The 72,089-nt window shown below is 38.2% G+C and overlaps 1 pseudogene; it reads right to left on the reverse strand.

Annotated features, from left to right (window-relative positions):
- Positions 1-11,251: 11,251 nt before the first annotated feature.
- Positions 11,252-24,945, reverse strand: LOC129149966 (neurofilament light polypeptide-like; annotated as a pseudogene).
- Between the last annotated feature and the right edge of the window lie 47,144 nt (positions 24,946-72,089).

The raw sequence follows: 72,089 nt of genomic DNA on the forward strand, positions 1-72,089 counted from the left end.
TTTGGAAGGGGGTTGGGAGATAAGTGGAAAAGGGATTAAAAATTAAAAATTGACGGTTATAAAAATAGTCATGGTTATCTAAATCACAGCATAGGGATTGTAGTCAATAATACTGTAATAACTATGTATGGTGTCAAATGGATACTAAATTTGTTGGAGTGAACACTTGGTAAGGTATATAAATGTGTAATCACTATGCTTTACATCTGAAACTAATATAATATTGTATGTCAACTGTAATTTATATAATATTAGAGACCCGGCACACAAAATTCCTGTGCAGGTACGGGTCCCTAGGCCTGGCCTGTGATCAGGGCCATCTCCCCTCAGCCAACCCCGCCCCCACTGCCACCCAGCCCTGGTTCCCCATTTGCCATTGGGTGATCAGAGCCTGACAGCCAGGAGAAGGGACTGAGAGGTTGGCTGTTCCCGCCTGCTCGCCAGCCCCACCCCTGCCATAGGTCTCTCTCTGTGTGTGGGGCGACTGGCAGGGTGGGGGCTTTAGCCTGATGCCACCCACATTCCCCACCACCCACCCCCAGTTCCCCATTCACCATTGGATGATCAGAGCCTACCAGCTGGGGAAAGAGACCTAGAGGTGGTCAGTGCACCTCATAGTGACTGGTTGAGCGGTCATTCTGGTAGTTCTGCCATTAGGGTCAATTTGCACATTACCCTTTTATTATATAGGATAGAGGCCTGATGGACTAGTGGGGGCCAGCCAGCCTGCCCTGATGGGGGCCACGGATCAGGGTAGGGGACCCCGCTGGGGGGCAGGGCCAGTCAGGGCATGGTCGTTCTGGTTGTTCCACCATTTTGGTCGCTGGGCTTTTATTATATAGGATTGTATGTCAACTATAACTTAAAAATACTTTAAAAATAAATAAGGGAATTTTGACCTTCCTACAACATAGATGAACCTTGAGGACCTCATACTCTGGTTAATAAGCCAAATAGTATATGTTTCCACTTATATGAACTACCTAGAGTAATCAAACTCATAGAGACATAACATAGAATCCTGCTTGCCTATAGCTGAGTAGGTAGAGAGTTACTGTTTAATGTAGATAGAGTTTCTAGTTTTTCTGAAAGAAAAGACTCCCAGAGGTGAATGGTGTTGATGTTTGTACAACAATGTGAAGGTACTTAATACCACTGATGTTAAATTTTAAGTTATGTATATTTTACCACAGTAACACATTTTTTTAAAAAAACTAAATAGCACAATTCTACACTATTAACTCTAATTTGATCCATCAAGAAATTCACATTTCAAGGTCTTCATAGTTTTATCTTCTCAACCATAGTAATCAATTTGTAGAAGGCAAATATGAACCAGGTTACCAATACAAGTGTACAAGTATATTGCAGTATGTTTTCTTCTTTTCTGGATATTTATTCTTGACTGTCATCAGTATTAGCTTGTGTGATTTGAAAACATTTAACATAAATTAGAGTCCTGAAAAGCAGTTGTGCATTCTAAAATATGGCTTCTTGAAACTTTATAGAGAAGAATTCAAGTACCTACTATGCTCTTATGTGGCTTGTTGATTTATCTTTGATGCATATCATCTACACTAATAAAAGAGAAACATGCAAATTGACCGTACCTCCACTATGCCCACAAGCCACGCCCTCCAGCCAATCAGGGGCAGGTATGCAAATTAACCCAACCAAGATGGCTGCAGCCATGGAGTGAGCAGGAGGCTTGGGTTTCCCCAGAAATAGAGGAAGCCAAGCTTCCCGCCCGCTCTGGCAGGCCCTGGCCTCCGCTCAAGGCTTATAAATAAATCCCAGATACCAGGGCCTCTGCTTGGGTCGCTGGGGGGCATGGCTGGCCTGCAAACCACCACAAGCCCCTTGCCCAGGCCACCCCATGCCCCAAGGGAACCCCCACCCTGACCTGGGACACCCTTCAGGGCAAACCAGCTGGCCCCCACCCGTGCACCAGGCCTCTATCCTATCTAATAAAAGAGTAATATGCAAATTGACTGTCACTCCAACACATAAGATGGCTTCCCCCATGTGGACACAAGATGGCCACCACAAGATGGCCAGCAGGGGAGGGCAGTTGGGAGGGACCAGGCCTGCAAGGGAGGGCAGTTGTGGGTGATCAGGCTAGTAGGGGAGGGCAGTTGAGGGCGATCAAGCCTGCAGGGGAGGGCAGTTAGGGGTGAACAGTCCAGCAGAGGAGGGAAGTTGTGGGTGACCAGGCCTGCAGGGGAGGGCAGTTAGGGGTGACCAGGCCTGTAGGGGAGGGCAGTTAGGGGCAATCAGGCTGTCAGGGGAGCAGTTAGGCATCAATCAGGCTGGCAGGAGAGTGGTTAGGGGGTGATCAGGCTGGCAGGCAGAAGCAGTTAGGGGCAATCAGGAAGGCAGGTGAGCAGTTGGGATCCAGCAGTCCTGGATTGTGAGAGGGATGCCAGATTGGAGAGGGTGCAGGCTGGGCTGAGAGACACACCTCCCTGTGCACAAATTTTATGCACTGGGCCTCTAGTCATTTATATAAATTTAGAAATAGATTTATCTATTATATTTCTGAAGGAAGTAAAAGCAGCTCATCACTTTTCTTCTGCTTAAAAGTGTTAGATCTACATTAAGATAATTTTCCATTTATCTTGGGCCTTTTTAAATTGTATTCTAAGGTGAGAACAATGAATTACCTGACAGGAAAAAGATTTTACCTGCACTGCCAACCTTTCAGTGCATGATGAAAGGACCTTATGTAGTTTTTATGCAGCGCATAATGGCTGCTGGCAGGCAACTGTGACAGATAAGGGCCAGACATCACCTTTATTTCAGAGATCACACAAATAGCTAGTGAATCAGGGAAAGAGATGAAGTGAAGGATAAGAACTTCAACTCACTTCATTTAGAAGGCCCTTGGTTTACATTTGCCTCTCTACCTTTGAAAAAAAAAAAATTGCAGCATTGCAAAACAAAACAAAAAACAACAAAAACAAACTTTCCAGAAGGTGAAACAATTCAAAAGATTACTTGAACCAGTAAGAATTGTGTTGCAAAATTAATATACTTACTATGTAAAGTGGGTTTGGGGTAAATCTTAAAAACATGTGGCTAAATGAAATAAATCAGATAAAAGGCCACATATCATAATTTCCTTTATAAGAAATACCCAGAATAGAAAAACTGGTCAAGACATAAAGTAGATTAATAGCTTCCAGTAATTGGGGGTAAATCATTAGGTATAGGCTGTCAATGAGTTCTTTTGGAGGTCATGAAAGTCTTCTAGAATTAAATAATGGTGGCAATTGTACAACTTTAGTAACGCCAAATGAATTGGACACTTTAAAATACTGAATATGATGATATGTGAATTACATATGTGAATCAGATACATTATGAAGATGTTAGAAGCTCAAAAATCTGGATGAAAGAAAATATAAATGCAACCAAATACTAAATAGTCTAAGATGCACTGATGCAATTCCTATTAAAATACCATGTTTCACAGAGCTAGAACAAATGCTCCAAAAATTTATATGGAATAAAAAAAGACCCAAAATAGCTGCAGCAATTTTGAGAAAGAAAAACAAAGTTGGAGGAATCACAATACCAGATTTCAAGTTATACTATAGAGCCCCCGTAATCAAAACAGCCTGGTACTGGCACAAGAACAGACATATAGAACAATGGAACAGAACAGAGAACCCAGAAATCAACCCAAGCCATTATGCTCAATTAATATTTGACAAATGAGGCAAGAGCATACAATGGAGTCAAGAGAATCTCTTCAATAAGTGGTGTTAGGAAAATTGGACAGCACCATGCAAAAAAAAAAAAAAAAAAATGAAAGTAGACCACCAACTTACACCATACACAAAAATAAACTCAAAGTAGATAAAAGACTTAAATGTAAGTTGTGAAACCATAAAATCCTAGAAGAAACCATAGGCAGCAAAATCTCATACATCTCACATAGCAATATGTTTACAGATACATGTGCTAAGGCAAAGAAACTAAGGAGAAAATAAACAAATGGGATTACATCCAAATAAAAAAGCTTCTGCACAGCAAAAGAAACCATCAACAAAATGAAAAGAGAGCCCACTGAATGGGAGAACATATTTGGCAATGATACATCTCATAAAGTGTTAATATCCAAAATATATAAGGAACTCATACAACTTAACAAAAGGAAGACAAACAATCCAATTTAAAAATGGACAAAGGACCTAATTAGACACTTCTCCAAAGAGGACATACAATGGCAAAGAGACATATGAAAAAATGCTGGAAGTCACTAATCATCTAAGAGATGCAAATCAAAACAACAATGAGGTACCATCTCACACCTGTTAGAATGGCTACCATCAACATATCAACAAATGACAAGTGTTGGCGAGGATGTGCAGAAAAGGGAAGCTTTAGTACACTGCTGGTGGGAATTCAGACTGGTGCAACCATTATGGAAAACAGTATGGAGTTTCCTCAAAAATATTAAATATGGATCTGCCATTTGACCCAGTGATCCCATTCTAGAAATATATTCTAAGAAACTTGAAGCACCAATCAGAAAGAATATATGCACCCCCATGTTCATAGCAGCACAATTTACAATAGCTAAGATCTGGAAGCAGCCCAAGTGCCCATCAGTAGATAAGTGGGAAAAAAGTTGTGGTACATTATACTGTGGTACATGGAATACTATGCAGCAGTAAAACATAAGGATCTCTTACCCTTTGAGACAGCATGGAGATTCCTGGAGAGTATCATGCTAAGTGAAATAAGTCAGTCAGAGAAATACAAGTATCACATGATCGCACTCATATGTGGAATCTAAGTAACAAAATAAACTGATGAGCGGAGTAGATCCAGAGACATGGAAGCATGGAACAGAGTACAGAAACTCAGAGGGAAGGAGGGGGAGGTGGGTGAGTGGGAGGTAATCAACCAAAGACGTTGAATGCATATATGCATAACCCATGGACACAGACAATAGGGTGCTGAAGGCCTGGGACAGGGAGGGGATGAGGAGACTGGGGCGGGCTGGAGAGGGTCAATGGGGGAAAAAGGAGGATATACTTAATACTTTCAACAATAAAGAAAAAAAAAAAGCACATATTCTAAAGCTCATTATATTCAGACACTTGACATGCCCTTAAAATAGAATGTAAAGAAAAACATTTCAGACAATAGGCAAGGCACGGAGTCCTAGAGTTTTCAAATGCCTTTCTTTTTATAGTGAGAATAAGATTTGAAATATGGAGTCCCTAACTCTTAGAGGAGAAGTACTGAAGGATTTGCCTTTATAAGACACATACAAAATATCCATCAAGAGCCTAAAACATCAAAAAGCAAAGTGAACAAAGTTCAACATGTATTTCTGTGATTTATTCTAATCTTACATTCTAATATGGGTATATACTTCAGTGTCTTAAGAATTCTGAAGTGGAAAATTCTATGAATAAAAGAGTCTAGCTTGCTTGCTTCTATCCCTGTCTCTCTTTTGGAGACCTGTAGTCTAAGAAGCTTTGTTTTAATAAAATGGAACATTAAAATTGCTTTTAACAAAGTAAAACCATTAAGTTTATATACCAACGTTATAACAACTTAGATGTTCTGTGGTTAAATATAATGCTTATTGAAAAGCAATTGTGTTTATGGCTTACTCAAAACTTAATTTTCCCCCCACACACATTCAAATGCAGCTGAAAGCACAATAAAATTCTGGCAGTGTAAGGATTCTGGCCAGAAATGTATATTACTCATACAAATTGCTGCATTATATATTTCTCAGTAGAAAATTCAAACAAAGAATTTTATTTTCCACACCTGCATTATACACAAGTTGAATTGCACATGAAAATAAAAATTTTACATTTTTATATGCAGTTACTTATTTTTATTTGTTAAGCTATCTCTTTAACAACTTAAAGTGGAGATTTGATTCATTATCATGCAGTTTACATTTTAAAACTAATAGTGAAAGATCTAAAGGGAGCAAACAGTAAAGGAGAGTAACAAAAAGAATAGGACTTTTTATTTTTATTTTACCTTGAACATAGGGAAATGGTTTTAGGTACCATTTTAATGAGCCTACATTAGAAACCAGATTTTGCTTATTCACAGTTTCAACCAATTCTCTCATCACACGTACAACTCATCATCAAAAAAGAAATTCAATGAAAGAACCTAACTATAAAGCAGTTAAACGTCCCCAAAGTCACAAGTTTAATAATGTTAATGTATGTTAATAGAGTAATATTTAATGAGATTAGAACATGTCAGTTTGAATAAACTCTACCATATCATCAACTGATTATAACACACATATGAAAAATAAGAAGCATAAATCATGTAAACTATCAAAAGTCTTAGTTGCCACTTAAAACATATGCTGTAAAATTTGGTATTAAAATGTATTTATGAAATATTTTATAATGAGTCTATTGATTGACATGTACTTAAATTATCTAATTGGTAAAAAGAAATACGTTCAAGTCATGTATTTCCTACAAAGTTGTTGCAATGCACAATAAGAAGTACTCTAGCATAGTGACACAAAACAGCATGAAACGCCACCAATGGAACATATTTACACAGCGGTGTAACAGTAAAGCCATTTATTTTAGATGAGGTATAGTTATAGGCCATGTTGTTATCATAATTTCTTGTGAAAGGGGCAATATTGTTGTGTAAGATTCCATGCCTTAATGAGAATGATGGTAGAGTTATATAGAATGAATTAATCAAATCAAATTTAAAGGAAAAATGGCATCTTTTCCAAAATGAGATATATTATTTTGCAAATACACTTCTGTTTGGAAGCACAGACTGGTTATATCTGTGGGTTCTAGGTATCTGTGTATATGCTGTCTTGATATCATTTAAGAGTAAAATATAGTGTTCCGCATTTTATAAATAAACTATTTTCTAGAATTTAAAACAGCAAAATATCGTTACTATAATCTGTATAAAGTGTTTATAGTTATTGACATCAAGTGGGCATTTAATGTGAAATAAGTCCTGGGGTTTCTCACTAAATTAATTTTGGTATACTAAAATTAATAAATCTTATTATTTTTTATATTTGGTATACTAAAATTAAGTATACTATAATAAAATTACATTTATATAATTCTCTCAACTGCTCACTTAAGTATATATTTGTAAAAATACTTTATATGTATAGGCTTAGAAGTTAATATTTATTTAAATATGCAAATTTCAAACTCATATATATGTATATATATTTTATTAGATACTATTTATATGTAATTTTTTAATTTCCACTTTGGAGCCATACTGACATATTTTAAATATACCTAGGTGTAATGTATTAGTATTTTATAATTTCAATTAAAATATTTTTTTTTTGCTTTTTGTATCTCCTACTCAGTTAGTTTTATCTATTTATTATTGTAGAACCACAAATGTACCTCAAATGAAAAGGTTCTTTTGCTACTGGCACTATGTTTTTTAAATATTTGATATTTTCTTTTCCATTTACTTCCGTAGAAAGTTTCATTTAAACACTGTGAAATTGACCTCTAACATTGAACACGATGTTCCTGACTTGCTCTTACAGACTGGCTTCAAGAAAATCCCCCATCATTTAGCTCCCGTTCAGTTGTTAATGGAAACCAAGAAAGAGTGAGATATGACTTCTCTGTGTAACATGATTTCAATAATAGGAATTTTATAGTTCAGGAATACTAATCTTTAAATTTATACACATTCCATAGGAAACGGCACAATGTGTTGTTTACTATTTACATTTGAGGAGTGCATGCTTCCCTTGAGATGCATGGCATCATGGGTGCTCAGAGGATTGCTTTATAAGAGGAAGATGGGTTTGATGGAAGCTGGATAGAGAGTCACCGTTATAGGAAACTTCCTAACCACAGATATTGACAATGCGGCTATTGATAGATCTGTGTTGTCATAACTGCCATTTCACTTCTTCTTTAGTATAATTAAAGCAAATCAAAATAAGAATGTACTATGTAAATTATAAATAGCTTATCCACTAACTTAGTTAATTGTCATTAGCTACCTATGTTCAGTTAACTCTGCAAAGTGCTCATTTCATTACATTTAGAATCATCAACAATTTAAGATAATTCCTAACACTAAGTTAACATTTTTTCTTCTCCTAACTAGACATATAAATACTTGAAAATGATAGATGTTAGAAGAGATCACTTATTAAACATTTCCCATCATTGGTGTTAAGATTGGGGGGGGTTATGACATTAAAGGCAAAACAGATACTTATTTAAATTTATATTCTTTAAATATAATTTAGTAATATATAACCTTTCTAAACTCTTTGAGTATTTATTTACTGAGAACTGTTAATGATTTGTGGATGTTATATAAGCATAGTACTTAATCATAAGTTGATTTCTCATTCACTATCTATTTTGGTTATTTAAAACCTTACTCAGCTTCTAGTCAATTTAGTCATATTTGTATACACGTACTTATTATGGACCATAAGTTACTGCAGGATGTAGTTGAAACTGATGTTTTGGTATATATCTATATCTATATCTATATATCTATATCTATATCTATATCTATATCTATATCTACATCTACATCTACATCTACATCTACATCTACATCTACATCTACATCTACATCTATATCTATATCTATATCTATATCTATATCTATATCTATATCTATCTATATCTCCTAATAATAAAAGCCCAGGGTTGTAACTTGTAATGACTGATCTCGACCGAAGGCTGACCAACCGGAAGTCAGTGCTGGGTTGCCATGGCGACCTTCACAGCTGCTGCCACTTGCTGTGGGCTCCACTGGTCTGCTCCCCCGAGTCCATAGGAGACTGATGAGCTGCAGCTGGTGGAAAGCAGTGAGCCCAGGCTGAGCCACCCTGCAATCATGGGGCGAAGAGCCCCGGCCAAGCCACGCCGCGATCACAGGGAGAACTGGCCAGGCCAAACTGCCCTGCGATCATGAGGCGAACAGGCCAGGACAAAATCTGGCCAAGCCGCCCACAATCCCAGGCGAAGAAGCCGCTCCTATGACCAACCTGCGCTAGGGACCTGTTCAGGCACGTACCATGGAGTCCGGGGCCTCTAGCCTGCAGCCACAGGAAGTCAGTCACCCTCTCCCCAAAGTTAGGAGCACCAGCCCAGGTCTACCCAGCGGCCTGGTCCTGACTGCGGGGGTGAGTTCCTGCAGGCTGGAGTTTGATCCCCACACATTAGCAGTAGGAGACCAGTGCCTTTGTTATTGCTGTGTGTCCGGGTCTTAATTGGACAAATGCCCAGCGTTCCCAGTCGCATAATCTTTTAGGAGGAGAATTCTGTCTGGGTTTCCTCAAATTCCCTCAGCCCTTACTCACCCCTCTGTAAAGGCACAGAACAAGTGAGGCCCTTATATAAAAATCAGAGGTCTCCAGCAACGGTGGGCCTCTCTCATCACAGTCATTTGGACTGGATGGCATTTGAGTATTTATCTAGGCACCATGACAGAGAAACACAAGCTCAAGTCATGTTCTCTGCCCTTAAAAAACTCACAATCTTATTAGAGTGAGTGAATGATAAAAGCGCAGTAATAACATCAGAATGTAAGGTAACAATACAGAGAGGAACAGAGGCAATTGCTAGGATGATTTCCAATAATTAGTACAAAGAGTATATGCTGTGAATTAAATTAAAAAATATATGTGCGGAAGTAGCTGCTTTATGATTATGGCATCTCTTCCTATTTTAAAGGAAGCTGAGTTCCATGTGAACTGTGTACTATGCTATGATATCTGAGGCACAGGACAAGGGAGGCCCTAAGTGTACTATGCTTTGATATTTGAGTCATTCTTTATTGTTCAATGTGATTTATTTCGGTATGCCTTAGTTTTGTAATAGTTAAATTACTAGAATAATACAACTTGCTATAAAATATTACTAGAAGATCTAATGATCAGGTGACATTTATTGTTATTTTCTATAAATGAACACAATCTCTGATATGCTAAAGTGATAGGTATTATAGAAATACTAGTGTCCCTGTGCACAAAATTTGTGCACGGCGGGGGGGTGTCCCTCAACCTGACCTGCATCCTCTCCAATCTGGGACCCCTGTGGGATCAGGCCTAAACCGGCAGTTGAACAACCCCTTCTCAATCTGGGACTGCTGGCTCTAACTGCTCACCTGCCTGCCTGCTTGATCGCCCCTAACCACTCTGCCTGCTGGCCTGCTTGCCCCCAACTGCACCCCCCTACCAGCCTGCTCACCCCCAACTGGTCCCCTCTGCCAGCCTGATCACCCCCAACTTCCCTCCCCTCCTGGCCTGATCACCTCTAACTGCCTCTGCCTTGGCCCCTCCACCATGGCTTTGTCCAGAAGGACACCTGGAAGGTCTCATGGTCTAATTAGCATATTACCCTTTTATTAATATAGATAGGATATGACATACTGCCATAACTGTAACATATCTACCAGTATTACTCTATGAGAATACGTACTTCATATACATTACATTGTATATGTTGTAAGTAGTAGGAAATACTGTATTCGTAGCAATAATATACACCCTGTGACTTCCCTTCCTGATTTGGGAATGGTTCCCCAGTTCTTTGAATGTTTCCTGGCCCCTAATGTATTTTTTTTTTTTTGTCATTCAGTGTAACTTTATTTACTGTTTTTTGCACATGATTTGAGGTCTTTAATTTCTAACCACCAAAGATTCAAAGGACTATTTTTTCCATGAAGTATAACATTAACATTAGTGAATTCATGTGTTTATGTGTTTTTATTGTAAACATCTGAATTACTCACATTGTCATAGATCCTGAACTCATAAGTGTAGACCAGTGGTCGGCAAACTCATTAGTCAACAGAGCCAAATATCAACAGTACAATGATTGGAATTTCTTTTGAGAGACAAATTTTTTAAACTTAAACTTCTTCTAACGCCACTTCTTCAAAATAGACTCGCCCAGGCCATGGTATTTTGTGGAAGAGCCACACTCAAGGGGCCAAAGAGCCGCATGTGGCTCGCGAGCCGCAGTTTGCCAACCACTGGCGTAGACCATGCACAGGCTGGCAGGAAGCCACTCTGCAAGCAAACAGATACTCTGCATAAGGAGAAAAGTCATAGCACAACATTGAATGTCCAACCTGAGTCACCTCAGAATGTTATATATATTGACTTCTTAATTCATATAGTATCGGGAACTCAACTGCTTGGTTGGTGATGGGGTTGACCTGGTTTCAGGAGGATTATTCATGAAATAATTAAGGAAAGGGGGGCTCAGTCTTTCTTCTTGGTTGCTTGCTCCTCCCCAGCACCTTCATCTTTCTTCTAGTCCTCAGCTTCTTGGGCATCTTCTCCTTCACCTTCACCTCCATCTTCCTCCTTTGTGTCCTCAAATTCTTCCTTGGCACCTTCTTCATCTTCCTCTCTTTCCTCTTCCTCAGCTTCTTCCTTCTCCTTCTCCTCCTCTTCAGCTTCTCCTTCAGAAGGGGGTTCATCCTTAGCTTCCTCAGCTTTTTTAGCCTCAATGGTCTCCTCCACCTCGATCTGCTCCTCCTGAACGTGGCTGGTGTATTAAGAAGGGAAGGAGCGAGCGGACATCAAGTAGGAGCTAGTCTGTAAACCACCTTAGGCAGATCGACCAAAGATCTGGGAACTCTGGGAGTAGCCACTGGCTATGCTTCCCATGCTGGTGAAACTGAGCCAGGTCTCCTCACCTTCCAAGAGTTTCCTGTAAGCTGCAATGTCAATGTCCAAAGCCATCTTCACATTGAGGAGGTCCTGGTATTCTTAGAAATATTTCACTCTTTGTAGTTCTCAACTCATTTTCTGATTTGTTGATTGTGTCCTGCATAGCACTAATGTCGGAGTTCTGCTTATCCTCCAGCTCTTGCAGCTGCTTTCCCAGCACTTCATTCATGCCCCGGCTTGCTTCCATCTCCAGGGTCTTGGCCTTGAGCAGGCGGCTCTCAGACACCTTGTCCTTGGCGGCGGGCACCGTGTAGGTGTTCTTGGCAGTGCTCTCGGTCAGCACGGTGAAGCGGCTCTTGTACCATTCTTCGGCATTCTGCATGTTCTTGGCAGCCAGCTTCTTGTACTGGGTGCGATGTCCTTGAGTGCGGCGGAGAGGTCAGACTTGGAGAACATATTCATCTCCATGGAGATCTGAGTGTACTGGATCTGCACCTGCCGCTCGGTGATCTCCTCTTCGTGCACCTTCTTAAGAAAGGCGATTTAGTCCATCAGGCTGTTGATGCGCTTTTCGAGCTCAGCACCTGCGAGAGCCGCCTTGTCTGCACCTTTGTGTGCCTCCATCAGCCAGCCCTTGGCGTCCTCATGGTTCAGCACCTCTTCCTAGTAGCTCACCTGCAGGTTGCTCCCAGTTCCTCCTGGCCCCAGTGCCTCCTAACTGCCCACTGCCCTCTCCTCGCCAGGGAGGGGCATGGTGGGGAGGGGCACAGGCATCCCATTTTCATTAAAATGTTCAACCCGGCCTGCTCCACTGGTGTCTACAGGCGGCCCGGGTGGAGACAGTGATCCCAGAGACACTGGCCACCCCCGCCTGCCCAGGTCCCCGATCGGGGCCCGGACCCCATGGGTGTCGTCAGGCACTGCCCGCCCGGCCTGCCCGGTCCCGATGGCAGCTTGGACCCCATGGGCGGCGTCTGGCACTGCCTGCTCTGCCTGCCCGGTCCCTGATCACAGCCTGGACCCCACAGGCAGCATCAGGTGCTGCCTGAGCCACCTGCCCATCCCCAATCGCGGCCTGGACCTCGTGGGCGGTGTCAGGGGCTGCCTGCCCCACCTGCATATTCAAATTTACCTGCCATCTTTGTTGGGTTAATTTTCATATCTCTCCTGATTGGCTGTGGGCATAGCGGAAGTACGGTCAATTAGCATCTTTTATTAGTGTAGATTCAGATAGGGAGACCTACAGGCTTGATTACAAGTGAGGCTTACTATCACAACCCAAATTTATTGCTTAAAAAAAAAAGCAGGGAGCCAACTAGAAACTGAACCAAATATAAGTCCTTGAAGGGTAAATGTAAATTGGATAAGCTTTGCTATTACAAGAGCAAGAAGAAAAAATTCAGATGCAAGAATGAAAACCACATTGCATCCGCTCTAAGTAGCTGTTTAAAAAAATGATAGACTATGAAAATACTTAATACAGATTGTAAAGACATTTGTTCAAAGAGGATTTCCTAAAGTAGGTGTTATTTCAGTTAATTTTTTTAAATGTGAAGAGGTTAGCTAGATAAGAAAAAGGTGTAGGGGTCCTGAATTGCAGAGGGTGCAGGTGGGGCTGAGGGACCCCCACCTCCGTGCACGAATTTCATGCACTGGGACTCTAATATATATATATATATCAAACACCATTTGATATGAATCAATTACTGTTTTTTTTGTACAATTATGTATAAATCTCACACCAAAAGTATCTGCAACTAACCAAGCCATAAACAAAAGAGAACCAGCTGTATGATTTCATTTAGATAAAACTCAAAAAGAAGTGAAACTAATCTCTAGTCCTGGAAGATATGCTAATGGCTAATTATTGGAACTCCGTATGAAGATGCTTCTATGGAGCTGGTAATGTTCTATGTTTTTAATAGCAATGTAGTTATACATGTGTGAAAATCATCAATGATATATGCATTTATGTATATTAAACTTAATTTTAAAATACTTAATAAAAGTATTGGAAGCAGATTGTTATATCTTCCAAAAATAGGTACAATGTAATTTTTAAACTTCTTTGTAAAAGATATAAAAATATATTGTTATATGTTGTGAAAACACTTGTTCAAAGTAAAAAACATGAATTTTACTGCACAAAACATAAATAATACCTTGTTACTATTATTAAAATAAAATTTATGAAGAATTGAAAGAATTTTTTTACTTAAACTTTTAAGTAAAATAGATACTAAACATTTAGTAACATATAATAAAATAGGGGAAATAAATACCAAAAATGGTCAAAAGTTATCATCCTTGTATTAAATAGAGATGGATGATTTTTCTTTTCTATCTTATGCTGTTTTGATCTTTAATTTTTTAAAATTAACATGACTTATTATAACTTAAAAATCATGTCATAAAAATGATCATTTCCATTTACCCTATGATTCTAAGACTGATTTTATTCTGTGAAAAAATCTTACAGAAAAAATAATGCTTTCTTTTACCATGGTATTATTTATAATAAAATAATTTGATGAACCACTAAGAAATTCATTATATGCATTTAAAAATATATTTATTATGATTATAATATATTTTATATAGGATTTATAACATAGTACTATGAGCTAAAATGGTCTTAACCACTGTAATTCTTGTTCCAACAAACTCTTTACTGCTGGGATGTGCCCAGAAAGGATGTCTTGTATTAAATGAATAGTTTAAGTGCACACTATGTACTTCTTATTGAGAAGTATTCATTAAGTATCAACTATCATATGGTGATGGTCTGTAATAGCTCATGTTAGAATATGTGTTCAATGTTCCGTAATGAAGGCACATAATTAAGCTGTGTTTTCAAAGTATGGATATAAATGTAAATACATTCCAAGTCTCAAGCATGAAAATAGTAGAGATTAAAGTGTCCTTTGTATTTCTTAATGCAATAGACTCCAAGCCAGTTGGAGTTACTGCTTTTTTACAAGGTAAGAAATTCCTGCATCTCATTTCTGTCATAAAGAAATGGAGCCTTGGAAAGTTATTTCTTGTGTGAATGAGCTAACAGTGCCCTTGAACTGGGTGTCTCTTGACTCCCTAATAGACATGAGATCGGTCCTAATTCTGTTTTCCATATCTTCTTTGCTATAACAAGTAGAGTCATAAAATTGCCAGCCAGACAGTATCGGTGTGGAGTCTTGGTGAACTGGCTACAGTTTCTACAACAGAACATTCAAGGTATGGGCATTCATTCATTCATTCATTCATTTTTTCATCAGCAAAATCTCATGTTTGAATAAAGTACAGGGAAGGAGGAGAATCTTTGATTACTACACCCCATTGTATAGATATCTGTTGGTAATAGCTCATAGAGAGGATGAAACAAATAAGTAGTAATTACTAGTTATGCAAACAGATTTTTTTCTATTTACTGATGAAAGTATCTGGGTTGAATACTTGGTTAGATGACAGAGCACAGTGGCCATGCATAAAATATGTAACCCCAGTTCCCTAGCCTTTTGATGCAACGGGGTATGGTTTTGTCAAGAGGATTTGAAAAACTACTTCTAAAGCAGTGAATCTCAACTCTTTCTTTTTTAAAGAAAAAAATTAGAGACATGCCTAAGGGAAATGAAGTCATTGTTATTGAGGATGAAGCCAGGCAGTTGCTACGAATGTTAAAATCTCAGAAGCCCTGCTAGAGCAATGGTTTTCAATGTGCTGCCACTGGAGTTGCAGCCTAGATGTCACCTAGGAACTTGTAAGAAATACAAAATCAAGGTCCACTGACTCCATCAGAAACTCTGGAGTTGGGACCCAGTAACCAGTGTGTTAGCAAGCACTGGAGGTGAGTTTAATCCATGGTAGAGTTTGTGAACTGCTAGTCGAGTGTAGACTAGAACATAAAGGAGTGACTCGTGAATTTAATGGGAATATCAGATTTAAACTTATCACAGCAGTAAATAGAAGTAAGTAATTGGCTAGAAAATTGTTAAATTCATTGGTACTAGGAACATTATGTCTAGATATAAATATAAATAGGAACAGATTCTTATAGGACCCTCCCCTATTTATAAAGGTCTGTCACACTGCTATGAGTAATCTAGTGTAGAAAAAAGAGAAACAACTATGTTAAATTATTGTTTTAAATGTATAGGATGCTTTTCATTTTATTTAAGCTTTTCTGCAGTCACTACATAATTTTATTCTCAACTTGAAGCAAGTGATCCAGAAATCTCACATACACCCTTTATGGACAGGATAGGAGACTGAGGCTTAAAGTGAAATAAAATCAGGACTAAATAGAACCATAACTTTTGACTTTGAATCTGATTTTATTATGTATTTTCTTTTTTAGAAAAAGTGGAAGGAAAGACAAATCTTTGTTTGACAGGCATAACCACTCATGAATTGTGTGTGTGTGTGTGTGTGTGTGTGTGTGTGCCATTAGATTCCCCACAATTACAGAAAAAGGAAACCACGCTTTTACACAAAGCTCAGAGCTATAATTAAAACAATCATATCCAAGATCTCTAAAAAGATTCTGAATAGGTTGCAGATTGCTTAGAAGCAGAACATAATCAAGCAAATCCAAAGAGGATTTAATAGACAGAATCTTCTCCTCTTAATTATATGCACTGATTCAATAGTCTAAATAAAGAGGGTTCATTTTGTTTTTAGCAGACCAACACTCATTATTTTGCCATTTGTCATTATAAATATTTATCTTAAAATGCGTATGTGACCAACCTTATAACTCCACTCTCTGTAAACTATCTGCTCTGAATTTCCGTTTAAGAACTACATCAAAATGGTCATTGAAAGCCCAGTAGTTTTTCTGATTTTATGAGAGTGGGTGATATAGACTACTCCCTCAATTACCACCCCTTAACCCCCAACAAAATAAATTTAATTGGTAGGAGTAGAGTATATGCCGGGATAGATAGCAACTTGACAGCATAGATAATGCATTATTGAAGCTACTATTGAAATATTACCTTATATATGTTACATGTTTGATTTTTTAAAATTTAACTTCAGTGTTCACATAAATGTATATGGAATATTCATGACAAAAAAGAAATTAAATTCTATTTAACTGGGTATCTACTGTATGCCAGCCCCATGCTAGGTCCTAGAAACTCATTGGTGAATAACAAGGATATTGCCTTCTTGGGAAAGACAGACAATTAACAAATAATTTTAAATGGAATAAATATTAAGAATGTGAAAGTAAAATGGACTATGTATCTAACCTAGACAACAGAAAGGTATGTTCTCCCAGAGGAAGTTGCAATGAAGCTGAGACCTAAACATGAGTCTGATAAGTAAGTGAGGTGGTTATGGAGGAGAGATTTCAGTAAAAAAGAAGAGCATGTTCAAAAGCAGATAAAATTTCTTCTCAGAACAGAGAAGAAAGCAGGAGTGAGATGTACGGGATGTAGCGCTAAAAGTGCTGAAGCAGAAAGTAGAAGCTGTTTCCATGGTCAGGATGGCCAGATGCAGGCCTTTACCCAAAGGTCTATGGGAAAGCAACAAAGGATATTAATCACCATATACACATTATAAAATAAATGATCACTCAGCATGCTGTGGGTGAAATATATTGAAGGAAGGCTAGATCAAGGAGTTAGTAAGACAGTGACCTATGTTTGTGTATGATAGAGGTATTAGTGATTGAGCTCAGTAGACAAGTTCAGGAAAGGCCTATTAAATTGTGAAATAGAAAGGTCTTGATGATTAACTAGTTATTACATTATTTATTAGTGTGTTAGGAAACAGAATAATCAAGAATGCCTCTCTGGTGTGTGGCTTGAGAAAGGTGGTATTATAAGATGTAATATTAGCTGCAGTAGGAACTCTGGTGGAGAAGCAGATTTGTGGTGAAGTGCACAATAATCCAGTTAGATATGTACTGAAATTGAGATGCCTGTGGTGAGCAAATACATAGAGATGTCAATTTTAAAGTTGTATAACCATTCCAGTTCTTAGAAAAGAGGTTTTAGTATGGTCATTTGCGTTTAGAAGTTGATGGTGACAGAATTAATTGCAGTGAACAAAATCTTATTAGAAATAATATAAGTAAACTGAAAAGTCAACCTGTTAGGGCAGTGGTCGGCAAACTCATTAGTCAATAGAGCCAAATATCAACAGTGCAACGATTGAAATTTCTTTTGAGAGCCAAATTTTTTAAACTTAAACTTCCAACGCCACTTCTTCAAAATAGACTCGCCCAGGCCATGGTATTTTGTGGAAGAGCCACACTCAAGGGGCCAAAGAGCCGCATGTGGCTTGCGAGCCGCAGTTTGCCAACCACTGTGTTAGGGCCCTAAGACATCTACCATTTAAGGGGAAAAATTAGCAAAGGATACTCAGGGGAAATAGCACTTAAAGACTGTTAGAATTATGGTATCAAAGGTTTTGTCAAAGAAGAGGCAATGTAGCCAGGTAAATTAGTTCTAAGAGATGAAATAATTCTTTCAATTATCTGTTGGCTTAACTGACATGGACGACATCATGGATGATAGTGACCTTATCTATTGATCAGTGAGATTAAGTTGAGAGGAATGAAAATTGAAAAATTAAAAACAAATTTAAAAATTATTCAGAAAATTTTACTGTGAAGGAAAAGTTACATAGGGAGTAGAGGAAAATAGTACAGCATGAAAAAAACAGTTTATTTTAGACTAAAAGAGAGATAGGATGGAGACAACTAGGAGAAAGGTAAGAAGAAAAGTCATCTGAAGGTACAGGAGAGAGAGTGGACATAATTAAGGTTCCCAGAGTAGTGACTGAGGAGAGAAGCGAGGCCATGGGTAGAAGTACACTGGACAAGGGTATTTACACTGACGAGAAGCTGAAAGAAGTGAGGAGGTAAGAAAAAGAAAGTGAGAAGAGGAAAAAGAGAATGTTAAAATGTATTTTTGAAAAGGAAAAAATACCCATTGTTGTCTGTGTCTATGAGTTTTTTCTCTTTTTTGCTCAGTCCTTCCACTCATCCATAAACTCACCACACTGACCCTTCTACCCAATAGCTGTCAGTCTGATATGAGTTTGCTCTATTTTGATTGTTAGTTCATTTTGTTCATTGGAGTCTATATGTGTGTGAAATCATCTGTACGTGTCTTTCTCTGACTGGCTTATTATTACTTAGCATATGGTTTTCCAGGTCCCTCCATGTTGTCACAGAAGGTAAGATTTCCTTCTTTTTTTATGGCTGAGTAGTATTCCATTGTGTAAATGTACCATGGATTTTTTTATCCACTCATTTCCTTAAGAGCTGCTTCCAAATTTTGGCTAGCTTATATAACGAAAGGTTAATATGCAAATAGACCAAACAGTGGAACAAACGGAATAACGGAACTGGAATAACCGAACAACCAATCGTTATGGCGTGCGCTGACCACCAGGGGGCGTGTGTGGAACATGGCAGGCGTCGACCACGGCAGGATGGTGGAGCAGATGAGCGGGGGTGCCAGACCAAGGTGGGGCACCGGTCACTGTCATCAGGGTGAGCCTCTGGTGGTTACTGAAAATTCTTTGCTCCCGGCCCTGCTCACACCTGCTGTCAGCGCCGGAGCTGCTGCTTGTACATGCTGCCAGTGCCCAACACTGGTCCCAATCACCTGATGCTGTCAGCAGGTGCAAGTGGCTTCTCCACCTCCCCCTGCTCCTGAGGGGTGATCGGGGCAGCAGCCACCACTTGCACCCACTGACGGTGCCAGCCCTAATCATTCCAGGCTGTCAGCGGGTGCAAGCAGGGCCAGCACCGTCAGCGTGGGGGCACGGAAGATGTGCTAAGACCTGCCCCTGTTGCCAACGCAGCATCGAGGCCCACAGTACCGTTCAAGGTGCACGAATTCATGCACTGGGCCCCTAGTTATAAATAATGCTGCAATGAACATAGGGGTGCATATATTATTTTGAATTAGTGTGTCAGGTTTCTATAGATAAATTCCCAGAAGTGTAATCAGTGGGTGCATCTAAAACCTATAATTTTGTTAACAGTGTCACCCCAGTAAATTAGATAAAGAGGGAAAAATAAATTTAAAAATTAAGAATTAAAAAAGTTAAAGAAAAAGAAACAATATATGCATTAAAAATGTTGAATAGGGTTAATAGAATAGAAAGAGTTTGGTGGGATGGGAATGAAAATGAGAAATATCAGAGCTTGAAGAAAAAGAATTAATTATAGGCCCTGGGGAAAGAGGGAAATGAGACAATATGGGAGAGTCAGCCCTAAGGAATCCGGAAGTTATGACAATAATACATGTGATGCAGGTAATTTAATGACTCAACTATGCAAGGAAGAGTTGTGCATGTGTTCCTCATTTTACATATTATAAACCAATCTGTAATTGCAGCTTTAAGCTTTAAACCTGATCTCGGAGAAACATGTTTTTTATTCCTTGCTTTTCCTCTTTTCTCTTCTTTCCACCCGCTTATGATGTTTACTTTGTATCCTTTGTAAAGCTAGGACTAGTCTTGATCTACAACATCTTCAATTTGCTATTTTATTTCTACTTATCAAAGTAGCCCTTAAGTCATAATTTTGATAGAATTGAAAATGCATTTATTGACATAGTTAATATCATACATTTGCAATTGTTTTCATTGTATTTAGAAATATATCTTTTGCATTTAGAAATATATATTTTGATCAGAATCACAAACAAGATACTGAAGAGAGCTATGGAGCATACTAGTTTATTATCTTCCATCTGCACAACTACAGACATGCTGTGTTGCATGGTAGATGTACTTTGGAACCAAAGAAACCTGTGCCTAAAAATTAGCTTTATAAAAGTGGGCAAATTATTTAAATTCTTAAGCCTCCGTGACTGAAAAGTAAAGATAATGCCTATTTTAAAAATAATTATATATCTTACAACAGTACTCAATAAATGTTAAATTTTTCTAAACAAGATATTTTGAGCCAGGATTTTGTTGTTATTATCAGTTATTTCATACTAGCTGTTGAGAATGTAAATATTAAATTTAGAAGAATGCATCACCAAAACATTACAGTTAATTATTACTACTAATTATTAATTAATAAAGTAGGCTCACTGCATTCAATGTCAGAGTATAATAGCAAACATCTGGGTCATTCTGAAGACATCATTGTTTAATTAAATTTAATTCCTTTCAATACATTTTCAAAAATTAAATAAGTCTTAGTAAAAGAGGGAGTGACATGATATCCCTGAGTATCTGGTCTGTACACTATGCTAAATGTGCAATTTATACCCATCATCTAAATCAGGAACAACCACCATTGCAAGCCACATAGAAGTGACTGAAACCTGTAGGGTTTGAACTACTCTTCAAGGTCACTCCCCTTGGGCTTATTGGAAATAAGCATGAGTCCAAGGTCTAAATGCATATACTTCCTACATTTCATAACGACATAGATCAAGAAAAGAAATTCCACAATGACTATCAATTCAGAAGAAGATTCAACAAGAATGTCCTAGCAGGAACTTGAGAGATAACCTTCCAGGGAAATTAGCATGCTAAGTTACTTTGCCTATTGACAAGCCATAAAGTCTCTGTTGTCCAAATCCTTAAGGCATTTGTGAATGGTTTTTATTACATCAGTAGAAAATACGTTTACCTACATGCCTGAAAAAGTACAATCTATCTTTTCCTTGGGACTTATATTGATGAGGAAGTTGCGTATTGTGGTGATTACTCACCACTATCTTCTGTGGGAATTGAACTCTGATATCTAAGCTATGGAATGCATATTCTATAGAAGACTCAGAAACATAAAGCCTTAATTTACCAGTCCCAAAATGAATGCTCTGCAGAAAATCAGTTACTGCTGGTTGTTACTAAATTTCCTGTAATACTAAAATCCCAGTATTGAAGATATATTATGTTCCAGATTGTACTTAGTCATCACTAGCTAGTTACAAAACCCCTTTATATATTAAGCCAATATAGAATGTTTCTGACATGACAGACATAGGTGAATGAAGGTTCCATCCATTGCTGTCTCTCTGGAAACTTCAAAATAATAAAATACAATGGCCATCTAAGTTATTCTGTGACCTATTTGCTTTAGGCAATAAAAACATATAAAACTCACTACATATATTTTATATGTAACAGTACCAAAATAGCAGGATAGAGTACAGTGGAGAATTCTATGTACTTGTCCTCTTGTTTGGAACTGTTCTACATAATGCATGGCAGAAGCAGGTGTTTGCAAGATATAAGTTCAAACACATGCAGAAATGCACAAATTTATACAGGTGCTAAATAATTAAATAGTTACATTTGGCATGCAGTACATAGAACAGTAGCACAGATAAGTTTGCAACATTAAAGGCTTTTTGGACTCTGAAATTCTATTCTGGCACTCAGATTGTCGATGGTATGTCAGTTTGGGAACAGGGAAGAGATGACAGTCCTGGTGATTTGGGGAGTGCACACCCCCGCTGTTTCTCATCTGCTCAGAGGAAATCATAATATTGCACCGAAGTTGAATGTTAAATTCTTCAGTTCATTTGCATTCACCTCTCCCTTGAGGCCTATTGTCCTCTCTTTTTTTATGTTATTGCACATGATTATTTTATTCCTTCAGAATTATACTAAAAACAAAGCTTAAATTTAAGAGGTAATCGTGTTTTGAAGAGAGGTGAAGAGACTGACTCTAGATGTCTTGCCGGCCTGACATTTAGTTAACCAAAAGGACTTATGGTATTAGAATCATTGCATATTGTAGCATACATGAAACACCATTTAAAAATTATATTTGTGTGTATTTTTATAAGGACAGATAATCCAATAATACTTGTCAGCTTATGGTATGCTAGTGGCCCGGTGCACAAAATTCATGTACATTGAAAGGGAATTAGAGGAAATATTTTAATGTTGCTATTTGCCCTTTCTCTATAATAGAAGTGTCAGAGATGAAAGAAAATTAGTAAAATGTATAAGAAAATAATATATAAATTTATTAATAAATAAACAATAACAACATGATATAACAACAAAATATATAAAAACCACATTGATACAAACAATAACTCATAAATTAAACTTATTCTAATATCTCCCTGTATACCACATTAAGAGTAAAAACACTTTCAGAGTGCTTGACTAATTTCCCTTGTGATGAAGTATTTACAACTTTAACTTTAACGTCATATGCTCTTTGAACTTGAGAGAAAGCAACATATAACTGACCATGTCTGAAAATGGGTTCAGGTAGCAATATTCCTACTCTGTCTAGAATTTGTCCTTGTGATTTACTAATAATCATCACAAATACTGACATCACGGGAAACTGTCTTTGAATTAATTTAAATGGGAGGCCAGTGTCAGATGGGGACAAATCAATTCTTGGAATCAGAACAACCTCTCCCTCTGCAGATCCTGTTAATACTTCAGCTTCAATAATGTTAGGTCACAATCTTTTGGTAATAAATCTAGTACCATTACAAAGACCCATTTACTATTAAGATTTATCAGTAGCATGATGATTGCACCCACTTTTAATTTTAATTTATGACATGGCATTCCCGAAGGAGTAATACTATTAAGAAATTTGATGGGAACATTTTCCTTTTCAGCATCATCTGTTGAATCAATGGAATCATCACTCAAATATGTGTGAAAATCTCCATAGAGTATATCCAAAATTTCTTCATTTCATTTTTGAATGTGCTAATTTTTTGGACAAAGAATCACACATTTAGATATATTTTTAATATGATCTATAGAGATAGTATTTCCAAAGGTAGCTTCAATAATAGATCCATTACAAATAATTTCATAGGGGATTTCAATAATATCCATTCCTAAATGAAAACTGCTATCAAGTTTGCCATCTCCAAGTTTTACTAACCATTCACTATAAGCAGAATCCTCTGATCTCATATTTGTCTTAAGAGACAACTTTCTGAAATATCCCCAAACATTACAGTACTTTAAACTCATTTATACTATGGCTGATCGCATAGCATGTGGCACAATACTGAGACATTGTCGAAAATCCCCTTCGAGAAGGAGAGCTTTCCCACAAATGCAACATTGAAATTCATAATTTCTCTTAGTAATCTGTCTATGGCGTTTATAGCATGACTGGATGCCATGGTGCATTCATCAACAATGAGAAATTTGGCCTTTCTAATGGTCTTTAGCAACTTCACTCTTTATATCAAGTCTAGAAATTGATGTTTCATTTAATGGAATTAGTAACTTATATTGGGAATGAAAGGTTCTTCCACTGAGAAGTAAATTTGCAGCAATTCCTGTAGATGCTGTGGGTAAAACAGTACCATCACGACCTCTAATATAATGTATTAAAACTTTATAAAGATATGTTTTCCACTACTGCCTGGAACTACCAAGAAAAAGCATTTGGGGTGTACAGTTTGATCTTCGATGGCAGAAGTTATAGTCTGAAAGGCTGCTAACCGTTCATCATTCAGAGAATTTATCAAAACCTGTGTCTGTTGTCGCTCGTATGATTCATTACATGTATTTGTATTCATTAATAAAAGATAATCCAAAGTCTGAAATGTGAACATTTCATTCCATGCAATGTGAATACCTCCTGAATTTCGTAAAGGGGATGCATTTCACAGTTCACACAGGCACCTTATCTTCGGTGTAATTTCCAACAGAAATCTTCAATAAAATGAGATTTATTCTGATCCCATAATTTGTCTGCAGCAGAAGGACATCCAAACACACATATGTATGCAAAAAGGTGCCGTAGTTGTTTGGGCATATTAAGGATGATCACATTGTCAATTGTATCTTTTCAGATAGTGTCATCAAGTAATAATCATAGGTGTTTAGCAGCTTCACGAAATGTATCATAAGTTACACCTCCTACAGTTCGCAGAGCAGCAAAACTTATTGCACCTTTTACATGCAGAAGCAAAAGTCTAAGGTAATATCGTTCTGGTTCTCTAAAGCTCACAGTGAACAGTCTGCCTAATACTTTATTCCCACCCTTTCGGCTTTTTGTCCACAAAGAGTTATTAAACACATAATGCTGTGGAATCTCCTAATAATAATAATTACGCTTGTCGGAATCTTCTCTATTCAATAAGAACCAAGCCATCAAAGTCGAGTATGCCTTTTAGTCCTATCTATAACTTCAGCAACATCATCAATATGAAAATACAAATTTTGTTCATTTGGCAAATTAATAGCTAATCTTGTGATTGCATGAGATTGGTCATGCATTCGCATTCCAAAAAGTCTCCAAACAGCCTCAGGAGCGCTCACATACCTGGAGTTAATGAGGTCCTGTATTTCGTCATGATTGATAATATTTGTATCATAAATTTGAATATTTGCACAATCGTGCCCTTTATAGATGTATTTAAATAAATATTTGACACCTTTTATCAATGGGCAGACTTCAATGTTTATATGACAGTTATATTTAAGGCACAAATGGGGGTTATAAGGGACAATCCAAGTGTTATCGACAACTTTATTTCCAATAGACATGGTGCTACCAGATCTTCGTTTGTATTTGGGATATTTATCAATATTTCCAATGGTCGCATTTTGAAATTCTTTCATATATCCCTTTGAACATTTTCCATTTTCCATGCATAGATTATTTGGATTTTATTTTACATGGCCCATGTACCATATTTGATTTTACAATTTGAAAATGTTGAGCCGAAACCGGTTTGGCTCAGTGGATAGAGCGTCGGCCTGCGGACTGAGGGGTCCCAGGTTCGATTGCGGTCAAGGGCATGTACCTTGGTTGCGGGCACATCCCCAGTGGGGGGTGTGCAGGAGGCAGCTGATTGATGTTTCTCTCTCATCGATGTTTCTAACTCTCTATCCCTCTCCCTTCCTCTCTGTAAAAAAATCAATAAAATATATTTAAAAAAAAAGAAAATGTTGAGAACACTTTGAAGAATTTCCAAATTCTTCATCTGGAATTTCTGCCTTAACTATATGGTCAATGTCATCTCCTGTTCGTAATTTGGACTCACTATCTAATATCAATAATATGTGAGCATGAGGCAGTCCACCTTTCTAAAATTCAATGACATTCATTTTAGCTATTACTTTGCCAAATAAATGGAAGTTACACATATCATTTAAAAGAGCATTCAGCTTAATATTAAAAACTCTGGCTACCAAGTCAGGTCTGTTTTCAACTTTTTGCCAGTGTTGTAAATTTTTTGTAATATCTGCCCATTTTGGGTTGGATGTCATTGTTATGAATAAATCGAGCTTGCCCTACTTCATTACAATTACCATAGCATCCTGATATCACTGCTGCATATTTCTGGGACTACCCTCAAAAGATGTTGGAAGTATTATCATTTTCCCAATTGGCACGTTGTCATTTTCAGATTTAGATGTGAGATAATCCATCAAACCACTTATTTCTCAGATTTAGATGTGAGATAATCCATCAAACCACTATATTTTTCAACTCTCAACTTAGATTGGTTTGCTTTAATGAAATTTATCCAATTGGCTTCCATTTTTTAATATGAATCGACAATATACTATTGAGTTAATTTTCCTGCATTTAAAATAGGATTGAACATATCCCGGATGGAGAGATGAAATCCATAATACTGCATTTGTGTGACTCGTGTCCTTACATTTCATCTAGTATCATTGTCAATTACACTGTCATCTCTGAGTCTTAATGCAATATCCATTCCCCAGCCTTTCTCACCATGTGGAAAAAGAATAGGATATGTCATTGCATCTAATGTAGGAAACAGGATACTGATTTGTTTCATTTTAGTGACATTCAGATTATTGGGATCTGGTTTACAATGAATGAGCAAGTCCCTTTCAAAAGAGGCTCTCCATCTTGGTTTCTGAATATGATGGCAACCTCGGTTACACGGGGAGTATTATATCTACCTGGGTCACTGTTACGATCATATTTAATTGCCATTGTTACTTCCATGGGAGCAATACCTTTTGCTGCTGCTTCAGATCGGGCTTCCTTTTCTACCTCATGTAGCATTTTGCATGATTTTGTTAATTTGTTTATTTCATGCATGAGGTTGTTGATGTTGATCATGAGTCTTTCTGAGCAACCTTGGTTTTCTGGCATTGCTAATCTTTTACACATTGCTTTGGCCATATCTAAAATATAATTGAGCAAACTTCTGAGAAACACCAACCAAAGGATATAAAGTTCCAGTATGATGATAAACTTGTCTATGTATTCTAAAACAGTATGGCCCATATCCTGATGGTGATACAATATTTGCACCCATTGTAGCAAAAGAACTATTTATCAAACAAATATTTTCCATGAAATTTTTACTGTCAAAATCTTCGTTTTTCATTAATTTTTAAAAATATGCCAGGTATTCTGGAAAATGTATATAATTTGGACAAACTTTACCTTTGTTATAACACTTGAGTAAATTTTCCATCAGATGGTTTTTCATCAGAGAAATTTAGTTATAGGCAAAATTGACATGTAACAGTTATTTCACCACAACTATGTTCGATAATTGCATCCTCATTTACTTCATTTTTGCTGTGAAGGCAGTTCCTACCAGTATTGGCAGTAGTTGTCAATGGCTGTTCTTCAGACATATTCTGTCATCAACACAGGCCAGGGGAGGGATGGGCAGAATCAGGCTCTCTCCTCCCTCCTGTCAAGGTCAGGAGTGGTGGGGGGGGGGCGATTGGGGATGGGGCTGGTCGGGGAAGGGGCCTATCTGGGCTTTCCTTCCTCCGGCTGCCAGCAGCTGGCCCTGCCCTCGAGGCTGCCACTGCTTGCCATCTGTGGCACTGCCCCCACTCCATCACCGGTCACCTCCCTCTGTGGTTGAAATGTATGGGGTGCCATCGCTTGGCTGGCCTGGGCCTCCCTCTGTGGGAAGATAGCTGGCCGGTGGCCTGGGCCTCCCTCCATTGGGCAATGGTTCACAGGGCCCCAGATCTATGCCCCACAGAGTGAGGCCCTGACCACCCTGCCAGGGAGGCCCTGACCACCCTGCTCTGTGATTGATGGCAGCCAGCACAGAGGGAGACTCTGCCCACCCTGCTGGGGCTCTGTGATAAATCACAGAGCAGAGGGAGGTCCTTCCTACCTTGCTTGGGCTCTGCCATTCATCGCTGCCCACAGGGAGTCCCTGCCCACCTGCTTTGGGCTCCACCATTGATCACCACCAACAGGGAGGACCTGCCTGCCCTGCCTACCCTGGGGCTCTGTGATCAATGCTGCACAGAGGGAGGCCCTGCCCACCTGGCTTGGGCTCTGTGATGGGCCCTCACAGCTGCGGTGGCTTGCCTTGGCCCTCGCAGCCCGGGCTTCGTCCTGAAGGTGGTCCGGAAGGACGTCCAGAATGATGTCTGGAAGGCTGTTTGCTAGTCTAATTAGCATATTACGCTTTTATTATTACAGACTAGAGGCCCGGTGCATGAAATTCGTGCACTTGGGGGGGTGGTGTCCCTCAGCCCAGCCTGCACCCTCTCCAATATGGGACCCCTTGAAGGATGTCTGACCACCCGTTTAGGCCCGATCCCACTGGGTGGTTGGATATCCCTCTCACAATCCAGGACTGCTGGCTCCCAACTGCCCTCCCCTGCAGGCCTGGTCCCCCACAACTGTCCTCCCCTGCTGGCCTGGTCCCCTCCAACTGCCCTCCCCTGCAGGCCTGGTCTCCCCCAACTGCTCTCCCCTGCAGTCCTAGGTCCCCCACAACTGCCCTCCCCTGCAAGCCTGGGTCCCCCACAACTGCCCTACCCTGCAGGCCTGGTCTCCCCCAACTGCTCTCCCCTGCAGTCCTGGGTCCCCCACAACTGCCCTCCCCTGCAAGCCCGGGTCCCACCCAACTGCCCTCCCTTGCTGGCCTGGTCTCCCCGAACTGCCCTCCTCTGCTGGCCTGGTCTCCCCCCAACTTCCCTCCTCTGCTGGCCTGGTCACCCCTAACTTCCCACAACTGCCCTCCCCTGCAGGCCATCTTGTGACGGTCATCTTGTGTCCAAATGGGGGCAGCCATCTTTGTGTCTTGCTGTGATGGTCAATTTGCATATTACTCTTTTATTAGATAGGATAGTAACTCTTCATTCCTCTACAATTTCAAATAGCACCCACAGCAGCCAGATCTATTGCCATCTTTCTACTAGTGTGGGCTACACTGTGAATTTCATGGTTTTACTGACAGAGGCTGAGATAGGAACATTGTGTTGTGTCATGTATTAAAGCATTCTGAGTTTCCTCACAACACAGCACTTTCTTCTATCACTCCTTCAGTCCACTACCTACTGCTACTCAGCTCTGCTTGCAGCTATTATATACAAGTACAGAGATTGGGTGTATTTGTTGCTGAACAACTGCCACCCTCATAAAATAATGTGTAAAAAAGCAGTTTCTAAGGAAGCAGTATGTTGGTAATGTGAGTGAAGGAAACATCCTGTGTATCTTTAAATGTCAGTACGAATCTGTGCAGGTGTTTGGGGGGTGGAGGGCATCTTAGAATTCTCCTGTCAGTCAGGCTCATTTGCCTCTTTGAATGATCTATACATTTTGTGTTCATTCCTTTTCAGGTTTTATGTCTAAAAGTATATGATTATCTAAGAACTATGCTGCATACCTGAAGCTATAACAAAATAATAGTGACTATAAACAGTAATTGAAAACAATTTTTTAATCAGAAACATAAAAATAAATAACATGTGTTGGTTATTTGTTTTCCTACTAAACTCCTACACAATTAAAAGGAATTCTCATGATTTAAAATTATAAACCAAAAATAAATAATTTCTTTTTAGAGAACTTCTCAAATCCTAAAAAAAAAAAAAAGAAAAGAAAAAGAAATCACTTAAGGTAGTAAATTTCCTCCCACATAGGCCTTTTTTCCCCCCTTTTGTTTTCCCAGTTTGAGCAATACTAAATTGTGCTAGACTTTTTCAACAATTTCCATAAGACTGTTTTGGTTATGTCCCACTGTTGTTTTGAGTATGGTGCTGCTTGTTAGGTATATGCAAGAACTATATCTGATTACACATTTACAGAACACACAACAGCACCAGCGAAAAGTCATAAACTTTTTGTAAGCAGACAAATGTTCAATTGTAATGTGTGGTCTTACTCTATACTTTTTAAAAATGTTAATTATATTTTTCAATTATAGTTTAAATTCAGTGTTGTATTAGTTTTAGGTGTACAGCATAGTAGTTAGACAATCATATACTTTACAAAGTGGTCCCCTTGATATTTCCAGTACCAACCTGGTACTGTACATAGTTACTATGTTATTATTGACTATATTCCCTATGCTGCACTTTATATCTAATGATACTCTTTGACAATGGTGTGTTGATTGCATAAGTGAGGGAATGTTCCTTATTTGAAGTCTCTACTAATAGATATTTTAGCACAGAAGGCACATACCTTGTTTCTTCATCATTTACATACAAATATAAAATAATCGTAACAAATTCAGTAAGTTTGTGGACTATGTAAGTTTTTCTAATGGGAAATGGGAAGAATTCATTTCTCTACATAACAATAGCTCCTAATTTCTTTTCTTCTCTCATGGTACCACTGAGTATAGTCTTAGAGGTAACTGGGACTTAGATCAAATTAATCTCATAGACCCATTTGACATTTGTCTACTGATACCCTTTATAGAGAAGACAAGACCTGTGAAATTTTATCCATTCGTGTAATCATCATATATATTGAAAATCTATTTTGTTCCAGGCACAGTGATAGCTACTGGTGGTCCAGAGATGAATAAAACATATATGCTTCTCACCTCATGGAATTTGGTGTGTGTTGCCTGAGGAGTGTTCATAGAATCCCCACCCCGCCACGCCCGACTCGCCGCCAAGGAAGTAAACTCTCCATGATTCTAACAGAGCCTTCTAATCCCCTTGCTCCAAATGCCTTACATTCCAAAGAGACTTTTCACTGTAATATATTTTTACAACAAATAGAGTCCATTTTAAAAGCAATAGGAAGTGTGATATTGGAAAATATATTTTTTATTATTTGTTCTTATCATATTATATTTAACCGAGAACACTGAGTGTAAGAGTGCAAGTATATGTATCAAAGTAAGAAAATGCACAATTAACCTTGTAAACATTGAAAACCCCTGACTTAATTTTTCAAGATTGATTTGTAATGTAACAATCAACCATAAGGAAAACTTTTCTAGATATTTTTAAGCCTCATTTCCTCTTTTTGACAGCAAATGCTAGTGGCATTTGTACCCTAGCTTGACTATGAACTGATATCAGTTCAAATAGAAGTCTTATTCCAGTCCCCCCTGAAATCACCTAGTACTAAAGTTATCCTATCTTTATTTAAAAATCTTAAATTGTACCATTTTCATCAGCCACATATTGCCCAGAAATAGTTTTCACAGCAGTCCTTTTCACCACATATCAATCCATATGATTAGTTCTGCCAAATACCCAAAAGAAATAAAAGAGCAAAAATGACAAACCTCCCAGGTATAACTTTGTAGTTCAAATGATTTGAAATCTCTGTATTAGCAATCATTGTAGCACTAGGAATATTTAGAGAAAAGTAGCCGTAGCCTTAGAGCTAAATTTTTAGTTTTTAATTTTAAAGAAAAATATACTTTTAGTTTTGTGACTACACTTTTGTATAGCAAGTTAAATATATGGTGATGAGCTGCTGAACTTCAATTTCTAGTAAAGTAGGTAATAATACATAGAAGGTTACACATGAAACAATTATAAGCAAAAATATATAAGAAAACTGTCCCAATCTATACTGTTTTCAATACTCACTTTCATTAAATATAACTTCTCTGTAATTTCTATAATAAAATGAGAATTTTCTAACTTTTAAAGATAAATTATTTCCATAGATAAAACAATGTTTCTATAGCTAACTGTTTTAGATAATTATTTTACACTAAAGGCCCAGTGCATATGGGGTTCCCTCTGCCTGGCCTACAGGATTGGGCCAAAACCAGCTCTCCGACATCCCCCAAGGGGTCTGGGATTGCGAGAGGGCACAGGCTAGGCTGAGGTAGAGCCAGGGAGGGACATGGGAGGTTGGCCAGCCGGGGAGGGACTGCGGGAGAGCTCCAGGACATGTCTGGCCCTTCTCGCTCAGTCCCAACAGGCCAGACCCCAGCAGCAAGCTAACCTACTAGTCAGAGCAGATGCCTCCTGGTGGTCAGTGCACATTATAGCAAGTGGTTGAGTGGCCTTAACATATCATTAGCATATTATGCTTTAATTGGTTGAACGGACAACTGATGACCGGACACTTAGCATATTAGGCTTTTATTATATAGGACTTCTTTCAGTTGTCTTCATTCTACCATGGTACTAATAATTAATAATGCTGAGGTACTTTAGTAACATAATACTTTGCCATTTTTATCTGTACTTTATTTTTAGTACAGGTAAACAGTTTTTAGCATAACTGCATATAACAGTTTCTAGTATAACTTCTAATTTAAGGCTTAAATGTAGTCTAACACTGGAATATGTATTGATCTTAGATGAAGCCATGAGGAACAATTAACCCAGGGATCTTCCTGAAGAGAACACTATAACTTGTGTAACATGATGTGATAGGAGAACAAATGAATGGGGAGAGTCTTTGGTATTTATTGTCACAAAGGAGATTCTTCATTAAAGCTTTTAGAAATCCTCTATATTTACATACATTTACTGGGGATGCATACAATATATGGATATGCTACTCCATGAAGAAAGATATCTACACCTGATGAAGAGAAATGTATATTGTATTAAGATCCTTGACATGAGATTCAGTTCTCTCCTGGAGAGAGTGCAGTGAGATTTTTGAAAGTGTATATGAAAAGGGAGAAAATACAGATGGCAGGTGGCCAACGTGGTCAACAATAGAAGATACTAAACTCCGCAGACATTCATTCCTTCTCCAACTTCCACCTCCACCACCTCCACTTTAATGTAGATGTTGGGTGAGCTATGAATAGTCTAAGATGCTAATGAATATCTCATCTCCCTTGCTATTTTTGCTCCAGAAACCTCAGACTAAGTCAATCAGTACATATTATTTTCAGAGTGCCACAACTTAGTACAATAAACACAGATAAGAGTTAATCATTGACTTCTGATAAAAGTTTTCCACTGTTTTTTAATCCTCACTGGAGAATATGTTTTTATTGATTTGTATTGATTTTGAGAGAGAGAGAGAGAGAGAGAGAGAGAGAGAGAGAGAGAGAGAGAGAGAGAGAGAGAGATTGGTTGCCTCCTGTATGCTCCCTGACTGGGGATCGAACTCACAACTGTTTTTGGTATAGGAGACCATGCTCCAGCCAACTGAGCCACCCAGCCAGGGCAAAACTTTCCCACTTTTTAAAATTTAGGCCACAGTCATCCTTTGCCTGCAGAATAAAATTGTTATTGCTTCCAGGAATCTATAATGACTATCAAAGGATGACCAAGTGGAACTATAGAAAAATATGCACAAATTGTTATATTATTGTGCCAGTAAATTGTCATACCTTGGGGTGGGAGGAGAGGACAGGCTATAAGGAGTCAATGGGAGAACAAAGGGGGACATATGTGATACTTTCAAAAATAAGGATTAAAAAATTGTCAGACCTTGAATTCTATGCTAGCAGTAGCCTTCCTGTTATATGAAAAAAATAAATATATGTTAATGTTGTTCAAAGTAATGTGTGTTGGATTTTCTGCACCTTGCAGATGAAATCATTGGAAATAAAACACTGTCTCTACTTTTGATTGAGTGTTAGCTTGATCTTGATTCAATAATTAAATGTCTACTATCTCAGTAAAGACTACTGTGGCTGCAAATAAAGGTGTCTTAAGTGGGATATATGTTTGTTTTCCTTTTGTATAAACACAATCTAGAGATAAGTAGTCCAGGGCTGGTTATTGCTCTGTTCTGTCAACTCCCAGAGAACCCAGGACTTTCCTGTTCAGAACTCTGCCATGATCTCAAAGGGTTTGCCTCCAACTTCATGTCCCAAAATAGAGCATGCACATCTCAAAAAGTTTCAAAGCGGAGAAGATGAAAAGAAGGCCAAAACAGGTCTGCCAGCTCTTTCTTAAGGAAGGTTTCTAGAAGCTTCCAGATAATATTTCTGTCTATAGTCTATCTGACTCCAACTTATCCACACATTCACACCTGGATTTCTAGAAAGCCATGTATATTCTGAATTGGTATGTATAATTTTAGAAAAATGGAGATCTAGATATTGAGGACAACTAACAATCTCTGTCATCACCACTATGTTTCAGAAATTGTGTTAGCTACTGGATAGTAACAATATTCATAATTTATAATAATATATGACAAGTATATTACCAATTGATAGTATAGCCATGAAATTTATTGTATAAACCAAAACAATTTTAAGTGTGAAAGGAGACACCAATAAAATTAAGCTGAGAAAAATCAATATAAATTGAAACTGCTTATATAAATTATATGTATAGGGAATATCATTTAGGTATCAGAGCCCTTTATGTACTTTTTCTACGTATTTAAAACATGTTATATTTGTTGTGTAATTTTTCCTAACAACTCTATACTCCTGGTGTTTTAAACTTTAGAATCTAACAAAGTATCTTTTATTAATAACTAAATGTCATAGGAAAATTGATTATTTTAGACATTTGGGGACATTTTGAGAGCTGTAAATGAATGTATACATTTTATTCTGTATGATTATACTTTAAGAGTTTCTATGTGTGTTTTTTTTAAGCATTTATTTTTCCTCTATGTTTAAGCTGTCAATTATCAATCTTGGTTTTGGTCACTGTGGTTTTAAGAATCATTTAAACACCCCCACATAAAATTTTTGTTCCAAAGTTGTTTACTTTGGGCTAAACAAAGAGATAAAATAACTTGTTATAAGTGTGCATAAAGTAAAAAGTCAAGATATATCCAACAGAATACAGAATATGGATTGCAAGGCATTAAACTTTAGACAGTTATTTTAGGTTATCTAGATACCAGTATGATTAATTTCTTCAATTTTCAATATTTGGTCAAGAGAGCTCAGATTACTAGAGGGGTATGTGCATATAAAACATAAAAATATGCTCATTTACTATGTATTATACCACATTCACTCATTTGTATGGCAAAATGAGTTTTAGACAAATTGCTAATTCTCTCATCATTGCCTTCCTGTTATATATCAAGTTACTATGTTTGCCACAGTCTAGTCAAGGAAAGAGAAATCAATCCATATTGTTCAAGCAGGCTGAACGGTTACACAGCGGCAGAGGGCTCAATGATAAAAAAAAAAAAAAAAAGATGACAGGGGTTGAAGAAAGAAAAAGGAATAAGAGAGAATAAAAATAAAACTAATGCCTCTGGGCTGAAGGCCACCAGCCTGCATCAGGTACTGCACAGAAAAGGCTAGAGCAGTAGCTCTGGACACACCAACGATGTCATCAGCATTGAAACAATCACAGAAGTGCTCAAGTCTAATAACATCCTTACTGCCATCGCTGCTCTAAATAACACGAGCAGCTGCCAATAACTGCCAGAACCAGAAAGCTCCTCGCTTCCTGCCACCTCTGATCCACCAACAATGCTTCCTATTGACAGAGCTATTAGAAAGCCAGGTGGCAAGACACGGGAGAGATGTACTTTGTAAATTCCCAACATTCTATCCAGCAGAACACAAGGGGACATAAATGGAGGCCAAGATTAAACAGGCAAAAGACAGCAATGAAGACCAAAATTTGAGCCTGAGAAGATTAACTATATAAACAGAAAATGAGAATTGATCTTATTGTCTCTAGAATGTGTCTATGAAGTTTGCTCCTTACTCTCATGACTGTTGTATAGGTCCTCATGCCTTGAAATTTTACAGAAACTCAGGGAGATTCTCTTATTGCTAGATTCAATTTGGGTTACACTTAAAAATAATTTCATTTTAAAGTAATGAAATTATTTTGCTGCATTTAGGATTGTTCTTATTGGAGTAAACACATTTTCCTTTATATACTATATTAAAATGTACACATTAGTCAGTATAGCCTAGGATTTATTGTGCTAACAATCAGCACCAAAATCTCAAATGACACACACATAAAGGCTTATATATTGCTATTCCATATTATATTCCTACTAGAGGCCCATTACATGAAGATTCATGCAATAGGCCTTCCTTCCCCTGGCTGCTGGCACTGGCTTTCCTCCAGTACTCAGGACCCAGGCCTTCGTTTCGGCCACAGGGGAGAAGCCAAGCCTTTTCAGTCTTCAGTCTTCGGTCTTCAGTTTCCAGTCTTCAGTCTTCAGTCTTTAGTCTTCGCTCAGGCCGGAGCCTTCAGTCTTTGCTTGGTGCCTGTGTATGCAAATTAACCCGCCATCTTTGTTGGGTTAATTTGCATACTCACTCCTGATTGACTGGGGCAGCACAGAGGTATGGTCTATTTGCATATTTCTCTTTTATTAGTGTATATAAGCTTAGGTATCTGTATGCAGACTCTGTCAGCCCCACATATGGCAAATCAGTTATTTGGGCTGTTTAGATCTCAACATTCCTCTTCTGCCTCCAAAAAGGTTTTCTCATATTTTGCAGCAGGTTGTAATGCAAGTGGAAAATTTTACATAGGCTTTCCCATGCTTGGAAGTTATATGCCATTTAGAGTCACAAATCATAGGCTCCAATGAAATGTAAGGAGGCTGAGAAAATGGGAAGATGGGTCCTGTTTCTTTCACATTTATTATTTGTCAGAAGTTACAGGGGCTAGGACCATAAGGAAAGAATTAAATATATCATCTGATTATATGTTCTTGAAGAGGAGACTATGTAAGATATCATAGTTAGGAAAGATGTCCCTGAAAATCTGATATTTGAGCTCACATCTCTGTGGGATGTGTTTTTTTTTGTTGTTGTTGTTGTCTTTGTTTTTTTGTTTTTTGACACACTATTCACTATAGAGTCTAGCCCAGATTTGGAAATTACATGTTGAATTATGGATTTTTTTATCCAAGTGATATGCAAATAGTTTTTGTCAGAAGAACCCAAAGTTATTATTATATTGCCTTCTAGAACATAAACTAGAAAAAATTCACCAGCTTATATACAGAAATAATTTATTTCTAAATTTTGTATAATCGATTCTCAAATATTCTTTTTCTACATGATATGGCTATCAAAGGGGCAAAGGCAATTCAGTGGTAAAAGGACAGTCTACTCAATAAATTGTGTTGGGACAACTAGATATCCACATATCTAAAAAGATTAATCTAGACAAGCCTTATATATTTCACACAAATTAACTAAAAGTGAACCATAGGTTTAAATGTAAAATGATACTAAAAAACTTCTAGTAATTACATTAGGACTGTGGTCTCTTAAAATAAATCTGGGCTCGTAGAAGAAAATTTCTAAGGGCTGAAAAACATAGAATTCAATATATTTAAAAGGCTTGCCAAGTACCAAGAAGTAAGAATGAGAAATGGCCCACAAGACAAACATCAGTAAAACTCTTGAACTGTAAGGAAAAGGGGAAATCTGAATAGCTTTTAGAAATAAAACAAATTGCCTACAAAGGCATAAAAATAAGAGTGGTGTCACCTTTCTCAATATCAAAACTAAATTATGTTTAAAATGTTTTAGAACAAGTTGAAAAACAAGCTTAATGCATAAGGCCTTGTTTTTTTTTTTGTTTGTTTGTTTGTTTGTTTGTTTTTATCAGGCATTCTGTGTGGAATAAAGCCATAGTAATTCAAACACTACATTGCTGATAGAAGGGAACCTGTCTTGGAATTTAGAATTCTATATCCAAACCAAACAAATGTTGAAAATGGGAGGACAAAAATAAACCTGTGAGAATAGAAGACTCAAGGTTATCTTCCACGCATGATCTCTAGAAAATTACTAAAGAATAAAATCAATGTATCAAAATTCTTAAAATTGTTAGATTATTTAATATAGTAGTAAGTATTGATATTAATGAAATAGTCAAATATATGCACAAAAGGAATATATAGATATTTGACATACAATTTATAAAGTAATCATACCAATATCTAATAATAATAGTTAACATTAATTGACTTCTTATCCTAGCTTGTGTTGCCTTTTAAAGATTTTTTTTTAGTCTGCCCTCGTAATTATGTGAGATAGGTATTATATCTATTATATACCTACTTTATGTATGAGTAAACCGAAGTTTGTTGTGTTTAATTAGGAGAACTAGAATTCATACATGAGTAGTCTGATGCCAGTGTTCTCTTAATTAATGTGTTATAATTAGTTTGTTTAAAATAAGTAATAATATTGAATACCTATAATACCTAATAATATGGATAATATCATATCAATAATAATCATAAGGGAGGTCTCATAGATGACATTATAAAGTATTCTAGATTTTAAAAATTAAATAATGATACTGAAAAGCAATGAGTTATTCACTAATATTTTATATTAATACAATCTATTACATATTTATGCATAATATATTTAATAAATGTGTACAAATGCAGAAGTGGGAAAAAGAAAAAAAAATCTAAAAGAACTTGAGCATTTATGTGAAAATAATTGAGTTGTATAAGGACACTAAACTAGAATATATCTTTAGAAAGGTATTTTTTGTTGTTGTTGCTTAATATATATTGAATACTTCTGCTTTTCTGAAAAAGTGAAAATAATGCTTTATTGCACATGCAAAAGTAAATTTGAGACTCAATTATGATGCCGTGACAATTGCTACTAATTTTTTTATTCTCCAATTCCTAGTATAGCCCTTATAGCTTTTATCCTATGCTATCCCTTCTTCCAACCTCTTGATATTACCTTCATCTCTATCCCATTCCTCCAGGGCACAATTTAGCAATAGGTTAGAGTTTGCAAATAGAAGTCAAAAGGATACTGCTCTTTGGATAATTGGTAACTTCACCTAAGAAAAGTCTTGTGTTTTTAGAATGAGAAAGAGAGAAACATCAACAGAAGGCAGAGGGCATGGGACATGACATCTAAAGGCAGGATTAATAGATAATCTTGTCACATCAACAGCTTTATCTTTTGATGATTCTTTTGTGTCCTTTTCTCCAGAAACTGCCTTTTCACAAAGTCTCTAAATTGAAAGTTTAGGTACTGGTTCTTTGTCTTTCTCATGTGTGTCAATGAGAAGTTCCCAAAATTTACGGTCCATTAGAATCATGAAAGATGTCCATCAAAAATATAGAATTATCTAGGCCCTTCAGTAGGATCTGATTCAGAAGATCTAATTCCAGTAGCTACATATGTATTTAACAATCTCTCCAGGGGATTCTGGCCAATTTTTGCTCCATAATCAACTAGAAATTTTTAGCTATTTTTTACAAAGATAATATTTTGTCTCATTAAATACTAAATGCTTCAGCTTGTTATTGAGTGGCATATGTATTTAGTACTTCAAAATTAATCATTCAATTTTTCATTCATCCATCCATCAACCCTTCCATTCATTAAACTAACAAGTATTAAAATCTTATTATAGGGTAGTGAAGCCTGGAGTGGGCTAGAAGGGGTTAATGGGGGGGAGTATTGTTGTAATACTTTCAACAATAAATATTTAATTTAAAAATCTCATTATGTTCTAGGCATTAATGTTGGTTCTAGAAATATAGCCAAAAGTAAAGGAAGGCTCTTGAACATAAAGAACTCTGTAGTAGATTGTATTGCATTTTCTAAAATCTATTGGTCACATTTATGAGGCATTACTTCATTTCTTCTTTCTATATGATGAATACAAGAGTCCTTCTCTCAGTGACATCAGGATTGGCTATAGGATTTTTTCTGACCAAGGAAATATAGGAAAAATGACATATCACATTCAACAAGAAGTTTTAAGAGCTGTTATATTTTTTGACATTGACTATTCTGCCCTCTGTCACAAAACAAGTATACTACAGATGCAAGCTGCTCCTTTAGCCTCGACCCTTAAATAAGACACAGAACAGAGCCACAGTGGAAAGCATATGAACAATAGAAATGTATTCCTCACAGTTCCGGGAGCTAGAAGTCCATGCTCAGGGCACTGGCATGGTCAAATGTTCTGGGTCCTCTTGTGCATGCCTGGAGCCTTCTGTGTCCTCACATGTTGAAGGTCAATATAATTTTTTAACAGAATATAAAACAGCAAAGCTAACTATAGCAAATTTATATTTTAAAAGTCAAGATAGCATATTGATAAGGGTTATAAGACAGGCGCATGAAAAATACTGTGGAATTAGATATGAGGGAATTATTTTTGGCTCTAAGATGGGGATGGTGGAGGCATGAGATAAGGACAGTTGCTGTTGAAAGTATTACAAAGGATGCTGTATTTAATGTAGCATTGAAATAAGCATCATTTATGTTAATTTAATTTTTTTCCTCTTATAGGCTGTATCAGTCAATATATCACAAATAGTGTTTCCTTTCTTTTCTCTTTTATACTGTATACTAGAGGCCCAGTATACAAACTATGTGCATGGGGACGGGCAGTGGTTTCCCTGCACCCTCTACAATCCGAGACCCCTCAGAGAATGTCCGACTGCCCGTTTAGGCCTGATTCAGTCAGACATCTGGCAGTCAGACATCCCTCTCATAATCTTGGACCACTGGCTCCTAACCCCTCACCTGCATGCCTGCCTGATTGCCCCTAACTTCCCCCCCTGCCAGACTGATCACCCCTAGCCACCTCTGCCTGCTGGCCTGGTTGCCACCAACTGCCAGCCCCTGCCGGCCTGGTCACCCCTCAATGTCCCCCTCTGCCAGCCTGGTTGCCCCTCACTGCCCCTCCTGCTGGCCTGGACACCCCCAACTGCCCCCCTCCCCCACAGTCCTGGTCACCCCAACTGCCCCCCCTGCCGGCCTGGTTGCTCCACACAGCCTGCTGTTCAGTTGTTTGGTTGTCCCTCACTAACCCCCCTGCCGGCCTGGTTGCCCCATGCAGCCTGCTGTTCAGTCATTTGGTTGTCCCTCACTAACTCCCCTGCCAGCCTGGTCACCCCATTAAGCCTGCTGTTCGGTCGTTACTGTGAGGGCGTCCTGACCAATTTGCATATTACCCTTTTATTAGCATAGATGTCTTATCTTCTTCCTGAAGTAAATTATATCTCATTTAGTGTGTGTTTATGAAAATCTTGTCCAATTTTGTCTTAAACCTAGAATTTCCAAACCATCACAAATGTAATTGTTGTTTTTTGTTACTTTCTTTTTTCATTACAGTGCCGATATTTCTATAATTCAATTCATTTTCTGTTTTGCTTAGCTTTATTTTCTTAATATTTCTAGGTTCCCTCTTCCTATATATTTTATGTTTTAGGAATATAGGAACCAAATGGTAGGCCTAGCTATCTCATGACCTCACAGTAAATGTAGAACAATGTTGCTGGTTTCTAAGAGTTGATTGTAACATCTTGCCCCTTCCCTTCTACTGCTTTCATCAGCAAAAGAACAGTACTGATGTAGCCCAGGGTTTGGCAAACGTTTTCTGTAAAATGCCAAAAGTAAATTAGTCTCTGCAGGCCAAAGAGTCTCTGTGCATAGACTGAACCCTGCCACTGTAGCACAAAAGCAGCCACAGGTAACAGACAAGTGACTAAATACAGTTGTGTTCCAAAAAATATTTTTATAGACACAAATTTGAATTGCACACAGTTTTCACATGGCATGAAATGTTATTCCATTTTTTTTTACTTTTCAATCTTTTAAAATATTAAAAAAATATGTTTACCTTATGAATTGCAAACAACACACAAAGGGCCTTAGTTTGCTGACTCGAGATACAGCTAATTCAAATTCAAGGACATTTACTGAGCTATGATGCTAAAGTGGAACTTTCTATGTAATAATGGATGGAGAATAAAGTCCTGTTAACATTTTGTAGATACCCCTTGGATGAGAGTTTAGTTAAGCTATTCCATACTTTGACTGTCTCAGCATCCATTTTGTGTGTCCATGTGGCCTGCAGGGACCTTCAACTGACACTAGCTGTCTCATGTAAGCACATGCCCTAGACAGCAGCCTGCAAAGTAACAATGTACTGATAGGACTTGTCCAACAGCTCTCGTGAACAAGTCTTGCCTGTCTCGGGCCTAATGTACCTCTTAGATAAGAGCAATGTGGAACCTACCAAAATCCTCTCCTTTGGTTTGAATTGACCAATCTGGCCCTAGTCCTAGAACCTCAAAGCACTCCACCTATCCTATCTAATAAAAGGGCAATGTGCAAATTAACCATCACTCCGTCACAAAGATGGCGGCGCCCATAGCCACAAGGTGGTGGCGCCCAGTCCTCTCAGCCCTGCCGGAGTCCCCCAGTCCCAGAGGTGCAGCTGATGAGAGCAGGCAGTGTGAGCAGCCTGGTAGAATGCTGGCTTCCTCGCTGCAGCAACGAGGCAAGCATTCCACCCCAGCCTCGGATGATCCTCTGGACTGCGGAGATCCTCTGGGCAGCGGGCACGGAGCAGCCAGACCCCACAGAGAGCTATTGGTGCACAGATTCATGCACAGGGCTACTCGTATATACTAATAAAGGCATGTGCCCTAGTTCCACCTCTCTCACTGCCTGCACTCGGTGTTGACCTCCCATTGTGGCCTCTCTCAGTACGCACTGTACTTCCTCCAGGACCTGTGAGAAATAAAGTTCTCTATTCCAGTGTCTCCTGTGGCCTGTTGTTGAACAACAGCTCACAGTCTGGCATGCTGTATGCCACTTAATAACTTCATTTAACAAAGTCATAACAACCTCACCTGGTTCTATAGAGCTTTGGGGAAATTTCTCTTCAGAGATTAATATTTCTCCCAATGGCTTGTATTTAAGAAAATTGTTCCACTTGGACCAATTCCATCCACTAGAGGACTTCAGGGGGTTTGCAGAAATCACCATTTAGTAATTGTGATCGTTTACTGATATGATTATTTCATAGTTCATCAAAACACTCACCGAAATTAGTGAAGGCTGCCTGGAGATTTAAAAGTTTATAATGATAGTTTCTGACCAAAAAGCCACATTCATATCAACATACCTTACAATATTTTCCTTTTTTATTTATCCTCACCTGAGGATATTTTTTTCCATTGATTTTTAGAGAGAGTAGAAGGGAGGAGGAGAGACACAGAGATAGAAATATCAATGTGAGAGAGACACATCAATAATTGGTTGCCCCCCCCCCCTCCCGAATACACACACACACACACACAACTGAGGTATGTGCCCTTGACCGGAATCAAACCTGGGATCCTCCAGACACTCTAACCACTAAGCCAAATCGGCTAGGGTCCTTACAATATTTTCAATTGACTATCCTATATAATTTCTACTATACCTGCAGGGTATTCAGACCATATATTTTTAGCCTCTTAAGGCATATGTAAAAGTTTCAGATTATAATTTATGGTGAAATGGAGACATTTATGTGAATTATAATAAAGTGTGTATGCGGGGGAGGGGCAACCAATTAGTAAATGTTGAGTAACAAATTGTTTCAAACTGGGCATAGGAGGTATTGGGAGCTGTCTTTAGTGGTATGTTACCAAGTCCTGTCTTTGGTCCTATTCTCTTCAACATTTTTGTTAATGTGTTTGATAAAGATATTCTGCTTGTTAATGACACAGATCAGCCAGAACAGGGAGAGAAATAATTTATACTTGCATATTGCCTTTCAAATAAGTTGAATAAGAAGAAAAGAAATGTTCATCTATCAAAACACTTGAACAAAAAACATGCATACACTTAAACATGCCCATATACACACATAAAGATAAATATACTTCACACAGACTATGCTCCCAAGTTAGTTATCCAAGGTTATAATTCATAATAAAAATGAGCTTTCCCTTTTGACAACATAGATGTAGCCAGAATCCAAAAGATGAAGGCACTTACCTATAGCACACCATCTAAATAAGATAGGGTTAAATTAGGCTCCAAAGAGACAATTTGGGGTATGATTCTTATCATTTACACATGGGCCCTTAATTGACATTTTGGGGAAACTTAAATTACTAATGTCCTGTTGTTAATAAAAGGTATAGAAGTCTTGAACAAAAGTCTGCATCAGCAAGGCCATACCTTCTTAGAGGGAGAAACCACAGTGCCCAATGACTCAAAAAAATATCTCTCCCCCAGCTTTCTCAAAACATTTTTTTCTACCTTAACTCACTGGATTTCAAAAATTCCTGATAGGGATTATTGAATAAAATAGACAACCAGAAACCTAGCCATGATAAAAGAAAATTCTGTGTTCAGACTTAAACCCAACAATAAAAATAGAGAACTGGTAGGAATACAGGGGTCACTTCAGTTTAATAAGGGAGAATCTTCATCTCAAATAGATACGATTTATTTTAATGTTTGCTAGCTCACTATCCATCTACAATAGTAAATAATTGTACAGTACTTCACTTTAATTGGAAATGCAAAAACCAAGTTAACATACTGTAAGAGGAGTACAGAAATATGGTTTAGAAGAGTAAATATAATAACCATCTTCAAATACTTGATGGGCTTATAAGTAAAAAAGGGCAGATTTATTTCATTTGTAAATTATAGAGTTGCTTTTCTTTATCAACATAAGCAAGAAAACTGACTAGAATTAGAACAATTCATTAACAGAAATAAACTATATCACAAGAGAAACACAAAGTGACTTGTTCAAATGAAGTTTAGAAAAAATCTTCAAAAGATTATGTAGAAAGGATTAAAGTGACACAATTAAGTCTCAAACCCATGCCCAAAACTGGTCAGAAGAAATAGGTTATGTCATTGTGAACTCCATGAGAAATGTCTAACATCCTTGTGCAATGGAAAAGTGCCCAGGCAGTAGATTCATATTAGCCACATTATGGTCTAACTTCACCAACACCCAGCCTTCGCTTAATTCATAAAGACATGAAAAATTAACCTTATAGGTAGACACAAGCTCATCTGTGCCTGTGGTTCTCGACTCATTACCTGGGGGGATTTTATAACTAATATATGCCTAGTGTCCTCTACCTCTGGATATTTTGATGTAACTGTTTGAGTGAGTCCTTCATCATTCTTTCTTTCAAAGCTTCCAGATGATTATACCAGCATCCAAGGCTGAGAGTCATTGAAAAGATCTATATTCATAATAGTGGGAATGTATACCAATGTCAGTCCTACTGGGTAGATTACATACAGTTGTCAGTATTCCTCAGAAGAGAAAAAAAATCTTCTCATTTATTCATATATGAAATAAATGCTGAGTCATTTTGCTAGGGCTGAGAATAAAAGGCAGGCTAAAGTAGCTCACTGTCTACTGGATAAAATAAAAACGAACATTCAACTCTAAGATAGTGTGAATATAAATGGCAGAGATATGAAAGTGGAATGATGAAGGTGTGTGGTGCAAATGATAACCTGAAAAGGACACATCTTGAAATGTTGGTTTGGATTAGAATATTGGTAAAATACTAGGATAGAGGGGTGAACTGAGATGGGCTTGGAAAAGAACCTCCTATATACTCAGGCTTTTGAGTCTCACCCTAGAACAGGGGTGGGGTTTGTCCAGCCCATGGGGCCTCTAAGGCCTGCAAAATCATTTGGTCTGGCCCTGCCAAGGCAACCACAAGTGGGACTCGAAATTCAATAAATGCTTTTTTCATAGCTACATAAATTTATATTAAGTGAATAATGTAATAAATATCTAAATGGCCCTTGGCAGAAAAAAGGTTCCCCACCCCTGCCCTAGAACAAAAATGAGAAGATATTTGAGGTAAGAAGAGAAGCTCATTCCTCCTGTCTTTTTCCACTCATTCCGCTTTTTTTTTTCCACCATGGACATATAAAAGCATTTTTAAATCATCCTTTGGCATGAACTAGATATTCTTTAAACAGTCCAGCACATATAAATTAGAAAGTCCCTTCTTAGTCCATGTCTCAAGGGAGAATACAATCCTGTGATCCTTGTCTAAAATGGCCCAGAACTGGAGGCTGAGATTAAGTGAAGATATACAATGGTATTTAGAAACAGAAAATATGGAAATTTGGACAATCATGGCCTCAGAACAGATTGTTTGAATTATGAAATTCCTCAAAGAAAAAAAGAGTCAATGAACAATTTATTAAGAGTTTAGTTATGCCCAGCTGGGTGTGGCTCAGTGATTGAGCATTGACCTATGAACCAGGAGGTCCACAGTTTGATTCCCAGTCAGAGCACATGGTCAGGGCACGTACTTGGCTTGTGAGCTCGATCCTCAGTTGGGGGCATGCAGGAGGCAGCCAATCAATGATCCTCTATCATTATTGATGTTTCTATCTCTCTCTCCCTCTCCTTTCCTCTCTAAAATCAATAAAAATATATATTTTTTAAAAAGAATTTAGTTATTTTAAGACATCAATTTATAGGCATTGTCTAAGTATCTATTTATACTTGTATTTTAATAAGAATTATTACTCAGACTGTCAAACCTCAGAAGGAAAGTAGGGGAGGGTGGGGGTAAAGGGAAGAGATCAACCAAAGGACTTGTATGCATGCATATAAGCCTAACCAATGGACACAGACAACAGGGGGTTGAAGGCATGAGGGGGAGGGGTTGGGAAGGTAATGGGGAGATGAGGACAAATATATAATACCGCAATCAATGAAGAAATTAAAATAAAAAAGAAAACAAAAGAATTATTACTATTAAATATTAAACCTATTATTATATTAGAGCTAATGATTATTTGGTGCTTCCTGCATACCATTCACCATTATATTTATTTCACATTATTAATTGATGAACAAAGAAAATTGTACATTGTAAATAAAATTTAAAAAATAAAGTATGTATCTACTAGATTAAGCATAAGTATCAGAATACATTAAAATTACAGTGGATAATACAGGAAATACTAAATATAATACACATACATAATTCTGTTAAGGATGGTTTAAAAATAAGCTTAGAAATAGGCCACATGGTACATTCTAATGAGGTCATGGTCTCAATTCAAGCTTGTAAAATACATATGATATAGTTTTAATCTTTGGCATCCCCTTTCCGTATGTGTGTGAGAATGTGCACGTGAATAGCAGTGATTTGTTAAGATTATGCAGGCATATGGCATGAAGCTAGACTTCTTGGCATGTTTTGGTGGAATGACTTTAGTGATTTTTGAGTTTTAAGTGAGCAAAAAAAGAATACTTGTTAACTTTGTAAAACATTTGGATTTTCATAACTCTATATAATCCAAAATAACAGCAGTTATACATGTTATACTTGGCAACCTTAACATTCTTATTTCAAACCAAAAGAAGCTTATGTTGTGAAGTCTATGGAAATGTAAGCATCTGCCATCTATTTTCAACACAGGCAGGAGAAGGATTTAGACTAGATTTCACTAAATTATTCAAATCTTTGCAGATACTCTGGTTTGTTTAGCAGTGTAGCTAAAATGATATATGAGCTAATAACTTTTAAATTAATATATTTGTTTACTCTTATATTAGTTCGATCCTATCAGTTCTAAAAGTGTTAGTTGCATGTTATCCCATATGTTTTGAAACTTTTTTATTCAGTTTTTGGTAGCTATAATAAGAAAAATGTTGGTGATATGCTCCTTATTACTCTGGTGGTATAAAATACATGCTATAGTTTTAAAAATTTTAATGTAAAGACATTAGTGGATAATCATTGAGAAGCCACACTGTTATGACTTCTGAAAAAGAAAAACAAAAACAAAAAAAAAATGCAAAGTTGCTTTTCTTAATCCTGAAAATCTATTCTAAAAGCTTTGAGATCATGTATTTAAATTTGTAGATCCTGTATAGTATAAAAGGCATTCTACTTTTATATTTTTGGTGGGAATATAAATTGGTGCAACCACTATGAAAAATAGTATGGAAAGTCCACCAAAATTAAAACTATAAATCCCAATCCAGCAGTTCCATATCTGAGTATTTATTTGAAGGAAATGAAAACACTAACTCAAAAAAATATGTGCAGAATCCATACATGAGTGGGGTCTGGTGAACCCGGCCCCAATTGGCGGATTGGGGTCAGACCTGTTGGGAGGAGAAGATGGCAGGAGGTTGGCCAGTCAGCCAGCCCCAATTGGGACAATCAGGGCTGGGCCGGCTGGGGGAGGGGCTGCAGGCGATTGGCTGGCAGGCCCCCTCCCTCAATTGGAGGGTGATTGGGGGCAGGGCAAGCCATGGGGAGGTGCTATGGGCAGTGAGCCAGCTGGCCCCACCCCTGAATGGGGTGTGGGGGGGCCGATCGGGAGCCAGCAGCCTGGGGAAGGGGCCATGGGTGGTTGGTCCCTGATCAGAGTGGAGGGGCTGATTGGGGGTGGAGCTGGCTGGAGGGAAGGGCTGCAGGCTGATCGGGGTGGTGAGGGCCCATTGGGGGTGGGACCAGCCAGCAGGAGGGGCTGCAGGAGGTTGGCTGGCTGGCCCTGCTCCCTATTGGGGTAGGGGGGGGCAATTAGGAGGCAGGGCCAGCCAGGGGGAGCGACTGCGGGTCGATCAGAGTGGTGAGGGCCCACTGGGGGCGAAGCCGGCTGAGGGGAGGGGCTGCAGGAAGTTGGCCAGCCCCACTCCCTATTGGGGTGGGGGGCGTTATCAGGGGCGGGGCTGGCCGATCGGGGGTGGGGCTGGCCTGGGGGAAGGGCTGCAGGGGGGTTGGCCGGCCACTCCAACCACTGTTCGCTAGCAGCAGTGGGTGTCATAGCAACCGGTCGTTCTGGTCTTTGCGGCGTTCTGGTCGCTGGCTTTTTATATAGATAGTCAAGACATAAAAGCATGTCTAAGTATCAATTGATGGCTAAATGGATAAAGAAAATGTAATACATATATATCATATCACACACATATACACACACAATTTAGAATAGCATTCACCCATACAAAATAAGGACACCTTGCTGTTTGTGACAACATGGGTGAACCTTGCAGTTATTATGCTAAGTGAAGTAAGTTAAACAGAGTAAGCAAATATCAGGTGATCCCATTTACATATGGAGTCTTAAAAAAATCTGAACTCACAGAGAAAATAGATTGGGGCAGGAGAGGAGGGTGGGTAAAATGGGTAAAGGGGGTTAACAAGGTATAAACTACCAGTAATAAAATAAATATGGGATGTAATGTAAAGCATATTGATTATCCTATATAATAAAAGTCTAACATGCTAAGTGTCTGGCTGTCATTCAACCATTTGACCAGTCGCTATGATGTGCACTGACCACCAGGGAGCAGATGCTCCACCCAATAGGTTAGCTTGCTGCTGGGGTCCGGCCAATCAGGACTGGTGAGATGGCCTGACATGCTCTGGAGCCCTCACGCAGTCCCTCCCTGGCCAGCCAATCTCCTGTGGTCCCTCCCTGGCCTCTGAAATATTTCTTCTAATTAACTTCCTTTCGATTTGCATGAATCCGTGCACTGGGCCTTTAGTAGTTAATACTATATTGCATATCTGAAAGTTGCCAAGAGAGTACATCTTAAATGTTTTCATCACAAGAAAGGATATTTGTATTTATTAACTACACTTATTGTGGTGATCCTTTTGGAATAGATTTTTTTTTTTAAAAGCATAGGTCAAACATTAAAGTAACTCCTCAAAACCTATAGTTAACATTGGGTTTCAACTATAAATGTGCTTTGAAATTTTTACTGCATGGCCTTGTTATAACACAGTCTGACTCACATAAAGATGGCAATAATCACAGGAGATGTTTCTCTCAGTCATAACTATTATATAATTACAAGTGGAGAATTGCAACACAATCAGGTGACATAAGAATGTTTTATCTTCTTTTCCCTTGACCAATTCATACAGAATGTTGCATGTATCTATTTGTTCAAGGTGAGGGGTGGACTTAACATCTGTGATATATATTGTGTGTTTTTATGGAAAAAAAATTCAGGAAATAATATATTTTAAATTTCCATTATAGTTAGAAAAAAATGTTTTGTGTGTATGTGTTTCTACATGTCTCTATACATATGTATAAATTCATATATACACATATATGCATTATATATAAATACCAGAGGCCCGGTGCATGAAAATTCATGTACTGAAGGGGGCGTCCCTCAGCTCGGCTTGCCCCCTCTCACAGTCCAGGAGCCCTCAGGGGTGGGAGGCAACACGGTGATCAGGGGAAGGCAATGCCCCCATCACACCTCTGCTGCTGCCACTGCTGGCAGCACAAGCCTCAGCCAGCCCTGGTTACCTGAGCCTTGGGCAGCCCTGGGTGGCTGGGCAGCTCCATCTGAGGCTTGCCTGCACCTTGGGCATTGGCTGGGCAGCCACCATCTGAGCTTGCCTGTGCCTCGGGCTGGCCCTGGGCTGCTGGGGGGCTGAGGGGACTGGGAGAATCCGAAGGCAGGTGTGCAGAGCGGCTGGACCCACCTGGGGGTGGGCCCAGTTGTGCCGTGCCTACTGCCCCGGCGGGGCTCAGGGGACTGGGTGCCACCATCTTTGAGGGCGTGGCATTCAATTAGCATATTTCCTCCTTATTGGTTATGGGTGCTGCCATTGTGTGAAGGTGTGATGGTCAATTAGCATATTCCCTCTTTATTAGATAGGAAATATGCAGTGTTCTATAATTTGAGTTATTTCAAGCCTATATCTTTTTAAAGAATCATCACTATTGAATATTTACATAAACATTTTCAAATTCTTATTCTGTTGCATATTATACACTAGAGGCCTGATGCATGAAGATTCGTGCAAGAATGGGCCTTCCTTCCCCTGGCTGCCGACATCGCCTTCACTCTGCCTGAGCTGCTTTTCTGCCCCTGTCCGGAACTGCCTTTCTGCCTTCCCATGCTGCCCAGAGGCCCAGAGCGGCTGGGGCGGTGCGGAACACCTGCGTCATCGCCATGGCGACGACACAAGCGTCCCACCCCGCCCCTGGCCGCTCAGCACCTGCATATTCAAATTAACCTGCCATCTTTGTCGGGTTAATTTGCATACTCGCTCCTGATTGGCTGGTGGGCGTCATGAAGGTACAGTCAATTTGCATCTTACTCTTTTATTAGTGTAGATGGTTATTCAGTCTTAACCTTAAGAAATTATTATTATTTATCAGAAGTCTATCAGTTTCTAAGAAATGAGGTAGGTCTAAACCCAGTGAAATCTGATCAAAGCATGGCCAGCTGTGTGATCAGATACTGGAAATAAAGGTTCTGGGTTTTATTCCCAACACTATTACTCTGACCATGTCAGATTACTTTATGTTTCAGTTAATGACTTAATTTAAAATCTATATGGCAGTCAGATTAGTTAGAGCTGGAAGAGTTTTTAAAACAGGTCACATTTTAGTATTAAAATTAAAACTTTTTAACATAGGTAGTGACTTAGTTTGGTTTATAGTATGCTAGGGGAAAACCCTTTCCTGATTAAGTTGACAATTGAAGTTGAGGTTTTTGTGAGAGAGAATTGCTGTTTATGACAACTCTATGTTTAAAACATTGGTGGTTCGTTAATTAGCCTCCCATCCTGGCTATTGATGGAAAGAATATAAAATGCATGCTAGTATTCATGATGGTGCAATTTGAAGCCGATGAAGTCAATGCAAATGTCATGTATGGGATTTTTCAGGGAGAGAGGAGGAGATGGGGATAGGGACAGAGTGTTCCTCTATGAAAGACGTGTTTGTGCAGGCTGTTAAAAAGAACTACTTGTTGCTGTGCTCAGCTGGCACAAATCCACAAATTTTAGACCTCACATGTTCTTAGCATCCCTTTGTTTGGTATACTATACTGTATTTTTAGTGGTTATAAAGATTCCTAACATCCTTCAAGCATGCAAAAACACAGCAATGCTGTTATTTTTGTTATTATTCCACTCCAACAGAGTTAAATCAAATTCCATTACACTTAAGGGCACGTGAATTACTGTAGATACTAGCATGAAATCAAGAGGTATCTTTTGCACTGATCAACTTTTTTTTTATAGAAGTGGATTTTTGTTTATGATAATATGCACATTATCCATTAGACTCTTTTCTCTATAATACCTTTTCAAAGTACAATGTGGCAATGCTTTACATTTAATAACACAGTAATATTTGAGAAGTATTTTTAAAACTATAATTTAAAAAATACTGTTTTACTCAGAAACAGATATTAAGCAAATTTTTATGCACACTTAATTTAGCTCTACAGTAATGCAGAATCAGTGTTGGTTTAATAAGAAATATGTGTGTGTGTGTGTGTGTGTGTGTGTGTGTGTGTGTGTAGTTTTAGAAAAATATGATGACTGTGGTATAAAGGAAGAAAACAATCTATTTAATAGTTTTACCATAATGTAATGCACTAATTTTTTTAAGTGAATATGAGTTCAACAGGTTTTAACTTAAAATGTTGATATTCCTGGATAGTAGAACAGACAAGAAATGTAAATTTTTAAAAATCAAATACGAATTAATGTTAGAAGTTCATATTAGAGGTTAAGCCAGACATTAAACCTTTTGTAAAAAGCTAATTTTAAGCTGGTTATAGTAAAATTTAAAAAAAATACACTGAAATATTTTATCAGTTAAATACTAGTCGGTTATAAATTCTTAAGGAATTATTGAGTCAGATACAAATTTTGGGAATGCATTGATCATTTTACTTTATGATTTTAAATTAAGTAAAATGCTAAAATTCAGAAATGTTTACATTTTTAAAGGCCTTGGATTTATGATGCCCCAAATAAAATTAAATAAATTGACCCCTACATACAACAGCTCTTTAACATCTTATATCAAAGAATCAGTAACTAATAATATAAATATATGAAATGAGACATTTTCATTTGGAAAAAAATACATAAACTATTATTAAATTATTAAATAACATTGATAGAATATTGCAATGAAAGACCAAATAGTTCTTTTTAAGTTTAATCAAATACTATGGAAATGGCAAAGTGATGAATACAGAAAACTACAAAATTTTAATTTTATATTAAATCTTTCCCTCAAGACATTCAAAATATGTGCATGGCCAGCATTGTGTAGAAATTAGAGCATCAGCCAGAGCACTAAGGCATTGCAGGTTCCATGCCTAGCCTGGTAAGGGTGCTTATGGGAAGCAAGTTCATACCCTTAACTCCTTGCAAGTTCATATCCTTAACTGACATTTGTCGTATTGCCCAGACCCCAGCCCATCATTTGACTTTCAATTTTTATGAGTTTGTCTTTTATAGATCCCACATATGTGTCATCATACAAAGGATATCTCTCTCACACATCTATGTTTTTCTTTCTTTCTTTCTCTCTCTCTCCCTCTAAAAATCAATGGAAAAAATATCCTTGGGTGAGGATTAACAAAAAAATAAATAATAAAAACATGCAGGGTCAATGGGTTAAAAAAGGGGACATCTGTAATACTTTTAACAATAAAGATAAATTTTGAAAAATACATAGTGAGTCTTTAAAAATGAACTTCAGCATGTAGTAGAATCATCTGGAAAGCCTGTTAAGGTGTGATCTACTGTATATATCTATATATAAACCTAATATACAAATAGACCAAATGGCAAAACTACTGAACAACCGGTCGCTATGATGTGTGCTGACCACCAGGGGGCGCGCGCAAACCATGGGTGTCAGCAGCAGGTGGCAGAGCATGGAACATGGTGGGCATCGTCCACGGTGGGATGGTGGAGCAGGTGAGTGGGGGCGCCGGTTACTGTCATTGGGCGAGCCTCTGGTGGTTACTGAAAATTCTTTGCTCCCGCCCGCGGTCCCGCTGGGTGTTTGCACTTGCTGCTGGCGCCAGGCCCACTCGCACCTGCTGCCAGCACCGGAGCCACTGCTTGCACCAGCTGGCGGTCCTGATCGCTTGGCACTGTCAGCAGGTGTGAGTGGTGGCTGCCGGCCCTGATAGCCCCTGAGGGCTTCTCCACCTCCCCCTGCTCCTGAGGGGTGATTGGGGCAGTAGCCCCCACTCTCACCCACCCGCTGCCAGCACCCAGCACCGGTCCTGATTGCTCAGCACAGTCAGCAGGTACAAGCAGGCCTGGCGCCCTTAGCCTGTGGGGGCTGCCGGCAGGCAGGGGACCAGGGGCTGCGGCAGGAGGTGCTGTGTGGGGGCGTGGAGGATGGGCCGAGACCCACACCTGTGCCCACCACAGCCTCACAGCCCACAGTTCCTTTCAAGGTGCACGAATCCATGCACTGGGCCCCTAGTAATATATATATTAATTACAGCCATGACAAAGGATATCCTGCCACTTGCCACAACATGGATGGAACTTGAGCATATTATGCTAAGTGAGATAAGTTAGAAAGACTAAGAAAATATTGTATGATGACACATATGTGGGATCTATAAAAGACAAACTCATAAAAATTGAAAGTCAAATGATGGTTTCCAGTGGCTGGGGTCTGGGCAATACGACAAATGTCAGTTAAGGGTATGAACTTGCAAGGAGTAGTAAAATAAATCCCTAGAGATGTAATGTGCAGTATAGTGAACATAGACAATATAGTATTACAATCATCAAACTTGCTAAGAGACCAGAACTTAATTCCCAGCACTAAAAAGAAAATATAATTACATAATATGTTAGGGGTGCAGATTATTACTACAATTGCAATTATATTACAACATATAAAATTAAAAAATTGTACACCTTAAATTTGTAAAATGTTATTTGTTAAATATATTTCCGTCAAAACACATAGAAACACACATGCACACACACACACACACACACACACACACACATCATTATGCCCTCTTCCAACTTTCTGATTCAGTGACCCTGGGGTTGGGGCCTGAGCATTTGCATTTTTAACAAGATGCCAAGTAATGCTAAGGCTGCTGGTATAAATGCTGCACTTTGAAAAACACTAGACTAACAAAACAAAACAAAAAAAAATAGGAGATGCTGGCACATATGATGGGCAAAAACTGCAAAGGAAAATTAAATTGTCATTATGTTTAAGAATCTGATTGCAGTTCGGTTTTTACTAGTTTGTTAAACAGTGTGAACCAAATGAGGTACAAATATTCAGTGACTTTGTCCTTCATCCAATCATCGGCAGATTCCATAATTTTATGGTCCTTGTCAGATAGAAAAAAAAAAATGCAGACAAGTTCAATCAATTTTATTACTGTAATCGCCTATTCAATGCTTACATTCTAAACGTCTCCGCCCAAGTCAGGCTTGACTCAGCCCTCCCTAGTAACATGTATGCTATAGGTGGTATGGTTTGCTTTTCCGCTGCTTCTTTTCTCTGTTGGCTCCATCTCTCCTTACCTGCGTCAGGATAGGAACAAAAGAAGTAGAAAGAAACAAGTGTCTCCTTCGGCTGCATTTTTCTTTCTCCCTTATCTAGGTGATGTTCTTATGACAAAAGTCCGAAGGTTATCTCACTGCAGACCTGGGTAAACCTACTGACGAGAGATACCCAACAGAGGGTGATTCCTCTAGCTTTCTTCAACCCTTCTTCAGCCACCACCCCACAGTCTTTTGTTCATTTGTCAGTAACCATCCTTCCTGATTGAGATACCTACAGCATGTCTCACATTAAATGTCCAGGTACTATGCATACAATAGAAACCTCCGGCAACCTTGTCATGTCAGGCGGTGGTTAAGTTTGCTGCTCCACCTTGCCCCTTCTTCCTGCCCAAGACTGCCATGTCCATCCCCTCCTTACTCCTGCTTAAATAAGCACATGGAGCTGATAGGTTGATGAAGGAGCACTGCAATAGCGAGATGAGGGCAACCCTAAATCTCCACGAGTGATTTTGTTGGAAACGTTTGTACTTGGCTCAAAATGGAGGGTTCAGAAACTGGATTAGAACTGCAGTAGCAGAACGCTCCCGCCCCTCTTCCTCAACGCTGAAGCGGTGTCTGGCCTCCAATTTTGGATCCCACTCGCCAATTTCAAGAAACAAAGTGCAACTGAGCATTCTGTTACGTTATTAAAAGAACACGATGAAATTTTAGCCTCGGAGCCATGTTGCAAACAAAAGCATGAACATCTAATTCAGTTTCCCAGAAAGTTTTGATAGGGGAGATAGAGCATTTCACAATGGTTTAAATTAGTACTTTCTTGAGGTCATGTTAAAATTCAGGTAGAAGCTAAAAGAATATTCAATGGTGGGAGTAGTCTGTTTACATAATGGTGACATTGAGTAACTTCCCTCAGCAGAGCTATCTGTGGGATAGAAAGAAGCAAATTATTTTAAATAGATATTATAGAGGCAGCCTGGTAGTGACTGGTGTAATTGAATTTGTAGGGAGAAATGCCAGGCTCTAGGTATAATTGGAATCTGACTATTCAATGATGGCCTCTTTCTGTTATTCTCAAACCCAAGTTCTTCCAATTACAAGCTGCAAGGGAATCATCAAGCTATTTAACTACCCATCTCATTTTCTAATATGTGAAATGGGAATAAGTCTTTCCTAGGACTGGTGTGATAATTAGGCAAGATAATATCTATTAAGTACTTGCATAGTGTCAATATGAGCATTATTAGTACAGTCCAGGAGGATCTAGTGAAAGTCAATTAAGTAAATTATTAAAATATAAGGCCTGAATTTTAAAATGATGGGAAACTTTCAGAGGTAAAGATCAGGGACCTACGTCTCAAAATTAGCATGCATAAGAATCAAGTGAAAGGGCTACTAAATCGCAGCTACCTTCATGGCTAGGGCTAAGCCAACAATTAGAATATATCAAAACTACTCTGGATTATCTTTTAAAGCACACTTTGAAAAAATGTGGGAGAGGTGTTGATGTTGGTTAGTGGAATATACTGAAAGAATGGAACAAAAACATGAAAAGGGACTAGAAATGAGTATTATCAAAAATTTTGGCATTAGCCACAGATCCATTACAATTCAAAATTGAAGTGCACCATCCCATGTACTTGTTATTCCATACATTTGTTTTGAATTATTTCATCCATGTTCTTCCACTGTTGGTATTATATAGTCTGAAGCTGCCATATATACTGTGTCTTGTTTTTGTCATAGATTCCAAAAAGGTTATGCTCTCTAGACAGGGAACCAAGTCATATTTTAGTAATAAAAAATATTTTCTATTTCCCAATCACTTTCTTTTAAGAAAAACAAACTCATTAATTAGAGCTCAGCTATGATGTTCTATTTTTTAAAATGTAACAAAATTCACTTCTACCAGCTGTGTAAAAGGATGATAATCATTGTTGGTTATTTTGAACACATCCACTTTATCAAAGTTTGGTAAAAAATATTTTAATTATTAACACAATCAAACAATTTCAGGCAGAGTATTTGCTTCTCATTGATTTAAGTCAGTATTTGATCCTAATGTATTTGTGCCTGATATTGTAAATGAAACAAGTGACTTCAGTAAAATTTAATTCCTACATATAATAAATACACAGGAATTAAATTGCACCTGGATAGATAATTTTAAGAGAGAAATTATCAGTTTCCCTGTTGTTTGTAAACTTTCCATCTTAAGGTAAACTACATTCCAGACAAAATCATTGTAAGAACTAATATTTGTTTAGTACTTACTGTGCTAAGTCAGATATTCTGAAAGGCCTGAAATTTTACTCTATGTGCAAGCAGCCAATTAGCTTGGTAGACTTTTATATTCATGTACTGACAGAAGAATACAAGACCACTGGATCACAAACATAGACAATTTCTTATTTACTGCAAAATGCGTGGCCAGAGCAATACCATCCAGGGGCTCACTATGTCCCAATTCCCACAGGAGACACCAAGAAGACCTATCGCCACAGGAGAGGAACTCCGAATTTTAGAAAATACTGACCTTTATCAGAGCTATTTGTGACCTTCCCATCCTCTCTTCTGCAGAAGTTGAGATTGCTCATTACTGTGGAATGTAAGCAATTTGCTCCATGGGAGAGTAGGATGCCATCTCTAGGTTATTACCCAATCATGTAAGCAAATGTTTAAAATGAGGGGAAGGAGTGGGCTTTGTCTTCAATATCCTAGGATGACTGCAGATATTTCCAGAGGGATATTCTATTTCTAACTTCCAATTCCAGTTGGTATTCAAACATGCTCTTTGCACACAAGTCAAGATGCCACATGGAAACATAAGGAATCCATGCAGAACTGTATTCTAACCGTGTGCAGCATCAGCTTAATACATGCTTACTATTTTTACCTACCCGGATGGTAGCCCCACCCCATTTTATAGGTAAAGAAACCAAGAACAAATTAAGTAGTTGTCACAAGATCACAGATTAGAACGAGCCTCATTTCAGCTTTATGCTTTGTGTTCTTTTAGCAGCTGCAGCACCTGCTGTAGGCTGAATTTGTCCCCCTGAAATTCAAATGTTGATATTCCAAACCCCATTACCTCATAATGTAACCAAATTTGAAGATGAGGTTTTTCCAGAGATGATTAAACTAAAATGAGGTCTCCAGGGGTGGCCCTGATCCAATCTGACTGGTGGCCTTGTAAACAGAGGAGTTTACGACACACAAAGAAACAGCAGGATGCATGCCCACAGAGGGAAGACCAGGTGAGGACACATCAAGAATGTAGCTTTCTGCGAGCCAAAGGGAGAGGCCTCAGGAGAAACCAGCGCTGCTGACACCTTCTTGGCCAGCCCCCAGAAATGTGAGAAAAGAAATTTTTGTCTAAGCCATCCAGTCTGTGGTATTTCGTTAATGGCATGCATATCAAAATAACGTTCCACCTTAGCATCAGTTAGCTGGTTCTTCTGACACAAATACTGTTTAGAGACGGGAGTGCAGGACATGTCAGGTAAGAAAAAGTGCTTACATTGTGCAGAACTTCAACAGGTCAAACTCAAACATGTCACTACGTTCAAGATTAGGCTTTCAGCTTTAATGTTCCTGAAGAGTCATATTATCAGAGCCCAAGGATGATTTAGCCCGAGACCATGACCTTGATAAAGAATACAATGATAATTTTTGACTAGCAATAGGAAGTAGAGACTTTCTAACCACCAGTGCCTTGGACACTGTGACTACAGCCCGGGCAGTTTCCTACTACCTGAGACCTTCATTCCTTTCTGCGATCCTTCCCTGAGAGTGCATGCAGAAAATCTATAAAATCAATTGAGATTTTTGCTAGCTCCTCCCAGAAAGGCTCAAGCAAGCAGTGCCTATCTCATACAATTAAAGGGTGATCTTACCCCAAACAATTAAATAATGATTTCCAGGTGGAACATAAAGAGTGGTATAGACCCGTGGTTGGCAAACTGCGGCTCACCAGCCACATGCGGCTCTTTGGCCCCTTGAGTGTGGTTCTTCCACAAAATACCACGGCCTGGGCAAGTCTATTTTGAAGAAGTGGCGTTAGAAGAAGTTTAAGTTTAAAAAATTTGACTCTCAAAAGAAATGTTAATTGTTGTACTGTTGATATTTGGCTCTGTTGACTAATGAGTTTGCCGACCAAGGTATAGACTAAGGCCTCCCTAACTGATTGTAATGTGAAGCAAGAATTGAGATCACTAGGCTAGATTCTCCCTGCCCACCTTTATCTCTTGTAAGTCAAGTGTTTCCCAAAGAGGCCGCCGCTCCTCCAGTACCTGGTGGTATTCACATCGTCAGTCTGTGCCTCTGCTCAAGAACTCACTCTGAACTATTATCAATCCAGGCCTGGTTGTCTTTTATTCTTCAGGGAATTATTACATTTTGAAAATTCTGTTTCAGGTTTGACAGGAAGAAATATACTAACTGAGGTGCTTATCTGACATGTATCTGATAACCTTCTCAAATCACCATCAGACATGGGAATGACAGTGCCCATAGAAGAGATTATAAGAAAAAGAACTGGGGAATACTGAGTATTTAAATTAAAAAAAAAAAAAAAAAAAAAAAAAAAACTTCCATAAAGCTGTAAAACCTATATAATAAAAGGCTAATATGCAAATTGACCCAACAGCAAAATGACTGGTTGCTATGACGTTCACTGACCTCCAGGGGGCAGACACTCAACGTAGGAGCTGCCCCTGGTGGCCAGTGCACTCCCACAAGGGGAGCGCCACTCAGCCAGAAGCCCTGAGACGGGCTTACAGCTGGCGAGTGCAGTGGCGGTGGCGGAAGCCTCTCCTGCCTCCATAGCAGCACTAAGGAAGTCCTACTGCCTGCGTAGGCCTGCTCCCCATGGAAAACAGGCTTAAGCCAGCAGTCAGACATCCCCGAGGGCTCCCGGACTGTGAGAGGGTGCAGGCCAGGCTGAGGATCCACCCCCCCCCCCCCCCGCCAAGTGCATAAATTTCATGCACTGGGCCTCTAGTGGAAATATAAAGGAAATTGAATCTCTGTTCCCAGACCTTACACTACTCTAAACTATAAAAAATGAGGGCACGTGAGGATAGGGAGTCAGAACAAAGTAGATATGATATTTAGATTATAATTTTCTGGGAATATTTTTGTTTTGTTTTATTTCGTTTTTAGATGTAGTCTTTCAGATTTGAGTGTTGTGGAATGTACAACTCTATTGACACTTAGAGAAATTATTTTAAAGAAGACCAGTGTTGCAACTTCAAGTTAAAGCCTACTCCTGGGTCATCACACTGGCATTGCATGTCACATACCAGAGGATGAAAATATAATTTCTAAAATTCCTGCCTGCAGTGTAGGACTATAATAGAAATATATAATTCCACCCTGGCTGGTGTGCTCAATGGTTAGAGCATTGGCCCAGACTGAAGGGTCTCCGGTTTGATTCCTGGTCAAGGGCATGTACCTGGGTTGCTCCCATGACCTGTTCAGGGTGCCTGCTGGAGGCAACCAATCAGTGTGTCTCTCTCACATAGATATTTCTTTCTCTTCTCTCTCTCTCTCTTTTTCTCACTCTTTCTCCCTCCCTTCCCCCCCCCCACCTCCCTCCATCCCTCTCTCCCCTCCCACTCTCTCTAGGAATCAATGGGAAAAAATATCTTCAGGTGAGGATTATAAAAATAATTTTTAAAAAAGAAATATATAATCTCACTTGCTCATATCTAGATTTGGCACAGAAATTAACTATGGGGAGATACACCAACAGGAGCATTTACAGGGGCTTTCACTGTCAGATAGAAGGGACATAGCAGCAGAAAGTATAAAAGGGAACCATCAAAACTGGGATCTAATGAGGGAAAAGGGGAAACTCAGTGGATATTTTTAGAGGATTTTTAAAACTCTACGAAGGGTGAAGGAATGACACTTTAACTTAAATAGGAAGTACCTGAAAAAATAGTTCAGAAGTTAGTAAGCAGAAAGAATTTAAATTACATTTAATTTTCATTAGAAAAAAATCTATTGAACTTCTAGTTATGGAGTAGTAAAGAGGTCAGGAAATTCTCCCCCCAAAGCAAATGTATATGTGAACAACACTGTCCCAGATATCCATATCAAGTATTGGAAATTGGTCAAAGACAAACAAGGCAGAAAAAGAAGGAGCATTTAGTTATGAAATAACAAAGAACCTCAGATAACAACAGTGGGACTCCAGCCCTGATTGTTAGGGCTGTTCCCATACCCCTACCTCATCTCAGTCAATGTGGAAGTTCTTCCAGAGCTGACTGTGAAAGCTAGAAGCTTCTCCGGCAGGGATACTGACTTAATTTGTTTCAGAGGGTAGGAAATCCAACCCCAATGATATTACTAATAAAAATACAACTGCAAACAAATCCAGCGTAAGGTGGCAATTGTGACTGAGTGAGTGGAAGTCCACTGGCCCATCGGTTTTAGCAGAGAGATTTTGGAAAGAAGAAAGCCATAGAATTTGATAAGCTCTCCCATATTCCTAGCATCATGAGTAGCTATTTGTACAAGGCGAGGAGACCCAAAAGGGCCCATGATCCCCAAGCAACTATGGCTGAACAGGAAACTATGCCCATGCACATGGAAGACTGGAGGGGGTCTGGTGGAAAGACTTAAAATCTGCCTGAACTTTGGAAATACTCTCCAATCAGGTACAAAACTCCACTGTAAGAGAGTGGAAGCCATACTGATTTAAGGTTTGAGCACACACTTTTCCAATCATCAGCTGTCTACTCATCTCTGCAGACACAGCTATAATTGTTAAGAACTGAGGCTATAATGGTAAGATATGTACACATATAATACCTCAATAAAAAAATAAAATTAAAAAAAAAAAGAACTGAGGCTAAAAAATAAAACTAGAATGAAAACAACCGAACCGAAGAATCAGTGAATGCAAACTGCAGAGGAAAGAGAGCCCTCAGATTAAGTCCAAGAAAGTTACTGCATAAAGCAAAAGTAAATAAATAAATAAATAAAAATAACAGCAATGGCAACACCACTTCTCAGTTAGAAAAAAAGAATGGGAATTCCAAAATGCTACAATATGTTGTGTAAATGCACAGTTTCCAACACAACAAAATTGAGACATATAAAGAAATAAAAGAGTGTAAACTTTACTCAGGAAAACTATTAGTTAATAGAAACTGTCTCTGATGAACCCAGATATTGGATTTTGTAGACAATGATTTTAAAACAGCTATTATATCTAGGTTCAAAGAATCAAAGGAAACAATGCTTAAAGAATTATAGAAAAACATAAATATGTTTCAGCAAAAAGGTAATCTTAATAAACAATAGAAATTCTAAAATACACTAAACTAGGAGCCCAGCGTGTGATTCGAAATTGTGTGGCGCCACCCACCCTCGAGTCGCAGGTCCAGCCCTGCCTCCCTCTCTGGCCCTTGAAGCTGCTGCAGCTGCTGCTGATCAGGCTCTCCCCCAGCGCAGGCCCCTGCCACCCCGCCCCCGACACTGCACGCGCAACCTCCTCCTGCCCGGTCAACCCATTATGGCATCCCGGTTAATTAGCATATTTCTCTATTTTATATATATATATATTTTTTTTTTTTCTAATGTAAAAAGTAAAAACAATCTAAATGAAATATTTTGTAGATAGACTTAACAGCAGGTTTGAGATAACAGAAAAAAAAACAAAAATCACAAATCAGTGAACCTAAATATAGATCAATAGAAAGTACATAATCTGAAGAACAAAAAGAAAAAAAAAAATATGAAAGAAAAATAAACAGAACCTCTGAGACCTGGAGGACAACATCATGTAGACCAACACAGATGCATTGGCAGGCACTGAGGCAGAGGAGAGAGGAAGGGTCAGGGACACAATGAAGGATGATGGCACACAACTCCCCAAATTAGATTTTTAAAAATGACATCAAAGAACAAAGAGATCCACACTTGGATACAGAACAGACAAATTGTTGAAAGCCAAAAACAAAGACAAAAATCTTGAAAGGAGCAAGAAAAACATAATTCATTGTGTACAGGGCAGCAACAATATCGGAGTTTTTATCAAATATATCTGAGTTTTTATCAAAACCACTGGAGACTAAAACCTATAGGATGGTATGTGTGTTTTTTTTTTGTTGCTGTTGTTTGTTGTTGTTTTTTGTGTGTGTGTGTGTGTGTTCTATCTCTCAAAAAAAAGGTGAAATGAAAGTATTCCTAGATAAACAAAAACTGTGACAAATCATTGCTAGTATACATGTCATTCAAAATGTAGTACATACAAGAAATAACTAGGATGAAGGAAATTACAATAGATGTTAATACAATTACACAGGAAGAAATCAAGAGCACTGAAAGTGATAAATAAGTGTAAATTGTTTATGAATATACCTTTCTTCTATTTCTTTAAAAGAGCATGGCTCTATAAGGCAATAATTATAACACTTTTTTCAAATTATTAAATATATAAATGTAATATATATGAAAAGAGAGTTCAGTATGGAATTATCTTAAAGGTGCTCTATTTAATAGGAATTAAGCCAGTAGTTATTGGGAGACAATTCCCCATAGGCCTCCCTTATTTCCATATATCTGGTCAGCAGAGACATTTCTGTTCATCTGTTTGAGGATATTTGTATAGTGGATAGCCATGGAAGATAGAGAGAGTGTCTTCCCACAGGAGCAAAGCACAAACAAGCTATTGTCCTGTATATAAGATCCTGGTAAGCTAACCTTAGCGTTTCCTTCCTGTAATAAAACTCAGTGTGTGTGCAAGTACCACTTGGCACTTTTCAGTCTGCTCTGTGGAAACTAGGCCTCAGAGAACCAGGGCATGAAAATGCTAATCTGCTGGCTTCTAACATTACTGTGAGTAATAATGTCCTTTGCTTCTGGTCCATAGTCATATATCTCCTGTCAGTATCCATGAGACTGTGGAAGGCTATTTATTATTGAAACAAGGGTGAAGTCTTTAAACTTTTACAATTTTTAAAATTAACTTGAAGTAGATTGCGACAAGGCAAAATTCATATTGTAATCCTCACAACAAAGAAAAAAAAATATATGTAGATTGTTTTAAAAAATCACCTGGGGAATGAAAATAAACACTAAAAAAATAGTTAACACAAAATCCAGTAGTAAGAGGAACAGAGGCAGCAAAAAAGATATGAAAAATATAAATAGATAGATAGATAGATAGATAGATAGATAGATAGATAGATAGATAGACAGCAATGCTGTAGACAGAAATGCAAACATATTTATAGTTAAATGTGCTTTGACTATTCATCCAGTCAAAATGGAGGGTGAAAAAGCAAGATTTAATGCATACTGTCCACAAGAAACACAATTAGATCAAAGACCAATAGTTGCAAGTAAAATGAAGAATGTAGATATACATGCAACAGAATGATCACACACACAAAATAGAAGCAGCAATATTGATCTAGTACATAATAGAATTTAAAACAAGAAGTATTACCAGAGACAGAGAAAATTTAATAAAGATAAAATGGTCCATACATCCAAATAAAATGGTTATAAAACATATACGCATATTAGAATGTGTCTCAGAATACATGGAGCAAAAACTTAGAGCTGAAAGGATATATAGACAATTCAGAAATTGTGGTTGGCCGAAACCGGTTTGGCTCAGTGGATAGAGCGTTGGCCTGTGGACTCAAGGGTCCCAGGTTCGATTCCGGTCAAGGGCATGTACCTTGGTTGCGGGCACATCCCCAGTAGGGGGTGTGCAAGAGGCAGCTGATCAATGTTTCTCTCTCATCGATGTTTCTAACTCTCTATCCCTCTCTCTTCCTCTCTGTAAAAAAAAAAATCAATAAAATATATTTTAAAAAAAGAAGGAAAAAAAAAGAAATTGTGGTTGGATTATTTTGTGCCACTTCCTAAATAATTATGAAAACATCTAGACAAATGTCAGCACAGATACAGAATATTTGAATAAGACCACTAACCAGCTTGACCTGTTCCTTATAGAATACAGCACAGAACAAAAACAGAGCACATATTCTTCTCAAGTGCCTCTCCAGGATAAGTCATGTTATGTTACAAATAAGACAACTCAAATAGGATGAGGCAATTTAGAGTATATTTTTGAAATATAATAGAATTAAGTTATAAACAATAAAACAGTACTGGGAAATCTTTGAATATTGGGGAATGAATTAGCAATTTTAAATAAGCCTACAGTTGAAAAAATATCAAGGAAAATTAGAAAATATTTTGAACTAAATGACAACAAAAACTAAATATGTCAAAATATATTGGCTCCTGTTAAATAGTACTTAGATATGCAAAACTTTGTGTATCTATTAGAATAAGAGAAAAATCTTTATTCACTAATATAAACTTCACTGCTAAGAAAATTGCAAAAAGGGGGCGGGAGGGGTAATAAAACTGATTCAAACAGAAAAAAAATGAAATAATAACCAGCTAAGGAGAATACAGAAAATAAAATAACAATATCACTAAAACTAAAAAATGACTGTGATAAGTTCACAAAAATTGACAAGCCATTATGTTAGACTTATTAAGAGTAAAGAGAGAAAACATAAATTATCAAAAATGAAAAGTTGAAAAAGTCATTAATGAGGCTCATACATAATAATGTAATAATAATTAAAAGTATTTCAAGAAAATATTATGAGCTATTTTATGCCAGCAAATCAGACAACTTAAGTGAAATTGGCCAATTATTATAAAGACAACAATTACGAAAACCAACTGAAGAAGAAACAGAAAATCTGAATATATCTAGTCCTGGTAGAGAAATTGAAGTAATAATTTTTAAAAAATCTGTGATGGAGAAAAATTCTAGGTCCTTATAAATTCACTGGTTTTATAAAACATTTAAGGAAGAAATAATACCAAACTTATACAGACACTTGGAAAACTATGAAAACTGCATTGCTGAGATATTGAAACCAGAGATATCATAAGAAAAGGAAACTATAGAAATCACCTGAACAAGATGAAAAAATTACTGACAACACAACAGCAAACTAAATGCCACAACATATACAGATAAAAAGTATTATATATCAAGACCAACTGGAATTTTCCCCAGAATGCATGGTTTGTTCATCATGTAAAAATCAGTTAACATAATACACCACAGTAATAGAATAGAGGGTAAAAAATGAAATAATCACATCATAGCTATAGAAAAAGTGTCAGCAAGAGCAAAGATATTAGTGATAAAAATACAAGTAAAGGGGAATATAATCATCTATTAGAAATCATTTATAAAAAACATGTGTCTAATAATGTATTTAATGGCGAAGGGCAATGTTTTTCCCCGAAATAAGAACTAGGCAATCATGCTTACTCTTTTTACATCAACAAACAACAAGTGCTGGTGAGGATGTGTAGAAAAGTGAACCCTAGTACACTGCTGGTGGGAATTCAGACTGGAGTAGCCACTGTATGAGTTCCCTCAAAAAATTAAAAATGGAACTGCCTTTTGACTCAGAGATGCCACTTCTGAGAATACATCTTAAGAATCCCAAAACACCAATCAGAAATAATATATGTAACCCATATGTTCACAGCAGCATTATTTACAACTAGAGGCCCAGTGCACAAATTCGTGCACCAGTGGGGTCCCTCAGCCTGGCCTGCTGGATCGGGCAGAAACCGGCTCTCTAACATCCCCCGAGGGGTCCCAGATTGTGAGAGTGTGCAGGCCCGGCTGAGGGACCTCACTGGTGCGCGATCAGGGCCAGGGAGGGACACAGGAGGTTGGCCAGCTGGGCAGGGACCATGGGATGGCTCCAGGGCGTGTCCAGCCCATCTCGCTCAGTCCCAATCAGCCCGACCCCAGCAGCAAGCTAATCTACTGGTCGGAGTGTCTGCTCCCTGGTGGTCAGTGCATGTTATAGCAAGTGGTTGAGTGGCCTTAGCATATCATTAGCATATTATACTTTGATTGGTTGAATAGATGACTGGACAACTGGACACTTAGCATATTAGGCTTTTATTATATAGGATAGCCAAGATCAGGAAAGAGCCTAAGTGTCCATCTGTAGATGAGTGGATAAAAAAGCTTTGGTACACTTACACAGTGAAATACTAAGCAGTTGTAAAAAGAAACTTTTATATTTTACAACAGCATAGATAGACCTGGAGATTAGTATACTAAGTGAAATAAGTCTGTCAGAGAAAGACAAATACCATATGATCTCATTTATATGTGGAATCTAATGAACAAAATACACTGATGAACAAAATAGAAACAGAGATACGGATACATTGTACTGACTAACAGATGTCAGAGGGCAGGTGGGTTTTGCAGATGGGATGAAAGAAGGTAAAGAGAATAGCCAAAGAACATATATGCATAATCCATGGACACAGACAACAATGTGGTGAGGGCCAGAGGGAGAGGAAGGTGGAGTCTGGGTGGAGTGGGGCAAAGGCGGGGGGGAGAGAAGGGGACATTTGTAATAATGTCAACAATAAAAATAAAGTATAAATTTAAAAAGGTAATGGACATTTTAGCCTGAAATATAAAACTTAGTAAAAGATACCCAGGCTAGAAGTCTCTATTTGCAGGAACATAATTCTGTATGTAGAAAATTTTAAGGACCTTACCAATACATTATTAGAATTAAGAACTATATTTAGAGTCAACAATAAACATAATGAAAAGAAAAGAACTTTAGAAAAGTAGCATGATACAAAATCAGTAAAATAAACTGATGTATATATTAGTAACAAAAATCTAAAAATAAAATTAAGAAAAAAATTGTATTTACACTGGCATATAAAAGACTAAAATGCTATTGAACAAATTTAAAACGAAAACAGAATTTATATACTTAAAAATGTAAAGCATACCTGAGAAAAATAGAATATAAAAAATGGAGAGATATTTCATTATCTTAGTTTGAAAAACTGAATTGGTCTTCTCCCCAAATTAATCTTTCATTTTATTGCAAACCCTACAGAAATCCCAGAATTTTTTCTTTTGCAAAATTGACAAACAATCCAAAAATTTACATTTAAATGCAATAACCTTGTATATTAATTTAAAATGTTTAAATATAAGACCAGTTTTACTATAAATCTACATCAATAAGATAGGATGATATGACAGAAGGATAGATGCAGATATCAATCAAAATAAATTGTGAGTTTAAAAATAAACCATTATATTTATGACTATTTCAACAAAGATGCCATGATAATATATTAGGCAAGTGATAGTCTTTTCAACTAATTGTGCTAGAAAATTGAGTATCCATTTGCAGGAAAATATATTCAGACACCACCTCACATCATAACAAGAATAAAAACTCAAAATGGATTAGGTGTTTAAATATAAGTGCTAAATTTATAAACATTTTTAGAAGAAAACAGGGAAAAAAACGTCTATTTGACTTTGGGTTAGGCAAATAAGAGTTCTTAGATATAAAAACAAAATCATAATTTATCCAAGAAAAAAAATCATAAAGTGGACTAGATCAAAATTAAAACTTTTGTTCTTCAAAAGGCATTATAAATTTCAGGAGACAAACTACATATTGAGACAATACATCTGCAAATTACATATCTGATTATAATGTTTTCAGAATACATGAAGAAACATACAACTCAATTCTAAGAAAACAAATTTTAAAAAATAAAAATACCTTAGTAGACATTTCACCAGAGAATATATGTGTGGGCCTAATAAATATATCTTCAAGGAAATGCAAATAACATCAAAATAACAATGAAATATTACTATATACCACTAGACTATGATTATCAATAAGTTATGATATCAGTAGATTTGCATGGATGTGGTGAAACTGGTACCCTTAGGCATTGTTGATAGAAATTTAAAGTTATACAAATTAAATGTCAAATAAGCAAATAAACAGTATGCTCAGTTAAAAAGGCCAGACATAAGAGTCCAGATTCCAACTATAGGAATTTTTGAAAAATTCAAATCTATAAAGACAAAAGAACAAAAGTGAATTGGTGGTTGACTGGTGCTAGGTATAACAATAGTGATTGACTGCCAATGTGCACGAAGACAGTTTTGGGGTGATAAATGCTATCTAAAATCAGATTGCATTAGTTGCAAAACTATATTTACTAAATATCATTGAACAGTATACTTACAATTGGTGAATTTTATGGCACTCAATAAAGTGATCCGGGATAAAAAGAAGAGGCAGTCATACTGCATCTTAAGCTTAGTTACAAAAAAATTTTTTAATAATATTTTAGATTCATGTGACTAAAATTAGCTAAGTGTCATCACTAAAACTATCACACTATACCTCATATCCTTTGGTACTACTCAAGATGCAATTCCCTTTGGTAATAATCATCTCTTGGTAATCTTTTCCCCCATAGGTCTCATTACTTCCCTTGCCCTAACACAGCTCCCACCGCCCCACTCTCAGCCAAATCTTTTCATGATTCAATAGGAAGTCACGGTTCTGTGTATAGACTTCTTTACTGAGAGATCTTGACTCTCCTGGCCTTCATTGAAAATGGACTTTCCCCTGAAGGTTCTATCTTCTATCTATCCCTGTAAAGTAAAGGAATCTCTTACTCCCAAACCCCAGGTATTCCTTGCTCCCTGCCACTTTCACACGATTACTTCTATGTTTTATACAAACTTCTTTCAGGCTTATCTAAGCTGTCATAATTCACCCTTATTTTATTAAAAAAAAAAAATGATCCCTGCACACTTTTCCTACCTTTGTCATTAATGATATTAACTACAACATTTACTTGGAGTTTCCATTTCACCAATTATGTGAACTCATTAGACCTCTATCTGTTGATTCTTATTTTTCCCCCTACCATCAGCTCTCTTCCACAATCAGTTTAGGCCCCATTTCCATTGTTTCAGCCACTGACTTGTCATTAAGCTATAGTCCCCCTGTGCCTTGTTCTTTTTTTTATTTTTACTTTTTTATTATTGTAGGGTTTTTTTATTTAAATTCTTTATTGTTTAAAGTATTACATGAGTCTTCTTTTTCCCCCATTGGCTCTCCCCGGCCGCTCCCACTCTCCGAGCACATCCCTCACCCCCTGCTGTCTGTGGCCATTGGCTTGTTCTTTAATCACACCACCCTCTCCACCCGCAGCAAACCCCAAACTTGAATTAGAGCAAATGACTGGCTTCACATTTATCACCAGACAAAAATAACTCAGTTTTACAGATTTGTGCCAGCATATATCCTTTGTTTCTAATATTATCTGGGCTCTCCATTACTGAACAATTTTTTTTTCAAGATTTTGACAAATCCATTCTCCAGAGAAATTATTTCAAACATTACCTTCCATTGTCCTTATTCTCAACAGAAAATCATTCCTTCAAATTCACAGAGCAAACAGTAATGCTCAACTTTCTGCCAATAATATTCAAAGTTATCTTCTTTCCTACTTAGTAAAAGGAGTTACCCTTTATAGCAAGAATCATCATATTCTTTTCTCCTCTTTCTCTGCTGATAAACCTTTGTTTGTACTCTGTCTTCAAATCCTATTTTTTTTTTCCCTTGGATCCATTCACTGACGACTTAAACATACTCGATTTTTCCTTCTCATGAACATACCATCCCAGGGTCTCATGTCCTCCTGCAGGTATATAACCCCATCTATCTTCTTTCCTAAACAAACTCCCTGGATTTAATAGAATTAACTGTCACTGTGTCCCATCTATGACACAACTCCTGGCTGTACTGAAAAACCTCCAGTCTAATTGCTCTGAAACTGCAGTTATTTTGGTAAAAGAAATATTAAGTATTCCCATACAAAGTAAAAGATATTTAATCCTATTGACCATTTAACTTCATGCAATCCATTCCCCTGATTCCTTTCTTCATCTGCGACCACTTTTATTTTCCAGATATTTACTCTCTTCCTAAGCAGCAGAAAGATCCACTTCTGACTTATATGTAAAAATTATGAATTGGGATATACTTATCTTGGCATCTTATTCTCTAACTTATTTATGGATATTTATTTATTATTCCTCATATTTTAATATTGCAGAGAAGATGTGTCCCTCCAAGCCAAAGCTAACTCCTGTCTCTTTGCTGTGGGTACTACTCATCAATTATATTCACTTTCCTTTTAATCCTCCAACTAGTGGGGATTAATTAGAGGAAATATTGTAATATTGCTATTTGCCCTTTCTCTATAATAGAAGTGTCAGAGATGAAAGAAAATTAATAAAGTGTATATGAAAATCTTCCTCCTGTCAGAGTCTGGGGCGCACCGCAGGGCCCAGAGTCGAGTCCCCACTTACCTGCAGTGCCTCAAAATCACACAAGACTCAGACCCGGCTGGCCCCATCCCTGTCAAGCCCCGCTGGGCGGGGGGCTCAGCCTCAGGTCCCCCCGCACACCCTCAGGTCCCCTGGCCCAGCTCCAGGATGGGGGGAGTAGCCTGAGGTCCCTCGGCCTGGTGCCAGGGCAGGCAGCATGGGCTGAGATCCCCCGTCAAGCCCCGCTGGGTGGAGGGTGCAGCCTGAGGTCCCCTGGCCCAGGGCAGGGAGTGCACCTTGAGGTCCCCCATCAAGCCCCACCGGGATGGGGGGGCACATCCTGAGGTTCCCTGGCCCAGCACCGGGGTGGGGGGCACACCTTGAGGTCCCCCGTCAAACCCCACTTGGCAAGGGGCACGGCCTGAGGTCCCATCAAGCCCCACCAGGTGGGGGCATGGCCTTAGGTCCTCCGGCCCAGTGCTGGGGCAGGGGGCACAGCCTCAGGTTCCCTGGTGCCGGGGTGGGGGGCATGGCCTGAGGTCCCCCAGCCCATGGTGGGGGGTGCCACCTGAAGTCCCCAGGCCTGATGCCAGGGTGAGGGTGTGGCCTGAGGTCCCCTGTCAAGCCCCACTGGGCTGGGGGTGCAGGCTCAGGTCCCTGCTGATTGCTCCTTAAGGCTCGTTACGGGAACTTGGCCTCCGCTGTGTGTGCAGCCATCTTGTGTTATGAAAACCCCGCCTCTGCTGAGGATGCTTCCATCTTTGTGATGGTGTGATGGTCAATTTGCATATTCCCTCTTTATTAGATAGTATTATCTTCCTTCATTGGGACTATCATCCTACATTATAGTCTCATCCCATTTTAGAAAGTACCCCTCTGCCTTGAAAACCCCTTTATCAGACACCTACCATATTTTTTTTCTCCTTTATAGTCATGTTTTTCAAAACATATTCAACTTGCTGTGTTCATTCTTCAACTTTTGTTTACATGTTAGAATTACAAAAGTCTTATTTTCTGTCTTATCTCTTCGCCAAACATGCATTCACTGTGGGTTATTAAACTTGAGAATTCAATAGCTACTGGAGGCTAGGTCTTGAATGTTCCTCTCC

The sequence above is a fragment of the Eptesicus fuscus genome, chromosome 8 (assembly GCF_027574615.1).
Source record: "Eptesicus fuscus isolate TK198812 chromosome 8, DD_ASM_mEF_20220401, whole genome shotgun sequence".
In the NCBI taxonomy this organism is placed as follows: Eukaryota; Metazoa; Chordata; class Mammalia; order Chiroptera; family Vespertilionidae; genus Eptesicus; species Eptesicus fuscus.